At 38.6% G+C, this 72,089-nt stretch overlaps 2 protein-coding genes and 4 long non-coding RNA genes across 8 annotated transcripts in view; 4 read left to right on the top strand and 2 right to left on the bottom strand.

Moving 5' to 3' along the window:
* Positions 1-11,076: 11,076 nt before the first annotated feature.
* LOC130989000 (uncharacterized) lies at positions 11,077-12,397 on the top strand. The gene is made up of 2 exons (XR_009090366.1): positions 11,077-11,533; positions 12,114-12,397. It is a non-coding gene; the product is annotated as an uncharacterized LOC130989000 (long non-coding RNA).
* Positions 12,398-20,457: 8,060 nt separating this feature from the next.
* On the top strand, positions 20,458-21,778 carry LOC130988998 (uncharacterized). The gene is made up of 2 exons (XR_009090365.1): positions 20,458-20,914; positions 21,495-21,778. It is a non-coding gene; the product is annotated as an uncharacterized LOC130988998 (long non-coding RNA).
* Positions 21,779-30,018: 8,240 nt separating this feature from the next.
* Positions 30,019-31,162, top strand: LOC130989001 (uncharacterized). Its single transcript, XR_009090367.1, has 2 exons — positions 30,019-30,298; positions 30,879-31,162. It is a non-coding gene; the product is annotated as an uncharacterized LOC130989001 (long non-coding RNA).
* A 6,522-nt stretch (positions 31,163-37,684) lies between these two features.
* LOC130988994 (uncharacterized) lies at positions 37,685-40,564 on the top strand. Of its 2 annotated transcripts, XR_009090359.1 has the most exons (3): positions 37,685-37,864; positions 37,954-39,700; positions 40,281-40,564. It is a non-coding gene; the product is annotated as an uncharacterized LOC130988994 (long non-coding RNA). The 2 variants fall into 2 exon arrangements; XR_009090360.1 differs by having other exon boundaries at positions 37,685-39,700.
* Positions 40,565-64,684: 24,120 nt separating this feature from the next.
* Positions 64,685-66,131, bottom strand: LOC130990716 (uncharacterized). Its single transcript, XM_057914945.1, has 2 exons — positions 65,322-66,131; positions 64,685-65,239 (listed from the first exon to the last, which is right to left on the bottom strand). Exons 1-2 carry the CDS (start codon positions 66,129-66,131, stop codon positions 64,685-64,687), a joined length of 1,365 nt encoding a protein of 454 aa, XP_057770928.1.
* Positions 66,132-70,127: 3,996 nt separating this feature from the next.
* The window catches only part of LOC130988983 (B3 domain-containing protein Os01g0234100-like), a 4,410-nt gene continuing 2,448 nt past the window's right edge, over positions 70,128-72,089 (bottom strand). For both annotated transcript variants that reach the window (XM_057912971.1, XM_057912972.1), the window contains exons 6-7: positions 71,081-71,171; positions 70,128-70,989 (exon numbers count right to left, since the gene is read on the bottom strand). In XM_057912971.1, the coding sequence (XP_057768954.1) occupies positions 70,271-70,989; positions 71,081-71,171 (810 nt within the window). In that variant the 3' untranslated portion in view covers positions 70,128-70,270. The remainder of the gene's footprint in view (positions 70,990-71,080; positions 71,172-72,089) is intronic.

Below are 72,089 nucleotides of genomic sequence, written 5' to 3'. Positions count from 1 at the left end.
AAATACACAAAATTTCATTGTCTGATACTCCACAAGAACAACTAAAGCAGCGCAGCAACACAAAGTTTTGTGCCATATTTTAGAATGAAAAACCTCTTTGGAGACAATGCAGAGCTTCCCATCAGCCACTCCATGCTCAACAAAAGTCCGAGCAGCATAACCAACTGGATTTCCACCACCTACTATAACATATCTACAACCACAAATACAAACAGACATAAAAGAGTGATTAACGCAAATTCACCTCCAAAAACAAATATATAACATTAGTTAGATGTAATAACCAAAAGGCGGCAGTAATTACTCCCGATTCTCGTTCACTGAAGCTAACTGGGGGCACCAGAATTGGGAAGTTATTTCTTGGCCAACCATGAAAAAGTACCTTTCAGTATCTTTGCATTGATCTGTATTACCACTACCAGGAACCAAAAGAAACACAAAGAACAATAACAAAAGGCCAAGCCTAATAAATTTACTGGAGAGAGGGATGATAAGAAACCAGAGTAATAGAGCATCATGAAACCAAACAAGTATGCTTCAGAAAAATATATTAGATAGTTTACCTGTTTGATAGAGTTCTAGTATGCTAAATAAGAACTAACACCAATTCCAACCTCACCCTTCTCAATATATTAAATTGTTCCAAATTATTCAATAAAAGAGATTGATAAGCAGATTACCAAATACCAACCTCTCAGCATGCAAGCGATAAAGTTGCAAAGAAAATGAGTGGAAAGTGCTAATAGTGAGTATTAGCACTAAAAGCAATGGTATAAAATGTAGGAAGAGGATATAAAACTAAAACTAAAAGCAAGAGGATATAAAACTCACCTTGAAGCTTATCTCTTTATCAATCTCTCTATCACCGTGTACTTTCAAACCTAAAACAACATAAATGTAAAGATTAGGGCACTTAAGCTCCAAAAATTAAAATGAAGGAATGAAACCTTAGATAAGAAGATGAAACAGAATGAGGAATGAGCCATACCCTAAAAGTTTGAGAAATATCCTACCTTAACATAGAATCGTATCTAATCAAATGCCCTAAAATTTGCTACCTAATGCACTCTTCAATTTCATTTAGTTGTTACCTGAAGAATGAGGGCGACTGTTGTCGGAGTCAGGGGCTGGAGGCAGGTGCCAGGGGTAGTGGTGGTGCGATTGGAGCGGTGGTGGGCGCTGAGCCGACGATGGAGGTTGCTCTGCCCAAATTCAAAAATTACGCAAAGATAGAAATACATATAGAAAATGGAGAGAGAGAGAGAGAGTATACCGTGGTGGTGGAAGCGAGAGAGGGGTGATGGGGATGGGGGGCGACGCCAGGCTGGAGAAGGTGGCGGCTAGCGGCTGCTCGCCGGAGACAAAGGCGGCGCAGAGAGGAGGTAGAGAGAGGGAGAAGGGGCAAAACTCTTGTTCGACGCCCAATTATCAACCTCATCTGCTCTCGATTGCAAATTAGAGAATTAGGGCTTTCCCCCTTTCCTGCCTCGATTATGTGGAGTTGAGAAGAGAACCGGCCGTAGAACACCATCGGCTCGCCGATCCTCGGACCACCAGCAACGATGGGCGGGCTCTAGGTCGCGAACAGAGAAGAACTAGGGCTGGGTTGTTTCGAACAGAGAAGAACTAGGGCTCGACCAATCGAATAGAGAAGAACTAGGGCGTGGGGCAGCAGCGAGGGTGGGCGGCGACGGGCCGGTGCAGGGCAGCGGCGCCGGCGGCGTAGTTGAGAGGGGAGAAAGGGAGTCGAGAGACAGATAAGGGTGAGAGAATGTTCTTTAAATTTTTAGGAGAGCTCGATCTTGGAGGGATTTGAGAGAAAGTTTCAAATGATATAATATAATATAAGTTTTAAAAAAATTAAAAAAAAAATTAAAAAAATTATACATAACAGTTGTTAGATACGCTCAAACATAACGGTTCCAAAACCGTTGTAAATGACTCTTATACATAACGGTTCTTTAACGTTATGAATAAACCGTTATAAAAGATGGTCATAGATAACGGTGGCTTAACGGTTTTGTAATACCGTTATGTATGCAACTAATAGATAACGCAAAAACATAACGGTTTTTCAAAAACCGTTATCTATGCATATAGACAACACTACATAGATAACAGATTTTTCCAAAACCGTTATCTATTCCTAAAATTGCGCTCATACATAACGGTTTTTGAAAAAAACCGTTATCTATGCACTGTTATGTATGTAAACTTTTGTAGTAGTGACCCTCCCCTCCCACATCCCTCTCTCTCCCACGTCACCCTCTCTCTCTCTTTCTCCACCTTATTTCTCCTTCACGGGGCAGCAAACCCTCACATTCCTTCATCGACCTCCGCCGCCATCCCTCTCCCCCCATGATTTTTGCCGCCTCGCGCCCCTTCAAACCTTCCTCCTTCTTCATCAACCTCCGGGGGGAAGAGGATCGACGTTTTCCGGGGGAAGAAATAAAGAGCCGATAGGGAGAGGGGGAAGAGGGATGGAGGAAGAGAGAGAGAAAGGTGACGTGGGAGGGGAGGATGGATGTGATTTAGCATTTCTGATGTCACGTTGGCATTCCGGCTGCCAACTCAAATTTAATTTGATCGAAAAATTTCTCCGGACTGACATTGCAACAAATTGAAAGCTCGTTAATTTTTTTGCAACAAATAAAAAGATTGTAAAAAAAACAAATTTTGATTAAAGTGGGGTATTTTCATGCAATTTGCCCGGTGACGTGGGAGGGGGGTGGGTGTGATTTGGCATTTCTGATGCCACGTTGGTATTCCGGCTGCCAACTCAGATTTAATATGGCCGGAAAATTTCTCCGGACGGACATTGCAACAAATTAAAAGCTCGTTAATTTTTTTGCAACAATTAAAAAGATTGTCAAAAAATCAAAATTTGATTAAAGTGGGGTATTTCCATGCAATTTGCCCCAAAGAAACGCAAGTGGTCTGCGCCGCAACGCGGCGCAGGTATTATTGCGACTAAAACTAACCACTTCTCTTTTGTTTCGTGATTATGAACACAACTCACAGGTACTATTCAATGGCAACTAATGATCACCATCGGGATCTAGCTAAGGTCCTCGAAACAGCAACCGAGAACACGGGAACTAAGGCAATGGGGGTCTCCTCAACAAGGGGAATTGATCTGTCCGGACTTACGCCACTGGGATTTACTGCTGTCAACAATGTAATGTCGGTGTCTGCGCAGTCTCTAATAGGGACAACTACACCTGTTACTATCACTACTATGCGAGCACTGGGACTTGTCAATGTGACTTTGACTGAACAAATGATGGCCATGCTCAACTATGCTACCATGCGCCAGATGATGGGAATGCCACCCCCTATGACACCACAAGAATAAGGGTAAATTACTCAAAAGAAAATCATGGCCGTTCCTACACAGGCAAAGGGAGCGGAAGAATTTGCTGCTGCGCAGACAGGGGAGCGCAGAGTAACTGAGAACATGGGAGAATAACCGCGCTGAGTCGGTTTATATCAAGATCAGCTGAAAGAAGTTTGTCTTTCTTTAAAATCTTAAGGAAATGGAGTCGTAATACCCGAGCTTTTGATGACATGTTTAATTGCTTGAGTTTGAGTAATTAGGGTTTAGATCCCTTGTTTGATTTACTTTGTAAAGAGATGATGAGTTATATGATGTTTTCTTGTTATTTCTTTTGATGATGTTGAGATGTTCGTTTGATGATGTGAAAATGATGTGGGATTTTATATCCGTATTTGAGTTTGAGTATTTGAATAATTCAAGATAATTATTTGAATGAGAACGATGAAATCGGAAGTGAGATCTGAGTCCGTTAAGATGTTTTTGAAATTTTCAGACAACTTTGAGAAATGAAAATGAGTTTAGCGAACATAAGGCCTTTTAGATAAATCCCTTATGTTTTGCTTGAGATTGGCAATGACAATATTTAGAGTTTTATATGCATGAGATGTTTGGCATGTGTTCACTGAGTGCTTTTGTACTCAACCCTGCATATGTTTTCTAAATGTGCAGGTTGAGCCGATGTGATGATGGTGCTGCAATGAGCGGAGTTACAGGGTTGTTAATAAATATGTAACCTGTCTAGAATTTGTCTTCATACATATGTCTAGCTACTTTTCCGCTGCAGAGTACTTTTGGTACCATGTTACGTCATGTCGTACTTTAAGTTTGAGAGGATGGTTCTTGTTGATGTAATAACTTGATTAAGTTTTATGTCTTCTTTCTTTAATGCTTTAATTAAGTTTTACGTTGTCTTTCTTAGACTGTTTTATTAAGCATTAATGAGTAATCATGACGAGTTTTATTAAAATGAGTAAGTTTTACGGTTATCAATGACTCCCCTTTCTTTCCCTTCTTCTTTAACCCCATCCCTAGTCGTGGATCACTCGGCCTAACTATCCCTAGTTAGGGCGGACTGCGACATAAGTCGTTTTGAATGGACCCATGAGTGTCAGCGGGCCTTCGAGGGCTGCTCTAGACGAATATTTTTAGCTCTGACTGGGCTGCTCTAGATCAAAATTTCCAGCTCTGACCGCCCCATTTTGAATCAACATTTCCAGCTCTGACCGGCTGCTCTAGATCAACATTTCCAACTCTGACCGGGAAGCTCTGGATGAATATTTTTCAGCTCTGACCGGGCTGCTTGTTCACTAATATTTTCACCACGCCGCAAGTATACGGGTAGTTGTAATATATGGAAGCAAGGTCGTATCCCACAAGGATTAGTAGTTCAATCTAGTGATTATCCTAATTCATTATGCTAGAGCTATTTAGACTAAACAAGGAGGTGAGTGGTTTGATTAACTAACAAATTTAAAGACAAAATAAGATCAAATAAGCAACGTGGATTAACAAGCGATGAAAGTGGTTTAGGGATTAGGCATCGATGAATTAGCAACGGACTTCAATTTAGCTCAATATTAGTCTTGATATTCCTATTTATCTAGAGTGATCTCCCAACTAGTTCTAGCCCCCTCCCGGACGACTAAAACGGTAGATTACGGGTCATAGTTGCCGTCCCCGGTCAACGTCTAACCTATAACTCCCAAAAGCACACTAAGATCGGTAAACTCTCACCCAACTCTCAACCTCCCGGTTTATTGAGTCGATATGTTTCAAACACCTAATCTATTGCAATTATCCTCTCCCGATTCAAATTACAAATTAGAAATGCATAAAGAGTGGCCAACACTTCATACAAGGAATAAAACTAGGGCTTGAAAAGATAATAACAAGGAAATGATCAAGACATATATTAAGCTTAATAATTAATCCATTACATAATCTACTAGCCTAACCCCCAAACCAATAGGGGATTTTATCCAAACATGTTCACAAACAACAAACCTAAATCAAAGAAATACATAAATGAAAGAGAGAGTAAGAAGTGACAAATCCTATTAATGAGCTTTCTTCAATCTTCTCCCTCTTCAATGCCTTCAATCTTGGTAAAAAGATGTGGTAATGGAGGCTATGGTTTGGTGTGGAGGAATTGGGGAAGATGGAAATGGGTGAGTATGAGGTTGGGGAAGATGAAAGATATGAGAAAAGAGGGGAAAAATGGAGTTTTGGGCTAAAAATCGCGTCTGGGCCCACCAAAGGGCGGATCCCCGCCTCTTCCCCGCGGTCACGGCATGAACCGCGGTTGAAAACGCGGCTGGAAGCAGGGGAGGCCGCGGTCATGGGCCGCGACCGCGGCTCGGACCGCGGGTGCCTGTCAAAAACGTTCTGGACTGCTCTGGAGCAGAGGCCCGCGTTCAGGCCCGCGGCCGCGGCCCGGACCGCGGCTTACTGGGCAATTTTGGAGCAGAGGCCCGCGGTCGGGCCCGTGGCCGCGGCCCGGACCGCGGGGTCCTGGGCTTTATGCGCAGTCCGCTTGTTCGGCTCCGTTCTCCCTCGTCCGAACTCGGATTTGATCGCTGTTTGCGCTCACGGATTCCTCTCGAGACGTACTTCAATATCATGTCTTCAAAATCCTCTAATTAATCCTTGATATTTCCTGAAATCGCTCCAAAACTACACTAAGGAATCAAAACTTCATAAAACTCAACATTGGGGTACAAACACGCATTGGCAAGCAAAATATGAAGGGAAATGGCAACAAATCATGTGGAATTGAGGTACGAAAACCATGTTTGTCAACCCCCCAAACTTAAGGCGTTGTTTGTCCCCAAACGACAAAAAGACTAGAAATAAAAGTAAACAAACATGTGAGCATGAATTGATGTCATTTCAAGGCTTCAACAATTTCAAAAATCTTTCAAAAGTGTATCACAAGTAAAATGCATTCTAAGAAGTCGCAAGTGATAGTGAGTTCAACATTATAGCATCCAAGTTTGAATCCTCACAAGGTGAATGTTTCAATGGTGCACTTAACTCTCAAGTGTTTAGAATGGACGTGTTTGCACTCGAATTGAAACAATGCATGCAATCTACCATAGACTTTCCATTTGTCCTAACTTTTTATGCTTCAATGTGCTACAAATAATGATCAACAAGGGCTTTTCTTTAGGTTGCAATGAGGGCTCTTTGGTGAGGTGAGGTGTTTATAGGCAAAGTGACTCATATCTCATACAATTCCCAAATTGAATAAGTCATATTCACCATTGTTCTTTTTTCTAATCAACCAAAAACCAAAATCCCTACATTTCATCTTTTTATCCTTAGTGATATCTATCATGGCCATGATTCAAAAGGTAAATCACTCCCCTTTATGCTCTTTATTCAACATTTCTTTTTCTTTCTTTTTCTTTTTAAGCTCATAGGGGACTATTGATTTTCACTCAATCAAAGCTTGATAGGCAATTTCAATCATTTCCCAAACCTTTTCATCAAAGCAATCACTAAAACTCTAAGTTCTACCCCTTTATCATTGGTTCATTCAAAAAAAGGCTATAAGACACAAAGTGGGTAAACTATGATCATATGAGAATTTGGACACAATTTAAGTCAAGTGGCTAGCAAGGATGGCCTTAAATCACTTCAATATTCATAACACATCTACTTTCATTTTTTTAGAGAGGACTTATGGCAAGTTCTAGAGATTAACGAGCATGTTCAATTGATTTACACTCAAGAATGAAATGAGATTGTGATAATATGACAATCAATGGCTCAAATCTTACAAGCTCATTATCAAGTTCTTGGAGGCAAAATATTTAACTCACTTGTCACAAGTTCAAACTTTTCATGCATAATCCACAAGTGATACACACAATATTTCCATGAAACAATTCATATCATAAGCCCAATGACATTCAATCAACATCACAAAGTTTGATACAATTATCCCAAGCAAAACAAAAACAAAAATATCAACCCAACTAACTCTCAAGCTTTCATTTATTCAACAATAACAAAAACATGACAACAAAACTAAAACAAACAAAAACAAGTAAAGCAAAAGATAGATGAGACAACTAATCCATCTCTCCCCTCCCCCCAAACTTATTTCACACAAAGTGGAAATGAGTTTGGAGGAAAAGAGAAAGAGAAGTTGTCTCGGACACAAAAAAAAACTAACATATAAAAAAGAAAGATAAACCACACACATATATAAATATATACATAGATTAATATATAAATACCTATGTATGTGTGTACTGAAGGAATATTAAACTGAATTAACGTTCCGCTTTGCCCGATGATCGTTTCTTGGATTATTATCAATTTATCATACAACGATTAATCCTAACATGCTCCTATGAATTTAACAGCTGCACGTTGGAGTTCAGAAATACCTGAAGAATTCAGAAGAATTCGTCAATCTGTCGCTGAACAGGTCAGCCAACTTCAACGCTCCGTTTGACCCCTCAAACGACCTCCAATCGTATTTTGTGCAGAAATACGACTTCTTCGTTTTCGAAAGAGCTTTCCGTGGCCGCCTGATTCGTCTGAATCGGAGTTTTGTGGAGGAAGTTATGGCCGTTTTACGGAGACTGCCAGAACTTGGTTTCCTGCGAAAATCTGACTCCAGCTCTGATCTTCTCGACTGTATCCCGCTCAATTCCCAACGTTGGATGGACAACGAGCTATGGAAATTCCCAAGACAGAATGACCACTCACGATTTCCTGCGCCCCGCTCTGCTCTCAAAAACCCTAATTTTTATCAGTGTATTTTCCTGAGAGCTGACAGCTGTATTTAAATAAAATTAAATACGTGTGGGCACAGAATTAGTGTAGGAGGCGTCTTTCTCTCCTTCTAGGGCTAGGAGACATTGGGCCAGTCCAGGGACCAGATACAAGGAATAAAGATGGGCCTCAAATAAATTAATTTATCTATGGTCAGCCCAGACCATAATTAATTTATAAATATCAGTTCATTCCACTAGAGAACCGATACTGACTTACCCCTTTATTGCCGGTGATGAGTCGGGGCTTGTATTTAGACTTATTAAATCTCCGTATTTAAAATATCCGACATCCATTAATTAATTAGAGCTCTGACAGCTTAAATTAATTAATCTCTTTATAAATCCTCAAGCAGTACCACTCAAACTTTATTATTGCGCCTGAACTTAATCAACCTGCAGGGTTTAGCGCAATAAACCTTATTGAGCTCCTTAAGGGGATGTCATTATCCTATACCGGATACGGGTACTAATACAGATAATCAAATATCATATATTAACCGCTATCACCCAAGATACAGAGTACTCGAGTTAGTATATAACCTTCACCCATAGTAAGTCAAAGTGATATACGAGTTAACATATATATCTGAATACTTATTAGTATTAAGATTTATAAGTCACCGAGATCTTGATTCTTCACTTAAGTCAGATAGAAGAATACATCTCAAACTGTGGTCCTATCAATACGTAATGACGTACCAGTATAGACAAGTAGCCAAGACAAACTACTTCCATCTATACTGCAGCCTAAACCAATAACTTGTCCTAGAGTTATTTCGGCTGTGATCATATTATATCTCTTAAGGTTATTCCAATTATATGGTCTTCTGTTATCTACAACACACCATATAATCTACTTATATAGAGATAAAGAACATACATATGCAATCATGAACACAATCAGATAGGAGATTAGATAGTGAACTTAGGAAACATTGTATACAAGCATAAAACGTTCTTGCTTTCAGTATACAAATCCAACAATCTCCCACTTATACTAAAGCAAACTTTTAGTATACAATGCGTCTATTTACCTGTAATACCCCGTTTCCCTGAGTTAAATTTAGAATTTATTTTCGAAATTTAGAAGTAAGATGATTCACGCCGGATATAAAGAAAATGAATTTATTTTAATTCCAACAAACGATTTGCAAAATCTTTTTTTGTAAATGTCAGTCATTTAAATTCTTATGCATTTCATATTTATTTAAATTGAGCATTTAGTATCTACACGAGCTATTTATTTAAGCAAACACTGAAGAATTATTACAATTTTCATAATACAACCCGGAAGACTTTTTATTTTATTCTCACCTACTTCTCTCCCTCACCTAACACACACTCACCTACTACTCACCTACTCCCTCCCACACCCACCTACTCCCTCCTTTTTGCAAAGTTAACATCACTAAGACACTACCCACTCCCACCACCAACTCCCTGCAAAAAGCATGCCTACTGCAGCACACCCACTGATATACTTCACCCATCCCCTTCCACTTCTACTCAATCTCCCACACAATTTGCCATATTTCACTCTCACAAGGAAACCCAACGAACAAGTGCAGAGGTAAGAACTGCAATCATAATTTCATAATTTATTTCTTACAACACAAACTCTCCACCTCAATGAATATACCATATGTGAATCAATTTCAGCTACCACACAAATTCAAGCAAACCGACCCAGCCGAAACCTTTCTAAAGGTTTTACTTCTAAATCCTTATTCCATTTTATTGTAGTTCTTAATTGAGCCAAAAGCAAGGAGGCATAAGCATACATTCATTCATCTCATCGTCAGTGCATATCTTTTATGCATATCGAATTAAAGCACAGAGACACAAGCATACATTTATACATCATTCGAGTAATAAAAAAATAATTTGAGAAAAAGTTTGTAGCTTTGAATCTCCTTATTTCCATACTTGCTGTGTCGAGTCGGGTTGCTTGGTTGCTAGCTGAGAAAGTCGAGAGAATGAGGGAGAGGCCAGGGCACGGCGGCTCCGCCACTGCTGTCCGGCCAAGGGCAGGGACGAGGGAGAGTCGAGGGTGATGTTCTGGTAAAGAGAGAGAGAGGGATGAGGAGGCGGTGGATGGCTTTCTGTTGATGCTGTTGTTGACGGTTGAATCGAGTCGGGGGAAGAGGGTGGCGGCCGTGGCACTGCCGCAGTTGCTGGAGTTCTGTGAGGGTGGCTTCTGAGAGGGCAGGTTCGGAGAAGAGGTAGGTGGATGCCGGTGGCGTGGAGCTACTGGTAATCGCCGGTCAAGCTTGAGCATGAGAGAGACGGTGGTGGCGGTTTTGGCCGCTGCTCGCCGGAGGTTGCAGGAGGCAGGGGTTATAGCTCGAGTTCTGGGGATTTAGGGAGAGGGCTCGACGGCTCTGCTGTCATTCCGAGCGGGCTAGGCGAGAGACGAGCGAGGGAGAGGGAGCTGTGCAACGGCGGCTGTCGCTTTACCGGCGGCTGCTGCTGCGGCGCTGAGTATGTGGGAGTGAGCAAAAAGCGAAAAAGAGAGGACGGGGATGAGAGTCGAGGGTTCCGGAGGGGCTGCGCTCTCGCCGGTGACGGAGGCGGCGCTTCGCCGAAGAAGAAGGGAGGGGCGCCGATTGAGAGATGTGTGAGTGTGTGCGTGTGTTTGTGAGAGGGGAGAAATAAGGGAGGGAGTGTTGGGCTTTAGGTTTGGGTTAGGGGTTGGGCTTTGAAGTGTTGGGCCTTTGTTTTAAATTTTGACTTGGGCCGATTTTAATTGAGGGTGGGCTTGCGAATTGGGCTCAATTTATTTAATTAGTTATGGGCCGATTTTTATAAGTACTTGGGCCGAGATTTTTAATTAAATGGGCTGGGTTATTTCTTAATTTTGGGCCGATTTTCTATATTAAGTTGGGCCTTTGATTATTTTAAATCATGGGCTGCCCAAGTATTTATTTAATTGGATTTGTACAGATTTTATTTAAAGGAGCTACACTATTATAATTAATTAGACTTATTAAGTTTAATTAATTATTTTCAAAGAGTAAATTTTTATAATAATATTAAATTATTATTATAAGCATATTTTAAGTAAATTACTTATTATATGCTAAGCATGACAAGATTTGCATTATATTTTGCAATAAGAATATTTATGATTTAATTGGTTTTATTTATAATTCCAATTATTAAAAGATGAGTAAGAATATTGTTGGTGTTCTTAACTCAAGAGAAAATGTTTTCAATTATTTATTCATTAAATTTTGAAAACCCGGCTAAGTGAATCATAGAATATTAAGCACTACACCATGACTTAAGATTAGAATTCAAGGAGACCTATTGAGAATAGATTTCTTGTAGGCTTTGAGCAACAGGAGGATTAGCACTGCTATTCCGATTCAGAGATAAGGATAAACGACAGGCTTTGCCTAATCAGGTGGGCATTACTTTTACTATACGTATATAGAGATCCCCTGCGTGTCGTAGGCCTCTTATACGAATATATGCATGAGATGATTTTAACTGTTAATTTCAGTTTATTATTATGCCCAAATGATAAATGACTCTTATGAAATGAAAATGAAATGTTTATGAAATGAAATGATTGACTGCCAAAAATGTTTATGTTTTTATATGTATCCTATCTGTGTTGGTTCGCCAACTTTAAAGGAAATCCAATTGGGATCCTATGCTAGACAAAGGTCGCTAGCTAGGGTTAACGTGTACACTTATGGAGACCGCGAGTCGCTTGCGACCGGTCTTGGCATCCGTGGTAAGGAGGCCTCCTTCCCGGCGCGTGACAGAAAGGAACAGATATGGATCATATGAAGGAAAATGATCGGCCGATCGACTTTATGAAAATGAAAGAAATATTTTAGTAAGCACAGGTCATTTAAGAAAACCCCTGTGTGTTACTGTTATGGCAGTTCAATTTATATATGTATGCATGTTGTATTTTCGGCTATGCCCACTGAGTATTTTTATACTCAGCCCTGCATGTATTTCTAAATGTGCAGGTTGAGCAGTTGATGGAATGGAATGATGTTGAGCGGGTGTTCCTTTGACATTTCAAGAAATGTAACCTTGAGTATACATCTTCATATGTATATCTCACACGCTTTCCGCTGCAAAACACTTTGATTAAGATAGCTCTATGATATGAAGTTGTGATACGTGTTATTGGGTAACCACCTTAATCAGTTCTCAATTATGTGTATCCAAATAATCATATATGATCCTAGCATTTTATCTATGAGTGACATTTCCATATACTTTAATGTTAAGTAATTGTCCATTTCCATTTCTTATTGTTCACCCCAAGTCATAACCCCGGTTAACCCGTCATTGGGATAGTGGGCTGTGACAGAGTGGTATCAGAGCGGTTCGTTCGCTCTGGCCCTAGAAACCTTATTCTAAAGATTCAAGTCTAGTTTGATTCTTTAGACTTACACGGGTTCATATGGCACCGCTCAACACTCCATTGCATCGTGCTCAATCAAGGAAAGAAGGTAACTGCAGTTTCAACGTTTTAAAGATGTTAATGTTCTAAAATGCTTCATGAATATGTTTATGTGAAGAGCAGGTTATGATGAAATGTTGAATGTTTTGCCTTTCATGGCATATTTTCGCAATCTATGATGTTATGATCAGACGAATGATAGAAAAATTGACATATGTTTTCCCGGAGAACATAGATTGCTATAAGTTGCATGATCACAATTTTAAAAGAACATAGACTACTAGATTAGTAGGATATCTCTACAATCTAGATTCTTAAGGTGATGATGTAGAAGAATGAAAGAGAACTTAGAGCATTTCAGCTCCCTCAAGAAAACAATGATTCTTTTGAACTACAAAGAGGAATGGAAAGATATGTACGAGGTAAAGGAAAAACACAGAATGACGATACGCGACGAATTCAAGGTAAACGTTGCATCAAAGGTTGAACCATAGTCTCTACGTTCAAATGTTCAAGTACGACGGAATATCAAATCGACTTTTGCTACAGGATAGATTTTATGAATAGAGTGTTTTGCCTGTGTACGTATGTCTGTGTGTATATGTCTTAAGAGAGGTTTGGGGTTTGAGATCAATAGGATAGGGAACCTTAAGATAAGTTTAATTGTCATAATGAACTTATGTTTTGTTATGTATAGTATGTTCATGGCCCTTCAAGTTCGGGACGATGTTTCTCGTGTGACTGGGAGGTGATGATGTTGGACCTGGCCAGTCCACATGATCCAAATCTCAGTAGACGTCTTTTGGGTTGAAAACCCATGTGTTTCAACTTTCGGTTGAAAAGCCAGATGGGTTCATACTCGAGGTCATTTTGTTCGACCTAGTAGTTAATCATTTCATACCCTCTGGTCATTCTTTTGATTCTCTTGAACAATTTCTACAACACCTTGTTTTGATGTTGTGTTGAGTTTGAGCCTTGCAACTCGTGAGTTGTCATAATAGATCCCCTTGTTTGATATGACCAAGAAATGTTAGTCTACCGATGTAGTATACTACCCAAACTATGACTTCATATAATTGTGTCTCATTGTAATTAGTTGAGATTATTAGTCTTTGTCCTATAAATGATATCGACCACTCATTATGATAGAAATTCAGAGTTCAAGCTAAGACCGTAATATAGTGTTCGAGTACGAGGACTTAAGTTAATTGGTCTATGATAGTTTTAAGATAAATTCATAGGAAAGTGTTATTCATGTGATAGGTAACAAGAAATGGGTTGATGACTATTTTAGTCTTTGGAAAAAAGAATACCCTGTAGATGAGCCCTAGGAATGAGGTAGGAGCAAAATGAACCGCCGAAAAAGGACGAGGGAACTTATTCTCAAGTAAATCTCATGTATATAAATTGGAATTAGGAATCCAATTGATATGAGGAGAGACCCGAATCTATTCTAGATCGGAAAGTTAAAGTACTAAGGAATAAGTCGATACCTTTAGTAATAGTTCTTTGGAAGCACCATGATCAAGAAGAGGCGACGTGAGAACTCGAGTTTAGCATGAAGGAGAAATACCCAGAATTATTTCCTGTGGTACAAATTTCGGAACGAAATTTCTTTTAAGGGGGATAGTATATCATACCCCGACTTTTAATCCCTGATTAAGGGCTTAATTATTAATAATTAGGATTCGGCATCCATTTATAATAAAAACTGGTTTGATTTATCTGATGTGATTTAATCATTATATATGTGTTTTAATGTGCTTAGTTAAAGGAAAATTTTTATAAATGTGGTGCATAAGTTTTAATTGGTGAGTTAAGTGTATTTATATGAGCCACATGAATTTTAAATTATGCATGAAGTCATGAATTTTATCTAAATTTGATAGTACATGTAACACCCCGTACTTTTCCCTATGTTGTGAGATAGTGTCTTAACACTATTGAGAATACTGAGATGTCAGAGAGATTGACTGTCCTATTAAGAAAATAGGAATAATGAGTTGGAAATAGAATCGAGAAAGAAAGAGTGAAAAACCTTGATAAAAAAAAAAAAAAAATCGGTCGGAGAGACGTCTAGTTTGTCTGTGTTTGCCGACTGCTTTGACGTGATATTATGTGAAATTACATGACTGATTGATTATGTGAGTTTTGTTACGTATGTCATTGTGAGCAAGTTATTATGATTTTTATTTGATGACTTTAGCACTTGGAATTTTAATTAAGTTTTCAAAGCAAGTGCAGTTTATTTTTACCGAGAAATCAAAGAATGCCGGTTTATGAAAATTTTTCCAAACAAAATATTTTTAAATCATTTTTCCTATGATGAGGAATATTATAATTGAGTGAGTGCACTAATATTAGTGCCATATTTATTTTAAATATTGGTCACAAGAGTTTTGTAGCATTGCATTAATTAGTAATTAGTCTTTTATGATTTTGTTAATGTAGCTTAATACATGATTTATTCTAGACTACACAACCTTACACACACATGATTATTTTAATCTAATAAGCATGTGATTAATTTCCTTAGCCTTACTTGAAGTGGACGTGTGGTATGAAGATGAAGGGAAGGGATTAGTGTATAGGGGGGACAAGTATTAAATGGTGAATAGTGTTTGGTCTCCAATCATCCTTCCTAAGCAAGACAAATTCACTTCATTTCCCTCATTTTCTTCACCATTCGGCCACTCTCAATTTCTCTCCCTCTCTTTCGATTTTGCTCCAAAAGATCACCATAGATGAATCACCAAAGCTTCCAAGTTCACATCAAGATCAATTCCTCCACCAAATCAACATAAACACCTTTCAATTCTTGAAGATTTCAAGAGGACCGTGGGGTTTGGTTTGAAGAGTGAGAAAGGAAAACTTTGATTTTTGTTTAATCTTGGGTAAGTGATTCTTATTTTTATAGATCTAGATTGTATGATGTTATATGTGAGTATATGATCATGATTGAGCAAGAAAATCACCCAACTTATTTCTATGAAATTTTCGAAAATTAGGGGCTTGAAACCCTACGAAATTTTGTTGTTTGTTTTCTTGAATTGGCTTGAGTTATATGATGATTGATGATTATTGAGTTAATATATATGAAAATCTTGATGATTAGCCATGAGATATAGATTTTTCTATTAGGTTAGTTTACCTAAAATTGGGATGTTGAGATCCTATGGATAAATTGATGTATTGATGATGGATTTGAGTTTATGAGATGATCTAGATGATTAATGATGGATGAGATTGAAGCTTGAGGTTGAGAGGTGAAAAATGAAAAGTGTTAGTTTGAGGAAGAAGATGACATACATGTGTATCTATATGTGATCTTGTTTTATGATGTTGATTTGTGCTAATTGGTAACCTAGGATGTTAGATCTATGATTTGATCAATAGGTTATACATGATTAGTGATATTTTCAAAAGAGTTTAGTTTAATAAAAATTAGGACTTTTTGCCTATGTGTTATTAAAGTGATTTTGGCTTAAGATATATGTATTTGAGCATGATATTAGTGTATAATTATGTTTGAGTAAGTCTTTTGTTGGCTAAGAAAATTTTTGACTTAGTTTAGTTTATATGAGTTTTTGAGTTTTCATATTTTGAGAAGTCGATGATTGATAAAATGAGGTTTAATTGCTTTATGACCATTATGTGAAAGTTTGTCATGTTTTATTAAGAGTTTTATGATGATACATGAAGTTTCATTAGAGTTTAGTACATGATAAAAGGGAATCTATATGTGTATAATGATTTATATGATGAATGAGATCATGTTTGAATAATTGAGTAATTTTGTGCATGAAAATGAAAAGAGAATTTTAATGATGCGTTCATTGAAACGTTTTACTGGAGATTTGAGGTTATGATGTAAGAAGAGAGTCAAGATTTGAGTATGATGAGCATTATATTGTGCTTGAATGTTTGTGAGTGTTATATGTGTTTAAAATGAGCTTTAATGAGTTTCCTTGAAGGAATGTTGAGTTGAGTATTTTAAGAGTTTGAGATGAGATTTTGGTGAATTTCGTAGGCCTACTGACCTACTGTGATCGACGTTTTTTTCAATGTCAAAAAGCTTTGAAAATTTTATACCAAATCTCTACATGAGTCTTGAGAACATCGGTAAAATTTCAAGTCATTTGGACTTCGTTTACTATTTTTATAAAATACAAAACCGAAACTGCACATTACTACCGAGAGTTTCAGAGAGCAGGGGAAAGAGTCATTCATTTCAGTAGCTTCCTGTGTGATCTAGCTTTCCAAAATTTTATGGTATTAACCTTATTGTGTTAGATAGATATCCACAAAATTTGAGCCCAGTTTGACAGCATTTACTATTTTTCAAAAATCCAAGTTTTCGATTGCTCAAAACTGCCGAATATGGTAGACTGTAGTAAAACAGTCATATCTCCTAGAATACTTGGCGTTTTTGACTCTACTTTTTTTTATATGAAAATAGACTCGATGACCTTTCTTTTGGTATGAGTCTCGAGTCCAGGAGGTGTCGGAGTAAGAACAGGTTAGATTTGAAAGTTGAGTCAGTGTAAAAACAAAGCATGTTTTGATAATGTTTGATTGTGTTTTCTTATATGCCTTATGTGATTGTGTTGTCTATGTGTTGAATGAGATTGGATGAGCCTTATATGAGAGATAAATCGAGACTTAGTACCATGATTTTCTTGAAACTTATCCTTGAACTCAAGGATTTGAGATGAGTGGAGAGTTTATATAGAGATGAGTAAAGAGATAGAATATGAGATAGAGCATGAGTTAAGGCTTTATGAGTATGGATTTTAAAAGGATTAAAATGTTTTAAATCAATTCCTTTTTAATGGAGTTTAAAATGTTTATTTAAGTCATTTATAAATGAATAATGAGAAATGCGTAAAGGAGTTCGTAAATGAATTGCGGCATGAGATTTTCAATTCCCCTAGTAAACTAGGGAGATATTATGAAGGAACAAGCAATGAACGAGACTCTCACCACCGAGTCACTACAACAATTGGAGAAGGAAAAAGTTCACGCATAAACAAGATATGTACATCACCTCAAGATGGAGGTAAAGAAAAAGGAAATGGAAGGAAAGCACTAGAACTAAACTTAAGATATAACCCAACCCCAAGGCTAGTAGGCTCAAGTTAAGAGAGTGAATGCTTTGGCTAAAGTGCCAGAAGCTACAGCAAGAATAAAGTTGGAACGCCACCACAATGGAAACTTAGAAACCCCATTAAATAATCATTTGGAAATGAGAAAATGAGTTTACATGGCAGAAGGAGTGCCATTAATCTTTAAGTGAAAGTTACCAAGATGATGAGAAAAGTTTGATGTTAGAATTTCCTAGTCAAATCTGAGAAGGTGACTTAGGACGAAGGAAACAATTAAGGTAGTTCACCACTTTACTAAGATGAAGTGGGTGAAAGAATGTTGTTAGGTCCTAAACTGGTCCAATAGATGATTGAGAAAGTCGACCACATCAAGCAAAGAAACAAAGAAACTCAAGATAGACAAAAGTCTTACGCCGATAAACGCCGATCGGAATTAGAATTTAATGTTGGGGATCGAGTTTTCCTCAAAGTCTCTCCCTCAAAGGGAGTTATACGTTTCGGAAAGAAGGGCAAGTTACGACCCCGTTATATAGGACCTTTTGAGATCCTAGATAAGTTAGGCCTTTGTAGCCTATAAGTTGGCTCTGCCACCAAGCATTGTGGATGTAAACAATACGTATAGCATCTCGCAATTAAGAAAGCATGTGATTAAGCAAGATAAAGTAGTCTTAGCCAGGACCTAAGTTGTGAAGAGAAATCAGTCCAAATACTTGATCGCAAGATTCAAGTTTTACGAGGCAATAATATTGTTCTCGTCATGTAGTGGAACCATCACAGGATGGAAAGGGCCACAAAAGAGATGAATAAACGAATGACTAGTATAACAAGATAGAATACCATATATGCAATTCCGAGGACGGAATTTTTTTTAAGGAGGGAGGAATGTAATACCCCGTTTCCCTGAGTTAAATTTAGAATTTATTTTCGAAATTTAGAAGTAAGATGATTCACGCCGGATATAAAGAAAATGAATTTATTTTAATTCCAACAAACGATTTGCAAAATCTTTTTTGTAAATGTCAGTCATTTAAATTCTTATGCATTTCATATTTATTTAAATTGAGCATTTAGTATCTACACGAGCTATTTATTTAAGCAAACACTGAAGAATTATTACAATTTTCATAATACAACCCGGAAGACTTTTTATTTTATTCTCACCTACTTCTCTCCCTCACCTAACACACACTCACCTACTACTCACCTACTCCCTCCCACACCCACCTACTCCCTCCTTTTTGCAAAGTTAACATCACTAAGACACTACCCACTCCCACCACCAACTCCCTGCAAAAAGCATGCCTACTGCAGCACACCCACTGATATACTTCACCCATCCCCTTCCACTTCTACTCAATCTCCCACACAATTTGCCATATTTCACTCTCACAAGGAAACCCAACGAACAAGTGCAGAGGTAAGAACTGCAATCATAATTTCATAATTTATTTCTTACAACACAAACTCTCCACCTCAATGAATATACCATATGTGAATCAATTTTAGCTACCACACAAATTCAAGCAAACCGACCCAGCCGAAACCTTTCTAAAGGTTTTACTTCTAAATCCTTATTCCATTTTATTATAGTTCTTAATTGAGCCAAAAGCAAGGAGGCATAAGCATACATTCATTCATCTCATCGTCAGTGCATATCTTTTATGCATATCGATTTAAAGCACAGAGACACAAGGATACATTTATACATCATTCGAGTAATAAAAAAATAATTTGAGAAAAAGTTTGTAGCTTTGAATCTCCTTATTTCCATACTTGCTGTGTCGAGTCGGGTTGCTTGGTTGCTAGCTGAGAAAGTCGAGAGAATGAGGGAGAGGCCAGGGCACGGCGGCTCCGCCACTGCTGTCCGGCCAAGGGCAGGGACGAGGGAGAGTCGAGGGTGATGTTCTGGTAAAGAGAGAGAGAGGGATGAGGAGGCGGTGGATGGCTTTCTGTTGATGCTGTTGTTGACGGTTGAATCGAGTCGGGGGAAGAGGGTGGCGGCCGTGGCACTGCCGCAGTTGCCGGAGTTCTGTGAGGGTGGCTTCTGAGAGGGCAGGTTCGGAGAAGAGGTAGGTGGATGCCGGTGGCGTGGAGCTACTGGTAATCGGCGGTCAAGCTTGAGCATGAGAGAGACGGTGGTGGCGGTTTTGGCCGCTGCTCACCGGAGGTTGCAGGAGGCAGGGGTTATAGCTCGAGTTCTGGGGATTTAGGGAGAGGGCTCGACGGCTCTGCTGTCATTCCGAGCGGGCTAGGCGAGAGACGAGCGAGGGAGAGGGAGCTGTGCAACGGCGGCTGTCGCTTTACCGGCGGCTGCTGCTGCGGCGCTGAGTATGTGGGAGTGAGCAAAAAGCGAAAAAGAGAGGATGGGGATGAGAGTCGAGGGTTCCGGAGGGGCTGCGCTCTCGCCGGTGACGGAGGCGGCGCTTCGCCGAAGAAGAAGGGAGGGGCGCCGATTGAGAGATGTGTGAGTGTGTGCGTGTGTTTGTGAGAGGGGAGAAATAAGGGAGGGAGTGTTGGGCTTTAGGTTTGGGTTAGGGGTTGGGCTTTGAAGTGTTGGGCCTTTGTTTTAAATTTTGACTTGGGCCGATTTTAATTGAGGGTGGGCTTGCGAATTGGGCTCAATTTATTTAATTAGTTATGGGCCGATTTTTATAAGTACTTGGGCCGAGATTTTTAATTAAATGGGCTGGGTTATTTCTTAATTTTGGGCCGATTTTCTATATTAAGTTGGGCCTTTGATTATTTTAAATCATGGGCTGCCCAAGTATTTATTTAATTGGATTTGTACAGATTTTATTTAAAGGAGCTACACTATTATAATTAATTAGACTTATTAAGTTTAATTAATTATTTTCAAAGAGTAAATTTTTATAATAATATTAAATTATTATTATAAGCATATTTTAAGTAAATTACTTATTATATGCTAAGCATGACAAGATTTGCATTATATTTTGCAATAAGAATATTTATGATTTAATTGGTTTTATTTATAATTCCAATTATTAAAAGATGAGTAAGAATATTGTTGGTGTTCTTAACTCAAGAGAAAATGTTTTCAATTATTTATTCATTAAATTTTGAAAACCCGGCTAAGTGAATCATAGAATATTAAGCACTACACCATGACTTAAGATTAGAATTCAAGGAGACCTATTGAGAATAGATTTCTTGTAGGCTTTGAGCAACAGGAGGATTAGCACTGCTATTCCGATTCAGAGATAAGGATAAACGACAGGCTTTGCCTAATCAGGTGGGCATTACTTTTACTATACGTATATAGAGATCCCCTGCGTGTCGTAGGCCTCTTATACGAATATATGCATGAGATGATTTTAACTGTTAATTTCAGTTTATTATTATGCCCAAATGATAAATGACTCTTATGAAATGAAAATGAAATGTTTATGAAATGAAATGATTGACTGCCAAAAATGTTTATGTTTTTATATGTATCCTATCTGTGTTGGTTCGCCAACTTTAAAGGAAATCCAATTGGGATCCTATGCTAGACAAAGGTCGCTAGCTAGGGTTAACGTGTACACTTATGGAGACCGCGAGTCGCTTGCGACCGGTCTTGGCATCCGTGGTAAGGAGGCCTCCTTCCCGGCGCGTGACAGAAAGGAACAGATATGGATCATATGAAGGAAAATGATCGGCCGATCGACTTTATGAAAATGAAAGAAATATTTTAGTAAGCACAGGTCATTTAAGAAAACCCCTGTGTGTTACTGTTATGGCAGTTCAATTTATATATGTATGCATGTTGTATTTTCGGCTATGCCCACTGAGTATTTTTATACTCAGCCCTGCATGTATTTCTAAATGTGCAGGTTGAGCAGTTGATGGAATGGAATGATGTTGAGCGGGTGTTCCTTTGACATTTCAAGAAATGTAACCTTGAGTATACATCTTCATATGTATATCTCACACGCTTTCCGCTGCAAAACACTTTGATTAAGATAGCTCTATGATATGAAGTTGTGATACGTGTTATTGGGTAACCACCTTAATCAGTTCTCAATTATGTGTATCCAAATAATCATATATGATCCTAGCATTTTATCTATGAGTGACATTTCCATATACTTTAATGTTAAGTAATTGTCCATTTCCATTTCTTATTGTTCACCCCAAGTCATAACCCCGGTTAACCCGTCATTGGGATAGTGGGCTGTGACAGAGTGGTATCAGAGCGGTTCGTTCGCTCTGGCCCTAGAAACCTTATTCTAAAGAGTCAAGTCTAGTTTGATTCTTTAGACTTACACGGGTTCATATGGCACCGCTCAACACTCCATTGCATCGTGCTCAATCAAGGAAAGAAGGTAACTGCAGTTTCAACGTTTTAAAGATGTTAATGTTCTAAAATGCTTCATGAATATGTTTATGTGAAGAGCAGGTTATGATGAAATGTTGAATGTTTTGCCTTTCATGGCATATTTTCGCAATCTATGATGTTATGATCAGACGAATGATAGAAAAATTGACATATGTTTTCCCGGAGAACATAGATTGCTATAAGTTGCATGATCACAATTTTAAAAGAACATAGACTACTAGATTAGTAGGATATCTCTACAATCTAGATTCTTAAGGTGATGATGTAGAAGAATGAAAGAGAACTTAGAGCATTTCAGCTCCCTCAAGAAAACAATGATTCTTTTGAACTACAAAGAGGAATGGAAAGATATGTACGAGGTAAAGGAAAAACACAGAATGACGATACGCGACGAATTCAAGGTAAACGTTGCATCAAAGGTTGAACCATAGTCTCTACGTTCAAATGTTCAAGTACGACGGAATATCAAATCGACTTTTGCTACAGGATAGATTTTATGAATAGAGTGTTTTGCCTGTGTACGTATGTCTGTGTGTATATGTCTTAAGAGAGGTTTGGGGTTTGAGATCAATAGGATAGGGAACCTTAAGATAAGTTTAATTGTCATAATGAACTTATGTTTTGTTATGTATAGTATGTTCATGGCCCTTCAAGTTCGGGACGATGTTTCTCGTGTGACTGGGAGGTGATGATGTTGGACCTGGCCAGTCCACATGATCCAAATCTCAGTAGACGTCTTTTGGGTTGAAAACCCATGTGTTTCAACTTTCGGTTGAAAAGCCAGATGGGTTCATACTCGAGGTCATTTTGTTCGACCTAGTAGTTAATCATTTCATACCCTCTGGTCATTCTTTTGATTCTCTTGAACAATTTCTACAACACCTTGTTTTGATGTTGTGTTGAGTTTGAGCCTTGCAACTCGTGAGTTGTCATAATAGATCCCCTTGTTTGATATGACCAAGAAATGTTAGTCTACCGATGTAGTATACTACCCAAACTATGACTTCATATAATTGTGTCTCATTGTAATTAGTTGAGATTATTAGTCTTTGTCCTATAAATGATATCGACCACTCATTATGATAGAAATTCAGAGTTCAAGCTAAGACCGTAATATAGTGTTCGAGTACGAGGACTTAAGTTAATTGGTCTATGATAGTTTTAAGATAAATTCATAGGAAAGTGTTATTCATGTGATAGGTAACAAGAAATGGGTTGATGACTATTTTAGTCTTTGGAAAAAAGAATACCCTGTAGATGAGCCCTAGGAATGAGGTAGGAGCAAAATGAACCGCCGAAAAAGGACGAGGGAACTTATTCTCAAGTAAATCTCATGTATATAAATTGGAATTAGGAATCCAATTGATATGAGGAGAGACCCGAATCTATTCTAGATCGGAAAGTTAAAGTACTAAGGAATAAGTCGATACCTTTAGTAATAGTTCTTTGGAAGCACCATGATCAAGAAGAGGCGACGTGAGAACTCGAGTTTAGCATGAAGGAGAAATACCCAGAATTATTTCCTGTGGTACAAATTTCGGAACGAAATTTCTTTTAAGGGGGATAGTATATCATACCCCGACTTTTAATCCCTGATTAAGGGCTTAATTATTAATAATTAGGATTCGGCATCCATTTATAATAAAAACTGGTTTGATTTATCTGATGTGATTTAATCATTATATATGTGTTTTAATGTGCTTAGTTAAAGGAAAATTTTTATAAATGTGGTGCATAAGTTTTAATTGGTGAGTTAAGTGTATTTATATGAGCCACATGAATTTTAAATTATGCATGAAGTCATGAATTTTATCTAAATTTGATAGTACATGTAACACCCCGTACTTTTCCCTATGTTGTGAGATAGTGTCTTAACACTATTGAGAATACTGAGATGTCAGAGAGATTGACTGTCCTATTAAGAAAATAGGAATAATGAGTTGGAAATAGAATCGAGAAAGAAAGAGTGAAAAACCTTGATAAAAAAAAAAAAAAAAAATCGGTCGGAGAGACGTCTAGTTTGTCTGTGTTTGCCGACTGCTTTGACGTGATATTATGTGAAATTACATGACTGATTGATTATGTGAGTTTTGTTACGTATGTCATTGTGAGCAAGTTATTATGATTTTTATTTGATGACTTTAGCACTTGGAATTTTAATTAAGTTTTCAAAGCAAGTGCAGTTTATTTTTACCGAGAAATCAAAGAATGCCGGTTTATGAAAATTTTTCCAAACAAAATATTTTTAAATCATTTTTCCTATGATGAGGAATATTATAATTGAGTGAGTGCACTAATATTAGTGCCATATTTATTTTAAATATTGGTCACAAGAGTTTTGTAGCATTGCATTAATTAGTAATTAGTCTTTTATGATTTTGTTAATGTAGCTTAATACATGATTTATTCTAGACTACACAACCTTACACACACATGATTATTTTAATCTAATAAGCATGTGATTAATTTCCTTAGCCTTACTTGAAGTGGACGTGTGGTATGAAGATGAAGGGAAGGGATTAGTGTATAGGGGGGACAAGTATTAAATGGTGAATAGTGTTTGGTCTCCAATCATCCTTCCTAAGCAAGACAAATTCACTTCATTTCCCTCATTTTCTTCACCATTCGGCCACTCTCAATTTCTCTCCCTCTCTTCCGATTTTGCTCCAAAAGATCACCATAGATGAATCACCAAAGCTTCCAAGTTCACATCAAGATCAATTCCTCCACCAAATCAACATAAACACCTTTCAATTCTTGAAGATTTCAAGAGGACCGTGGGGTTTGGTTTGAAGAGTGAGAAAGGAAAACTTTGATTTTTGTTTAATCTTGGGTAAGTGATTCTTATTTTTATAGATCTAGATTGTATGATGTTATATGTGAGTATATGATCATGATTGAGCAAGAAAATCACCCAACTTATTTCTATGAAATTTTCGAAAATTAGGGGCTTGAAACCCTACGAAATTTTGTTGTTTGTTTTCTTGAATTGGCTTGAGTTATATGATGATTGATGATTATTGAGTTAATATATATGAAAATCTTGATGATTAGCCATGAGATATAGATTTTTCTATTAGGTTAGTTTACCTAAAATTGGGATGTTGAGATCCTATGGATAAATTGATGTATTGATGATGGATTTGAGTTTATGAGATGATCTAGATGATTAATGATGGATGAGATTGAAGCTTGAGGTTGAGAGGTGAAAAATGAAAAGTGTTAGTTTGAGGAAGAAGATGACATACATGTGTATCTATATGTGATCTTGTTTTATGATGTTGATTTGTGCTAATTGGTAACCTAGGATGTTAGATCTATGATTTGATCAATAGGTTATACATGATTAGTGATATTTTCAAAAGAGTTTAGTTTAATAAAAATTAGGACTTTTTGCCTATGTGTTATTAAAGTGATTTTGGCTTAAGATATATGTATTTGAGCATGATATTAGTGTATAATTATGTTTGAGTAAGTCTTTTGTTGGCTAAGAAAATTTTTGACTTAGTTTAGTTTATATGAGTTTTTGAGTTTTCATATTTTGAGAAGTCGATGATTGATAAAATGAGGTTTAATTGCTTTATGACCATTATGTGAAAGTTTGTCATGTTTTATTAAGAGTTTTATGATGATACATGAAGTTTCATTAGAGTTCAGTACATGATAAAAGAGAATCTATATGTGTATAATGATTTATATGATGAATGAGATCATGTTTGAATAATTGAGTAATTTTGTGCATGAAAATGAAAAGAGAATTTTAATGATGCGTTCATTGAAACGTTTTACTAGAGATTTGAGGTTATGATGTAAGAAGAGAGTCAAGATTTGAGTATGATGAGCATTATATTGTGCTTGAATGTTTGTGAGTGTTATATGTGTTTAAAATGAGCTTTAATGAGTTTCCTTGAAGGAATGTTGAGTTGAGTATTTTAAGAGTTTGAGATGAGATTTTGGTGAATTTCGTAGGCCTACTGACCTACTGTGATCGACGTTTTTTTCAATGTCAAAATGCTTTGAAAATTTTATACCAAATCTCTACATGAGTCTTGAGAACATCGGTAAAATTTCAAGTCATTTGGACTTCGTTTACTATTTTTATAAAATACAAAACCGAAACTGCACATTACTACCGAGAGTTTCAGAGAGCAGGGGAAAGAGTCATTCATTTCAGTAGCTTCCTGTGTGATCTAGCTTTCCAAAATTTTATGGTATTAACCTTATTGTGTTAGCTAGATATCCACAAAATTTGAGCCCAGTTTGACAGCATTTACTATTTTTCAAAAATCCAAGTTTTCGATTGCTCAAAACTGCCGAATATGGTAGACTGTAGTAAAACAGTCATATCTCCTAGAATACTTGGAGTTTTTGACTCTACTTTTTTTTATATGAAAATAGACTCGATGACCTTTCTTTTGGTATGAGTCTCGAGTCCAGGAGGTGTCGGAGTAAGAACAGGTTAGATTTGAAAGTTGAGTCAGTGTAAAAACAAAGCATGTTTTGATAATGTTTGATTGTGTTTTCTTATATGCCTTATGTGATTGTGTTGTCTATGTGTTGAATGAGATTGGATGAGCCTTATATGAGAGATAAATCGAGACTTAGTACCATGATTTTCTTGAAACTTATCCTTGAACTCAAGGATTTGAGATGAGTGGAGAGTTTATATAGAGATGAGTAAAGAGATAGAATATGAGATAGAGCATGAGTTAAGGCTTTATGAGTATGGATTTTAAAAGGATTAAAATGTTTTAAATCAATTCCTTTTTAATGGAGTTTAAAATGCTTATTTAAGTCATTTATAAATGAATAATGAGAAATGCGTAAAGGAGTTCGTAAATGAATTGCGGCATGAGATTTTCAATTCCCCTAGTAAACTAGGGAGATATTATGAAGGAACAAGCAATGAACGAGACTCTCACCACCGAGTCACTACAACAATTGGAGAAGGAAAAAGTTCACGCACAAACAAGATATGTACATCACCTCAAGATGGAGGTAAAGAAAAAGGAAATGGAAGGAAAGCACTAGAACTAAACTTAAGGTATAACCCAACCCCAAGGCTAGTAGGCTCAAGTTAAGAGAGTGAATGCTTTGGCTAAAGTGCCAGAAGCTACAGCAAGAATAAAGTTGGAACGCCACCACAATGGAAACTTAGAAACCCCATTAAATAATCATTTGGAAATGAGAAAATGAGTTTACATGGCAGAAGGAGTGCCATTAATCTTTAAGTGAAAGTTACCAAGATGATGAGAAAAGTTTGATGTTAGAATTTCCTAGTCAAATCTGAGAAGGTGACTTAGGACGAAGGAAACAATTAAGGTAGTTCACCACTTTACTAAGATGAAGTGGGTGAAAGAATGTTGTTAGGTCCTAAACTGGTCCAATAGATGATTGAGAAAGTCGACCACATCAAGCAAAGAAACAAAGAAACTCAAGATAGACAAAAGTCTTATGCCGATAAACGCCGATCGGAATTAGAATTTAATGTTGGGGATCGAGTTTTCCTCAAAGTCTCTCCCTCAAAGGGAGTTATACGTTTCGGAAAGAAGGGCAAGTTACGACCCCGTTATATAGGACCTTTTGAGATCCTAGATAAGTTAGGCCTTTGTAGCCTATAAGTTGGCTCTGCCACCAAGCATTGTGGATGTAAACAATACGTATAGCATCTCGCAATTAAGAAAGCATGTGATTAAGCAAGATAAAGTAGTCTTAGCCAGGACCTAAGTTGTGAAGAGAAATCAGTCCAAATACTTGATCGCAAGATTCAAGTTTTACGAGGCAATAATATTGTTCTCGTCATGTAGTGGAACCATCACAGGATGGAAAGGGCCACAAAAGAGATGAATAAACGAATGACTAGTATAACAAGATAGAATACCGGATATGCAATTCCGAGGACGGAATTTTTTTTAAGGAGGGAGGAATGTAATACCCCATTTCCCTGAGTTAAATTTAGAATTTATTTTCGAAATTTAGAAGTAAGATGATTCACGCCGGATATAAAGAAAATGAATTTATTTTAATTCCAACAAACGATTTGCAAAATCTTTTTTGTAAATGTCAGTCATTTAAATTCTTATGCATTTCATATTTATTTAAATTGAGCATTTAGTATCTACACGAGCTATTTATTTAAGCAAACACTGAAGAATTATTACAATTTTCATAATACAACCCGGAAGACTTTTTATTTTATTCTCACCTACTTCTCTCCCTCACCTAACACACACTCACCTACTACTCACCTACTCCCTCCCACACCCACCTACTCCCTCCTTTTTGCAAAGTTAACATCACTAAGACACTACCCACTCCCACCACCAACTCCCTGCAAAAAGCATGCCTACTGCAGCACACCCACTGATATACTTCACCCATCCCCTTCCACTTCTACTCAATCTCCCACACAATTTGCCATATTTCACTCTCACAAGGAAACCCAACGAACAAGTGCAGAGGTAAGAACTGCAATCATAATTTCATAATTTATTTCTTACAACACAAACTCTCCACCTCAATGAATATACCATATGTGAATCAATTTCAGCTACCACACAAATTCAAGCAAACCGACCCAGCCGAAACCTTTCTAAAGGTTTTACTTCTAAATCCTTATTCCATTTTATTGTAGTTCTTAATTGAGCCAAAAGCAAGGAGGCATAAGCATACATTCATTCATCTCATCGTCAGTGCATATCTTTTATGCATATCGAATTAAAGCACAGAGACACAAGCATACATTTATACATCATTCGAGTAATAAAAAAATAATTTGAGAAAAAGTTTGTAGCTTTGAATCTCCTTATTTCCATACTTGCTGTGTCGAGTCGGGTTGCTTGGTTGCTAGCTGAGAAAGTCGAGAGAATGAGGGAGAGGCCAGGGCACGGCGGCTCCGCCACTCCTGTCCGGCCAAGGGCAGGGACGAGGGAGAGTCGAGGGTGATGTTCTGGTAAAGAGAGAGAGAGGGATGAGGAGGCGGTGGATGGCTTTCTGTTGATGCTGTTGTTGACGGTTGAATCGAGTCGGGGGAAGAGGGTGGCGGCCGTGGCACTGCCGCAGTTGCCGGAGTTCTGTGAGGGTGGCTTCTGAGAGGGCAGGTTCGGAGAAGAGGTAGGTGGATGCCGGTGGCGTGGAGCTACTGGTAATCGGCGGTCAAGCTTGAGCATGAGAGAGACGGTGGTGGCGGGTTTTGGCCGCTGCTCGCCGGAGGTTGCAGGAGGCAGGGGTTATAGCTCGAGTTCTGGGGATTTAGGGAGAGGGCTCGACGGCTCTGCTGTCATTCCGAGCGGGCTAGGCGAGAGACGAGCGAGGGAGAGGGAGCTGTGCAACGGCGGCTGTCGCTTTACCGGCGGCTGCTGCTGCGGCGCTGAGTATGTGGGAGTGAGCGAAAAGCGAAAAAGAGAGGACGGGGATGAGAGTCGAGGGTTCCGGAGGGGCTGCGCTCTCGCCGGTGACGGAGGCGGCGCTTCGCCGAAGAAGAAGGGAGGGGCGCCGATTGAGAGATGTGTGAGTGTGTGCGTGTGTTTGTGAGAGGGGAGAAATAAGGGAGGGAGTGTTGGGCTTTAGGTTTGGGTTAGGGGTTGGGCTTTGAAGTGTTGGGCCTTTGTTTTAAATTTTGACTTGGGCCGATTTTAATTGAGGGTGGGCTTGCGAATTGGGCTCAATTTATTTAATTAGTTATGGGCCGATTTTTATAAGTACTTGGGCCGAGATTTTTAATTAAATGGGCTGGGTTATTTCTTAATTTTGGGCCGATTTTCTATATTAAGCTGGGCCTTTGATTATTTTAAATCATGGGCTGCCCAAGTATTTATTTAATTGGATTTGTACAGATTTTATTTAAAGGAGCTACACTATTATAATTAATTAGACTTATTAAGTTTAATTAATTATTTTCAAAGAGTAAATTTTTATAATAATATTAAATTATTATTATAAGCATATTTTAAGTAAATTACTTATTATATGCTAAGCATGACAAGATTCGCATTATATTTTGCAATAAGAATATTTATGATTTAATTGGTTTTATTTATAATTCCAATTATTAAAAGATGAGTAAGAATATTGTTGGTGTTCTTAACTCAAGAGAAAATGTTTTCAATTATTTATTCATTAAATTTTGAAAACCCGGCTAAGTGAATCATAGAATATTAAGCACTACACCATGACTTAAGATTAGAATTCAAGGAGACCTATTGAGAATAGATTTCTTGTAGGCTTTGAGCAACAGGAGGATTAGCACTGCTATTCCGATTCAGAGATAAGGATAAACGACAGGCTTTGCCTAATCAGGTGGGCATTACTTTTACTATACGTATATAGAGATCCCCTGCGTGTCGTAGGCCTCTTATACGAATATATGCATGAGATGATTTTAACTGTTAATTTCAGTTTATTATTATGCCCAAATGATAAATGACTCTTATGAAATGAAAATGAAATGTTTATGAAATGAAATGATTGACTGCCAAAAATGTTTATGTTTTTATATGTATCCTATCTGTGTTGGTTCGCCAACTTTAAAGGAAATCCAATTGGGATCCTATGCTAGACAAAGGTCGCTAGCTAGGGTTAACGTGTACACTTATGGAGACCGCGAGTCGCTTGCGACCGGTCTTGGCGTCCGTGGTAAGGAGGCCTCCTTCCCGGCGCGTGACAGAAAGGAACAGATATGGATCATATGAAGGAAAATGATCGGCCGATCGACTTTATGAAAATGAAAGAAATATTTTAGTAAGCACAGGTCATTTAAGAAAACCCCTGTGTGTTACTGTTATGGCAGTTCAATTTATATATGTATGCATGTTGTATTTTCGGCTATGCCCACTGAGTATTTTTATACTCAGCCCTGCATGTATTTCTAAATGTGCAGGTTGAGCAGTTGATGGAATGGAATGATGTTGAGCGGGTGTTCCTTTGACATTTCAAGAAATGTAACCTTGAGTATACATCTTCATATGTATATCTCACACGCTTTCCGCTGCAAAACACTTTGATTAAGATAGCTCTATGATATGAAGTTGTGATACGTGTTATTGGGTAACCACCTTAATCAGTTCTCAATTATGTGTATCCAAATAATCATATATGATCCTAGCATTTTATCTATGAGTGACATTTCCATATACTTTAATGTTAAGTAATTGTCCATTTCCATTTCTTATTGTTCACCCCAAGTCATAACCCCGGTTAACCCGTCATTGGGATAGTGGGCTGTGACAGAGTGGTATCAGAGCGGTTCGTTCGCTCTGGCCCTAGAAACCTTATTCTAAAGAGTCAAGTCTAGTTTGATTCTTTAGACTTACACGGGTTCATATGGCACCGCTCAACACTCCATTGCATCGTGCTCAATCAAGGAAAGAAGGTAACTGCAGTTTCAACGTTTTAAAGATGTTAATGTTCTAAAATGCTTCATGAATATGTTTATGTGAAGAGCAGGTTATGATGAAATGTTGAATGTTTTGCCTTTCATGGCATATTTTCGCAATCTATGATGTTATGATCAGACGAATGATAGAAAAATTGACATATGTTTTCCCGGAGAACATAGATTGCTATAAGTTGCATGATCACAATTTTAAAAGAACATAGACTACTAGATTAGTAGGATATCTCTACAATCTAGATTCTTAAGGTGATGATGTAGAAGAATGAAAGAGAACTTAGAGCATTTCAGCTCCCTCAAGAAAACAATGATTCTTTTGAACTACAAAGAGGAATGGAAAGATATGTACGAGGTAAAGGAAAAACACAGAATGACGATACGCGACGAATTCAAGGTAAACGTTGCATCAAAGGTTGAACCATAGTCTCTACGTTCAAATGTTCAAGTACGACGGAATATCAAATCGACTTTTGCTACAGGATAGATTTTATGAATAGAGTGTTTTGCCTGTGTACGTATGTCTGTGTGTATATGTCTTAAGAGAGGTTTGGGGTTTGAGATCAATAGGATAGGGAACCTTAAGATAAGTTTAATTGTCATAATGAACTTATGTTTTGTTATGTATAGTATGTTCATGGCCCTTCAAGTTCGGGACGATGTTTCTCGTGTGACTGGGAGGTGATGATGTTGGACCTGGCCAGTCCACATGATCCAAATCTCAGTAGACGTCTTTTGGGTTGAAAACCCATGTGTTTTCAACTTTCGGTTGAAAAGCCAGATGGGTTCATACTCGAGGTCATTTTGTTCGACCTAGTAGTTAATCATTTCATACCCTCTGGTCATTCTTTTGATTCTCTTGAACAATTTCTACAACACCTTGTTTTGATGTTGTGTTGAGTTTGAGCCTTGCAACTCGTGAGTTGTCATAATAGATCCCCTTGTTTGATATGACCAAGAAATGTTAGTCTACCGATGTAGTATACTACCCAAACTATGACTTCATATAATTGTGTCTCATTGTAATTAGTTGAGATTATTAGTCTTTGTCCTATAAATGATATCGACCACTCATTATGATAGAAATTCAGAGTTCAAGCTAAGACCGTAATATAGTGTTCGAGTACGAGGACTTAAGTTAATTGGTCTATGATAGTTTTAAGATAAATTCATAGGAAAGTGTTATTCATGTGATAGGTAACAAGAAATGGGTTGATGACTATTTTAGTCTTTGGAAAAAAGAATACCCTATAGATGAGCCCTAGGAATGAGGTAGGAGCAAAATGAACCGCCGAAAAAGGACGAGGGAACTTATTCTCAAGTAAATCTCATGTATATAAATTGGAATTAGGAATCCAATTGATATGAGGAGAGACCCGAATCTATTCTAGATCGGAAAGTTAAAGTACTAAGGAATAAGTCGATACCTTTAGTAATAGTTCTTTGGAAGCAACATGATCAAGAAGAGGCGACGTGAGAACTCGAGTTTAGCATGAAGGAGAAATACCCAGAATTATTTCCTGTGGTACAAATTTCGGAACGAAATTTCTTTTAAGGGGGATAGTATATCATACCCCGACTTTTAATCCCTGATTAAGGGCTTAATTATTAATAATTAGGATTCGGCATCCATTTATAATAAAAACTGGTTTGATTTATCTGATGTGATTTAATCATTATATATGTGTTTTAATGTGCTTAGTTAAAGGAAAATTTTTATAAATGTGGTGCATAAGTTTTAATTGGTGAGTTAAGTGTATTTATATGAGCCACATGAATTTTAAATTATGCATGAAGTCATGAATTTTATCTAAATTTGATAGTACATGTAACACCCCGTACTTTTCCCTATGTTGTGAGATAGTGTCTTAACACTATTGAGAATACTGAGATGTCAGAGAGATTGACTGTCCTATTAAGAAAATAGGAATAATGAGTTGGAAATAGAGTCGAGAAAGAAAGAGTGAAAAACCTTGATAAAAAAATAAAAAAATAAAAAAAATAAAAAAAAAAATCGGTCGGAGAGACGTCTAGTTTGTCTGTGTTTGCCGACTGCTTTGACGTGATATTATGTGAAATTACATGACTGATTGATTATGTGAGTTTTGTTACGTATGTCATTGTGAGCAAGTTATTATGATTTTTATTTGATGACTTTAGCACTTGGAATTTTAATTAAGTTTTCAAAGCAAGTGCAGTTTATTTTTACCGAGAAATCAAAGAATGCCGGTTTATGAAAATTTTTCCAAACAAAATATTTTTAAATCATTTTTCCTATGATGAGGAATATTATAATTGAGTGAGTGCACTAATATTAGTGCCATATTTATTTTAAATATTGGTCACAAGAGTTTTGTAGCATTGCATTAATTAGTAATTAGTCTTTTATGATTTTGTTAATGTAGCTTAATACATGATTTATTCTAGACTACACAACCTTACACACACATGATTATTTTAATCTAATAAGCATGTGATTAATTTCCTTAGCCTTACTTGAAGTGGACGTGTGGTATGAAGATGAAGGGAAGGGATTAGTGTATAGGGGGGACAAGTATTAAATGGTGAATAGTGTTTGGTCTCCAATCATCCTTCCTAAGCAAGACAAATTCACTTCATTTCCCTCATTTTCTTCACCATTCGGCCACTCTCAATTTCTCTCCCTCTCTTCCGATTTTGCTCCAAAAGATCACCATAGATGAATCACCAAAGCTTCCAAGTTCACATCAAGATCAATTCCTCCACCAAATCAACATAAACACCTTTCAATTCTTGAAGATTTCAAGAGGACCGTGGGGTTTGGTTTGAAGAGTGAGAAAGGAAAACTTTGATTTTTGTTTAATCTTGGGTAAGTGATTCTTATTTTTATAGATCTAGATTGTATGATGTTATATGTGAGTATATGATCATGATTGAGCAAGAAAATCACCCAACTTATTTCTATGAAATTTTCGAAAATTAGGGGCTTGAAACCCTACGAAATTTTGTTGTTTGTTTTCTTGAATTGGCTTGAGTTATATGATGATTGATGATTATTGAGTTAATATATATGAAAATCTTGATGATTAGCCATGAGATATAGATTTTTCTATTAGGTTAGTTTATCTAAAATTGGGATGTTGAGATCCTATGGATAAATTGATGTATTGATGATGGATTTGAGTTTATGAGATGATCTAGATGATTAATGATGGATGAGATTGAAGCTTGAGGTTGAGAGGTGAAAAATGAAAAGTGTTAGTTTGAGGAAGAAGATGACATACATGTGTATCTATATGTGATCTTGTTTTATGATGTTGATTTGTGCTAATTGGTAACCTAGGATGTTAGATCTATGATTTGATCAATAGGTTATACATGATTAGTGATATTTTCAAAAGAGTTTAGTTTAATAAAAATTAGGACTTTTTGCCTATGTGTTATTAAAGTGATTTTGGCTTAAGATATATGTATTTGAGCATGATATTAGTGTATAATTATGTTTGAGTAAGTCTTTTGTTGGCTAAGAAAATTTTTGACTTAGTTTAGTTTATATGAGTTTTTGAGTTTTCATATTTTGAGAAGTCGATGATTGATAAAATGAGGTTTAATTGCTTTATGACCATTATGTGAAAGTTTGTCATGTTTTATTAAGAGTTTTATGATGATACATGAAGTTTCATTAGAGTTCAGTACATGATAAAAGAGAATCTATATGTGTATAATGATTTATATGATGAATGAGATCATGTTTGAATAATTGAGTAATTTTGTGCATGAAAATGAAAAGAGAATTTTAATGATGCGTTCATTGAAACGTTTTACTAGAGATTTGAGGTTATGATGTAAGAAGAGAGTCAAGATTTGAGTATGATGAGCATTATATTGTGCTTGAATGTTTGTGAGTGTTATATGTGTTTAAAATGAGCTTTAATGAGTTTCCTTGAAGGAATGTTGAGTTGAGTATTTTAAGAGTTTGAGATGAGATTTTGGTGAATTTCGTAGGCCTACTGACCTACTGTGATCGACGTTTTCTTCAATGTCAAAATGCTTTGAAAATTTTATACCAAATCTCTACATGAGTCTTGAGAACATCGGTAAAATTTCAAGTCATTTGGACTTCTTTTACTATTTTTATAAAATACAAAACCGAAACTGCACATTACTACCGAGAGTTTCAGAGAGCAGGGGAAAGAGTCATTCATTTCAGTAGCTTCCTGTGTGATCTAGCTTTCCAAAATTTTATGGTATTAACCTTATTGTGTTAGCTAGATATCCACAAAATTTGAGCCCAGTTTGACAGCATTTACTATTTTTCAAAAATCCAAGTTTTCGATTGCTCAAAACTGCCGAATATGGTAGACTGTAGTAAAACAGTCATATCTCCTAGAATACTTGGAGTTTTTGACTCTACTTTTTTTTATATGAAAATAGACTCGATGACCTTTCTTTTGGTATGAGTCTCGTGTCCAGGAGGTGTCGGAGTAAGAACAGGTTAGATTTGAAAGTTGAGTCAGTGTAAAAACAAAGCATGTTTTGATAATGTTTGATTGTGTTTTCTTATATGCCTTATGTGATTGTGTTGTCTATGTGTTGAATGAGATTGGATGAGCCTTATATGAGAGATAAATCGAGACTTAGTACCATGATTTTCTTGAAACTTATCCTTGAACTCAAGGATTTGAGATGAGTGGAGAGTTTATATAGAGATGAGTAAAGAGATAGAATATGAGATAGAGCATGAGTTAAGGCTTTATGAGTATGGATTTTAAAAGGATTAAAATGTTTTAAATCAATTCCTTTTTAATGGAGTTTAAAATGCTTATTTAAGTCATTTATAAATGAATAATGAGAAATGCGTAAAGGAGTTCGTAAATGAATTGCGGCATGAGATTTTCAATTCCCCTAGTAAACTAGGGAGATATTATGAAGGAACAAGCAATGAACGAGACTCTCACCACCGAGTCACTACAACAATTGGAGAAGGAAAAAGTTCACGCACAAACAAGATATGTACATCACCTCAAGATGGAGGTAAAGAAAAAGGAAATGGAAGGAAAGCACTAGAACTAAACTTAAGGTATAACCCAACCCCAAGGCTAGTAGGCTCAAGTTAAGAGAGTGAATGCTTTGGCTAAAGTGCCAGAAGCTACAGCAAGAATAAAGTTGGAACGCCACCACAATGGAAACTTAGAAACCCCATTAAATAATCATTTGGAAATGAGAAAATGAGTTTACATGGCAGAAGGAGTGCCATTAATCTTTAAGTGAAAGTTACCAAGATGATGAGAAAAGTTTGATGTTAGAATTTCCTAGTCAAATCTGAGAAGGTGACTTAGGACGAAGGAAACAATTAAGGTAGTTCACCACTTTACTAAGATGAAGTGGGTGAAAGAATGTTGTTAGGTCCTAAACTGGTCCAATAGATGATTGAGAAAGTCGACCACATCAAGCAAAGAAACAAAGAAACTCAAGATAGACAAAAGTCTTACGCCGATAAACGCCGATCGGAATTAGAATTTAATGTTGGGGATCGAGTTTTCCTCAAAGTCTCTCCCTCAAAGGGAGTTATACGTTTCGGAAAGAAGGGCAAGTTACGACCCCGTTATATAGGACCTTTTGAGATCCTAGATAAGTTAGGCCTTTGTAGCCTATAAGTTGGCTCTGCCACCAAGCATTGTGGATGTAAACAATACGTATAGCATCTCGCAATTAAGAAAGCATGTGATTAAGCAAGATAAAGTAGTCCTAGCCAGGACCTAAGTTGTGAAGAGAAATCAGTCCAAATACTTGATCGCAAGATTCAAGTTTTACGAGGCAATAATATTGTTCTCGTCATGTAGTGGAACCATCACAGGATGGAAAGGGCCACAAAAGAGATGAATAAACGAATGACTAGTATAACAAGATAGAATACCAGATATGCAATTCCGAGGACGGAATTTTTTTTAAGGAGGGAGGAATGTAATACCCCGTTTCCCTGAGTTAAATTTAGAATTTATTTTCGAAATTTAGAAGTAAGATGATTCACGCCGGATATAAAGAAAATGAATTTATTTTAATTCCAACAAACGATTTGCAAAATCTTTTTTGTAAATGTCAGTCATTTAAATTCTTATGCATTTCATATTTATTTAAATTGAGCATTTAGTATCTACACGAGCTATTTATTTAAGCAAACACTGAAGAATTATTACAATTTTCATAATACAACCCGGAAGACTTTTTATTTTATTCTCACCTACTTCTCTCCCTCACCTAACACACACTCACCTACTACTCACCTACTCCCTCCCACACCCACCTACTCCCTCCTTTTTGCAAAGTTAACATCACTAAGACACTACCCACTCCCACCACCAACTCCCTGCAAAAAGCATGCCTACTGCAGCACACCCACTGATATACTTCACCCATCCCCTTCCACTTCTACTCAATCTCCCACACAATTTGCCATATTTCACTCTCACAAGGAAACCCAACGAACAAGTGCAGAGGTAAGAACTGCAATCATAATTTCATAATTTATTTCTTACAACACAAACTCTCCACCTCAATGAATATACCATATGTGAATCAATTTCAGCTACCACACAAATTCAAGCAAACCGACCCAGCCGAAACCTTTCTAAAGGTTTTACTTCTAAATCCTTATTCCATTTTATTGTAGTTCTTAATTGAGCCAAAAGCAAGGAGGCATAAGCATACATTCATTCATCTCATCGTCAGTGCATATCTTTTATGCATATCGAATTAAAGCACAGAGACACAAGCATACATTTATACATCATTCGAGTAATAAAAAAATAATTTGAGAAAAAGTTTGTAGCTTTGAATCTCCTTATTTCCATACTTGCTGTGTCGAGTCGGGTTGCTTGGTTGCTAGCTGAGAAAGTCGAGAGAATGAGGGAGAGGCCAGGGCACGGCGGCTCCGCCACTCCTGTCCGGCCAAGGGCAGGGACGAGGGAGAGTCGAGGGTGATGTTCTGGTAAAGAGAGAGAGAGGGATGAGGAGGCGGTGGATGGCTTTCTGTTGATGCTGTTGTTGACGGTTGAATCGAGTCGGGGGAAGAGGGTGGCGGCCGTGGCACTGCCGCAGTTGCCGGAGTTCTGTGAGGGTGGCTTCTGAGAGGGCAGGTTCGGAGAAGAGGTAGGTGGATGCCGGTGGCGTGGAGCTACTGGTAATCGCCGGTCAAGCTTGAGCATGAGAGAGACGGTGGTGGCGGTTTTGGCCGCTGCTCGCCGGAGGTTGCAGGAGGCAGGGGTTATAGCTCGAGTTCTGGGGATTTAGGGAGAGGGCTCGACGGCTCTGCTGTCATTCCGAGCGGGCTAGGCGAGAGACGAGCGAGGGAGAGGGAGCTGTGCAACGGCGGCTGTCGCTTTACCGGCGGCTGCTGCTGCGGCGCTGAGTATGTGGGAGTGAGCGAAAAGCGAAAAAGAGAGGACGGGGATGAGAGTCGAGGGTTCCGGAGGGGCTGCGCTCTCGCCGGTGACGGAGGCGGCGCTTCGCCGAAGAAGAAGGGAGGGGCGCCGATTGAGAGATGTGTGAGTGTGTGCGTGTGTTTGTGAGAGGGGAGAAATAAGGGAGGGAGTGTTGGGCTTTAGGTTTGGGTTAGGGGTTGGGCTTTGAAGTGTTGGGCCTTTGTTTTAAATTTTGACTTGGGCCGATTTTAATTGAGGGTGGGCTTGCGAATTGGGCTCAATTTATTTAATTAGTTATGGGCCGATTTTTATAAGTACTTGGGCCGAGATTTTTAATTAAATGGGCTGGGTTATTTCTTAATTTTGGGCCGATTTTCTATATTAAGCTGGGCCTTTGATTATTTTAAATCATGGGCTGCCCAAGTATTTATTTAATTGGATTTGTACAGATTTTATTTAAAGGAGCTACACTATTATAATTAATTAGACTTATTAAGTTTAATTAATTATTTTCAAAGAGTAAATTTTTATAATAATATTAAATTATTATTATAAGCATATTTTAAGTAAATTACTTATTATATGCTAAGCATGACAAGATTTGCATTATATTTTGCAATAAGAATATTTATGATTTAATTGGTTTTATTTATAATTCCAATTATTAAAAGATGAGTAAGAATATTGTTGGTGTTCTTAACTCAAGAGAAAATGTTTTCAATTATTTATTCATTAAATTTTGAAAACCCGGCTAAGTGAATCATAGAATATTAAGCACTACACCATGACTTAAGATTAGAATTCAAGGAGACCTATTGAGAATAGATTTCTTGTAGGCTTTGAGCAACAGGAGGATTAGCACTGCTATTCCGATTCAGAGATAAGGATAAACGACAGGCTTTGCCTAATCAGGTGGGCATTACTTTTACTATACGTATATAGAGATCCCCTGCGTGTCGTAGGCCTCTTATACGAATATATGCATGAGATGATTTTAACTGTTAATTTCAGTTTATTATTATGCCCAAATGATAAATGACTCTTATGAAATGAAAATGAAATGTTTATGAAATGAAATGATTGACTGCCAAAAATGTTTATGTTTTTATATGTATCCTATCTGTGTTGGTTCGCCAACTTTAAAGGAAATCCAATTGGGATCCTATGCTAGACAAAGGTCGCTAGCTAGGGTTAACGTGTACACTTATGGAGACCGCGAGTCGCTTGCGACCGGTCTTGGCGTCCGTGGTAAGGAGGCCTCCTTCCCGGCGCGTGACAGAAAGGAACAGATATGGATCATATGAAGGAAAATGATCGGCCGATCGACTTTATGAAAATGAAAGAAATATTTTAGTAAGCACAGGTCATTTAAGAAAACCCCTGTGTGTTACTGTTATGGCAGTTCAATTTATATATGTATGCATGTTGTATTTTCGGCTATGCCCACTGAGTATTTTTATACTCAGCCCTGCATGTATTTCTAAATGTGCAGGTTGAGCAGTTGATGGAATGGAATGATGTTGAGCGGGTGTTCCTTTGACATTTCAAGAAATGTAACCTTGAGTATACATCTTCATATGTATATCTCACACGCTTTCCGCTGCAAAACACTTTGATTAAGATAGCTCTATGATATGAAGTTGTGATACGTGTTATTGGGTAACCACCTTAATCAGTTCTCAATTATGTGTATCCAAATAATCATATATGATCCTAGCATTTTATCTATGAGTGACATTTCCATATACTTTAATGTTAAGTAATTGTCCATTTCCATTTCTTATTGTTCACCCCAAGTCATAACCCTGGTTAACCCGTCATTGGGATAGTGGGCTGTGACATTACCAATCACCTAACACTTCTCCCACTTATACTTAAAGTTTCCTAAGTGGGTGGCATCAATCTGGCATCAATCGCATTCCCATCTTTCAATGACCATTTGCGATAAGCCTTTTGTTAAAGATCAGTAGGTTTCTCCAATATGTTAGAATTTATTCTTTGAGCACAAAAACGTCGATTTACGAATAATCGTATAACTTGGTACTTACTCTCCATGTGTTTAACCACTTGTGGTTCTTGGATTCCTTAGAGTTCGCAACTGCACTTGAGGTATCACGAAGGTGATGCTCCCACGCAAACTAGGAATTACCCTTAGATCCTGGAGGTAGTGGTCAAACCAAAAGGTTTTACCTCCCAAGAAAAAACACATAGCTCGAGGTAATTATTCTTTGTTCCGGTCAGCCTGGAAATCCGAAATCATATAATCCAAAAAGGAACTAAACTGTCTAACTGGTAAACTATCCTTATTCTCTAGTCAGGGACTTGAGAATATTATTTACCACAATTCAGTGTCCTTAACTAGGACTATACTGATATCTTACAATCATGCTAACTGCATAGCAAATATAAGATCTCGTACATAGCAATCCATACATGAAGCTATCTACTGCGGAAACGTAGAATACTGCCTTCATTTCCTCAACCTTAATAGTCATATTAAGACATAGTCTTTAGATAAAGGAACGCCATATCTAAAAGGTAGCAATCCTTTCTTGGCGGTATTCATACTACAACGAGTATTCTCAGTATCAATGTAAGACACTCGAGATAAGCCCAACATCCTTTTCTAGTGATCCCTTATTACTTTGATCACAAGGGTGTATACTGTACCTCCTTAGTCTTTCATATGAGACTGTTCGGATAACCATTACTTTATGTCTTAACAATAGCTCCATATTGTCGCCAATTAGGAGGATATTGTTTACATAAAATGCAAGATTAACCACATCACCGATAACACGAGAGCGATTGACACGAGATGTTTCTCTCCCTCCCTCACGTAACCTCGATGGTTTAAGTGAGCTGCTATGGGTAAAATGATCCGAATGTTCTGAGCCTGGCACTGGCGAAAATATCATCATAACCTTTCGCCACCAGTCTAGCTTTAAAAGCTACGACCTTGCTCATTCGGACTTATCATTCTCTTGTATACTCACTTGCAACCTATGGCTTTACGGCATTCTGGTAGCAAGATTTTCTTACGGCATATTCTTAATGGATTGCTCCATTGAGGCGTGCCAAAAATCTACATTCTCGTCTTCCACTAATTCCAAGTAGATATCTGGGTCGATTCTCTTATATTCACTACCAGGGACTGAATCCAAAGATTCTCCCAAGAACATAAATCGATCGGGTTGTCCCACAACCCTCCCACTACAATGGATCTGTGGTGGCACATGTGTGTCAACAGTGCGTGCAGTGTCTTGTGGTACAAAACTCTTGCACACTTGGCTTGGGTGATGGAATCGCCTGTCTAATGTCTTCAATTTCTTGAAGCACACTATCTGACTTGGATTAGTAATTATTCCCATAGTCCACTTCTAAGAATCGTGTGTCATTGCTAATAACCACCTTCTGATTCTTTAGGACTAATTGCAAAGATGCATAACTCATCATCGGACATATTTTTCCAAGAGTGACCTATTTCTTCTCTCCACCACACCATTTTATATAGGGATTACATGGTGTAGTAAACTGGGTTGGAATCCCAAACACTGACAATGAATCAGAAAAGATCATTCCTAACACATTATTGGCCCTTTATCCCCTTTGTCATGAATGACCTGGTTTCCATCTTTTCCTCTATACAGGATTCGCAGGTTCGAAATAGTACAACCTGGATTGAATCCAATGTACTTATTTAGACACGAGCCTTTGGATCCTATTAAGATAGATGTGACCTATTTCTAGGATATCAATATATGTGTAAGATCCTCATGAGAGATTAGCCTTAACTTTTCTCTTTCTTTTGTTCGATGATGTAAATGCAATATAAAGGTATTTTGTAGACAAGTTATAGTATGAAGAGAGATGTTCAAAAAACCAGAATAGACAACTTTGTCATTTCTTATGATAGAAACACCACTATCAAAAATGACATAAGATCCATCTATTCAAAATTTTGGAACATGATAAGGAACTCTCAAAAAACTAAAACATGTCTTCAGGACTTAAAGACAGGTCTTCAATTGCAACAACTGCGACTCTAGTCACGTTGCCTATGAAGACTATCATCTCATCACTTCTCAGCTTCCTTGTCAGCTTATAAAAAGCCATGCAAGATATAACAATCAGTTTCTCTCGTTATCCACTACTCATAACTGAGTAGAAAATGAGCTGACATGTCTCAGTTACTATAGCAAGTGAAGTACCTTAACCCTTTGCCTTGAGTATTGAAAGAAGAAATCTCCAATACCCAATCTTATCACACCACTACTCCCACTATTTCCCTTGTCTTTCTTGCCCCTTGGACCCTTCTTCTTCCCGTCATTCGACGAAGAAGATGGCTCTCCTTTGGCAATAACAAGTGCTTGCACATCTCTTTTCCACAACTTCCTTAGCCGTAACTAGAGCATTCAACAACTCAAAAGAAGTATTATCTTTCTTGCTCATAACAACATTGAGGCGGAAGTTCTTAATTAAAAGACTTGGGAAGAAAGTTCAGGATAATATCGACTTTTGCCTCACCGTCGATACTCCCACTGAGCAAGTCAAGTCCATCAAAAAATTTGCATGACATGCTCGTGCACTGAGTTGTGCTCACTCATAAAAATAACAAGATTACTCTCATCAAATTTAAATGAGCAGCTCAGTCTAACTCTCCGAACACTTTCTTGAGATTCAGCATGATGCTAAAAGCATCGTCCATGCCCTGATGTTGGAACTACAAGGTTTGTGACATTATACTCATAATATAGCATATAGCCACATTATTCGTCTTATGCCACCATTTATGTAATTCCTTTTCCTCATCAGTTGACTATTGTTCGGACCATAAGAACGTGGAGTAGTAAGCAACACGAAAATTGTGTTAGTTTGTGATAAAGATAAAAAATCCAAAACTGTGTTTCCATTTTATATATGTGGACCGGTTAAAAGACTTTGTGCAAGAATAAAGAAACAGGAGACATAGACATATCTGAAAGTAAACAAAATTAAACATGTAAGAACATGAACGCATATAGTTCGTAACAATAATATTGTAACCTTTTGATAAAACAATATTAGTGAAACCTCCAACCGCTCAAAGAATCCCATGTGCAAGCCACGTTGGGTGGACGTTTACACACGAACTCCTCAACCAGACTATTTACCTAGTCATTTAATTTCCATCCATGTCAACTTAACCTTTTGACAAAGGAAATTAATAGTTGGCACCTTAACTAGACCATATCATCATCAAGAAGGGACTCCTTTGGGAGTTGTACATTGTACTTGATATGATATCTAAGCAATGACCACATTTTAACCTTGAAAATTAAATTCTCGAAATTAGCATACTCACTCGGACCATGCCGCTTTCAATTTAATTTTCTTGGTTATCTTATTTAATTCCATTCTCCAAAATACTTGTGAAAATTACACAAGTAAGCCACGTTGGGTGGACGTTTACTGCATAACTCCCACTACTTTAATGGATTTAAATATTTTTATAGAAACCTCTTCTGACAAACTTATGAGAAACAAATATGAAGTAAGCCACGTGGGGTAGACCGTTACTCAAATTGCTAAACACTTTGTCTAGAGACCGCATGTGGAGGTCTACATAATTTTAAGAATAAAACTAACTAGAAATAACCACAATTTAACTTTGAAATTAAATTCTCGAATTTTGACATACTCACTCGGACCATGCCGCATTCAATTTAATTTCTTAGTTATCTTATTTAAATTCATCATCTAAAGTACTCGTGAAAAATTATACGAGTAAGCCACGTGGGGTGGACCGTTACTGCATAACTCCCACTACTTTAATGGATTTAAATATTTTTATAGAAACCTCATCTGACAAACTTATGAAAGAACAAACATGAAGTAAGCCACGTGGGGTGGACCGTTACTCATATTGCTAATCACTTTGTCTAGAGACCGCTTGTGGAAATCTAAATAATTTTAATCATCCATAAAATTATTAAGCTTAGTCCTTTTTCTTTCAAAAGGTTTGATCATGCTCAACACATAATTCTAAACATGCTCATCTAGAACGCAACATGTAAAACATGCTCGCAGAATTCTAAAACACGCTTAAGAAAACGATAAACCTAGCATGTTTGTCTAAGCGCAGTTAATAAACACATATTAACAAGCAAAGACAAAAACAGCATGCAAATAGCATAAAGGATTAACACCACGACATGCAAAGAACAGAATAAAAGAATTAAATTCTTCGTGACCCATTCGTGGAATCCCAACTTCTAATCTATTACATTTAAAACAGAAAAGAAAACCCAAAAACAAAACTTTGGCCCGAACACTTTAGGCCCGTCTTTGGAATTAGGGTTTGGGCCCCCTAGGGTTTGTAGAAACTCGCGCCTACCTAGGGTTTGGGACCTCCTAGGCGGCGCCGCCACCTGCTCTTGACAGCAGCTGGAGCAGCCCTCGGCACCAGCCACAGCAGGCGCACAGCCCCCGGCGAGGAGCAGCTGCCCGGCGCGGCAGCCTGGCGCACGCAGCAGCCATGCGCGAGCAGCAGCCCTCCGGTGCGGCAGCAGCCTCCTGGCGTGAGCAGCAGCAGCAGCAGCCTGGGCACCTGGTCTCGGCGGTCTCGGCGCACAGGCAGCAGCTCGGCAGCAGCGGCCGCGCGACGCCCGCCGGGCGCGCAGCGCGCAAAATGCGCACGCGCAGCCCTGGGCGCGCACAGCCCCTGCTCGCCCCCGTCCAGCCATGCCTCGCCCCGCCACCAGCCCACCTCCTTGCACAGCATCCAGCACCGAGAGCAGCAGCGGCCGCGCGGCGCCTGACTGGGCACGCTGTGCACGGCGTGCGAACACCCGCGCGCGCGCAGCCCCTCGGCGCCCGCAGCCCCATCTGCCCGGTCCCGTACGCAGCCAACCTCCGTTCTTCGATGTTGATTCGTCGTCGTTCTCGTCTCGATTTCCAACAATTACAGATTACAAAGGAAAACAAATACAATTTGAAACTCTAATCTAACCATGGATTTATCTCGTGGTGAAAAACGATTACAACGTCAAACGACGTATCCCGCGAATCAACAAACCACGAAGAACAACAGCAGTAAAAACAACGCACATTATTAATTGTACATAAATTAATAATAGAGCCAAGAAAATAATCCTGGGCTCTGATACCAATTGAAGGAATATTAAACTGAATTAACGTTCCGCTTTGCCCGATGATCGTTTCTTGGATTATTATAAATTTATCATACAACGATTAATCCTAACATGCTCCTATGAATTTAACAGCTGCACGTTGGAGTTCAGAAATACCTGAAGAATTCAGAAGAATTCGTCAATCTGTCGCTGAACAGGTCAGCCAACTTCAACGCTCCGTTTGACCCCTCAAAAGACCTCCAATCGTATTTTGTGCAGCAATACGACTTCTTCGGTTTCGAAAGAGCTTTCCGTGGCCGCCTGATTCGTCTAAATCGGAGTTCTGTGGAGGAAGTTATGGCCGTTTAACGGAGACTGCCAGAACTTGGTTTCCTGCGAAAATCTGACTCCAGCTCTGATCTTCTCGACTGTATCCCGCTCAATTCCCAACGTTGGATGGACAACGAGCTATGGAAATTCCCAAGACAGAATGACCACTCACGATTTCCTGCGCCCCGCTCTGCTCTCAAAAACCCTAATTTTTATCAGTGTATTTTCCTGAGAGCTGACAGCTGTATTTAAATAAAATTAAATACGTGTGGGCACAGAATTAGTGTAGGAGGCGTCTTTCTCTCCTTCTAGGGCTAGGAGACATTGGGCCAGTCCAGGGACCAGATACAAGGAATAAAGATGGGCCTCAAATAAATTAATTTATCTATGGTCAGCCCAGACCATAATTAATTTATAAATATCAGTTCATTCCACTAGAGAACCGATACTGACTTACCCCTTTATTGCCGGTGATGAGTCGGGGCTTGTATTTAGACTTATTAAATCTCCGTATTTAAAATATCCGACATCCATTAATTAATTAGAGCTCTGACAGCTTAAATTAATTAATCTCTTTATAAATCCTCAAGCAGTACCACTCAAACTTTATTATTGCGCCTGAACTTAATCAACCTGCAGGGTTTAGCGCAATAAACCTTATTGAGCTCCTTAAGGGGATGTCATTATCCTATACCGGATACGGGTACTAATACAGATAATCAAATATCATATATTAACCGTTATCACCCAAGATACAGAGTACTCGAGTTAGTATATAACCTTCACCCATAGTAAGTCAAAGTGATATACGAGTTAACATATAGATCTGAATACTTATTAGTATTAAGATTTATAAGTCACCGAGATCTTGATTCTTCACTTAAGTCAGATAGAAGAATACATCTCAAACTGTGGTCCTATCAATACGTAATGACGTACCAGTATAGACAAGTAGCCAAGACAAACTACTTCCATCTATACTGCAGCCTAAACCAATAACTTGTCCTAGAGTTATTTCGGCTGTGATCATATTATATCTCTTAAGGTTATTCCAATTATATGGTCTTCTGTGATCTACAACACACCATATAATCTACTTATATAGAGATAAAGAACATACATATGCAATCATGAACACAATCAGATAGGAGATTAGATAGTGAACTTAGGAAACATTGTATACAAGCATAAAACGTTCTTGCTTTCAGTATACAAATCCAACATGTACTTATTGAACTTGTAATAATTAAAGGGTACCTTGTTGGGGTGCCTCCCAACTAGCGCTTAGTTTAACGTCGTGAGCTCGACGTCTTCACGATGGTGTCATGGCTCGGGGATGGTGCCAACGAACACTTCAACTTTTGGTTTCAAGGGCAAATACACCTTGATTCTTTCCTTCTCAACCACAAAGGTTCTTCCATCCTTCTTTTTCAATTCGATTTCTCCTTTATTGAAAACCTTGTTGATTTTGAAAGGACCCGACCATTTCGATCTTGGCTTTTCCGGAGGTAGTGATTGACGGAAGGTGAGGAGAAGGACTTCATCATCAGGTGCAAACTCCCGTTTGTGCATCATCTCGTCATTAGCACTTGTTGTCCTCTCCTTGTAGAGGCTTGACTTCTCAAATGCGTGATACTCATCTAACTCATTGAGTTGGAGTATACGGTCTTGCCCCATTGGATGTATCTCATTCTCACCAAAGAATGCATACTTCAAGTGTGTGGGGAGAAGCTTCAACTCCAAGCCTTGGGCTTCCTCCTCTTTCCTTTCTTCCTTCAATTTTTCTTTCATGTTGATACAAGGTTCAATCACTTGCATCAATTTGCATTCCTCCACTCTCATGCCTTCATCTTCATTTTTGTGCTTGGGAGCTTTGTGGATTGAGAAAGTGACGCTTTCATCATTGACTCTTAATGTAAGCTCACCCTTTGCAACATCAATTAGGGACCTCCCCGTCGCCAAGAATGGACGTCCAAGGATCAAAGGTACATCCTTGTCTTCAACCATATCTAAGACCACAAAATCCACCGGAAAAATGAATTTGTCAACCCTCACCAAAACATCCTCCACTATCCCTTTTGGATATGAAACGGAACGGTCCGCCATTTGCAAAGCAATCGTGGTTGGCTTAATGGTTCCTATTTCAAGCTTGTTGAAGATTGAGAGAGGCATCAAATTTATGCTTGCTCCCAAATCACACAAGGCCTTTCCAAAACGGCCATTACCAATATCACATGGAATAGTAAAGCTCCCGGGATCCTTGATCTTGAGGGGTAGCTTCTTTTGTAGAACGGCACAACATTCTTCGGTGAGGTTGATCGTCTCAAATTCTTCCCATTTCTTCTTCTTGGATATGACCTCCTTGAGAAATTTTGCATACTTGGGCATTTGTTGCAATGCTTCAACAAGTGGGATATTGATGTGTACCTTCCGAAAGATCTCAAGGAATTTAGAGAACTCACTCTCCACATTTTTCTTTTGAAGTCTTTGAGGAAATGGAATTGGTGGGCAATAAAGTGGTGGTGCCTTGTACACATCTTTCTTCTCCTCCTTATCGCCTTGCATTTTTGAGGAAATGTTCTCATCATTGTTCTTGACTTCCGGAGGTATCTTGGACTCTTCAAGTATCTTCCCACTTCTTATAGTGATAGCCTTGCAATGTTCTTTTGGATTCACAACGGTGTTACTCGGAAATTGCCCCTTTTGATGTTGGTTGCTTAAGGATTCGGCAATTTGTCCCACTTTCATCTCAAGCATTTTCAATTGGGTTGCTTGAGTCTCTAACCTTTCATCGGTTCTCGTCATGTGGGCTTGAGTGGCCGTCATGAATTTCATTAAGATCTCTTCAAGGTTGAGCTTCTTCTCTTCCTTGATCATGCCATCACTCACCGCAAATCCGGGCGGTGGTTGCAAGAAGTTATTGGGATTACCATAGGAAAGATTCGGGTGGCGATTTGCTTGAAACCCTTGATTGTATTGCCCTTGTCCTTGATAGCCACCTTCTTGTTGGGGCCAGAAGTTCCCATAGCCTCGGTTGTTGTTGTTGTTGATGTAGTTCACATCCTCAAGGCTAGTTTGTTCTTCAACCACGGGCTCTACTCTTGATATTGACATAGCATCAATCTTGCTATTTATGGCGGTCATTTGAGCCGTCAAAAGGGCTATGGGATCCGAACTTGTTGTAGCCGCCACTTTCTTCAAGATGATCCTCTCCGTCGGGAATTGATGGCAATTAGCGGCCAAGTTCTCTATGATGTGGGTGGCCTCCTCGTGGCTTTTCTCCAACAATGCTCCATTGGCCGATGCATTCATGTCTCTTTGCATCTCATCACTACACCCGGTGTAGAATACACAAATGATTGTGTTTTGATCTAAGCCATGGTTAGGGCACTTCCGTAGCATGTCTTTGAATCTTTCCCAAGCTTCATAGAATGATTCTCCATCAAATTGGTGAAATTGGACTATGTCCTTCTTCATCTTCATGGTTTTACCCAGAGGATAGAACTTGTTGAGAAACTTTTGAGCCATCTTCTCCCATGTAGTGATAGAACCACCCTCTAAAGATTGATACCATGTCTTGGCGATGCCCCTTAGTGAGAAGGGGAAGAGTCGAAGTTGAACGGCATCCTCCGAGGCTCCATTTATCTTGATGGTGCCGCATATCTCCAAGAAGTTTCCAAGATGTCCATTCGGGTCATCTTGAGAAAGGCCGGCGAATTGGTTTTGTTGCACCATATTTATGAGGGCGGGCTTGAGCTCAAAATTATTGGCATTGATCCTTGGAGCATGCACTCATCCTTGTTGGAGCACGGGTTGGAACATGTTACTAATGGGTGGTGGTGGAGGCGCATTCCTTTGAGCTTCTTGCTCATTGATTCGCCCTTGCATAGCCTCTAGTTGCCTTTGGAGTTGGAGGATCAATTGTTGATTTTCCGCCATGTTTCCCTCCATTTCTTTCTCTCTTCTTGCTCTTGTTTTGTTGTGTCGGCAAGAAGCTTCAACCTCAAGGTCTATAGGTGTAAGAGATGCACCCTTAGACCTTGTGTTCATACACTACCTATCACCCAACAAGAACAAATAGTCAAGGCACAATCTTAAAATTGAAAACAAAAATAAAGCAAGTAAAATGTCTAAAGTAGTTAAGCACAATGAATCAAAATATCACAAACAATCAAACTAAACTAATCCCCGGCAACGGCGCCAAAAACTTGTTCACTAATATTTTCACCACGCCGCAAGTATACGGGTAGTTGTAATATATGGAAGCAAGGTCGTATCCCACAAGGATTAGTAGTTCAATCTAGTGATTATCCTAATTCATTATGCTAGAGCTATTTAGACTAAACAAGGAGGTGAGTGGTTTGATTAACTAACAAATTTAAAGACAAAATAAGATCAAATAAGCAACGTGGATTAACAAGCGATGAAAGTGGTTTAGGGATTAGGCATCGATGAATTAGCAACGGACTTCAATTTAGCTCAATATTAGTCTTGATATTCCTATTTATCTAGAGTGATCTCCCAACTAGTTCTAGCCCCCTCCCGGACGACTAAAACGGTAGATTACGGGTCATAGTTGCCGTCCCCGGTCAACTTCTAACCTATAACTCCCAAAAGCACACTAAGATCGGTAAACTCTCACCCAACTCTCAACCTCCCGGTTTATTGAGTCGATATGTTTCAAACACCTAATCTATTGCAATTATCCTCTCCCGATTCAAATTACAAATTAGAAATGCATAAAGAGTGGCCAACACTTCATACAAGGAATAAAACTAGGGCTTGAAAAGATAATAACAAGGAAATGATCAAGACATATATTAAGCTTAATAATTAATCCATTACATAATCTACTAGCCTAACCCCCAAACCAATAGGGGATTTTATCCAAAAATGTTCACAAACAATAAACCTAAATCAAAGAAATACATAAATGAAAGAGAGAGTAAGAAGTGACAAATCCTATTAATGAGCTTTCTTCAATCTTCTCCCTCTTCAATGCCTTCAATCTTGGTAAAAAGATGTGGTAATGGAGGCTAGGGTTTGGTGTGGAGGAATTGGGGAAGATGGAAATGGGTGAGTATGAGGTTGGGGAAGATGAAAGATATGAGAAAAGAGGGGAAAAATGGAGTTTTGGGCTAAAAATCGCGTCTGGGCCCACCAAAGGGCGGATCCCCGCCTCTTCCCCGCGGTCACGGCATGAACCGCGGTTGAAAACGCGGCTGGAAGCAGGGGAGGCCGCGGTCATGGGCCGCGGCCGCGGCTCGGACCGCGGGTGCCTGTCAAAAACGTTCTGGACTGCTCTGGAGCAGAGGCCCGCGTTCAGGCCCGCGGCCGCGGCCCGGACCGCGGCTTACTGGGCAATTTTGGAGCAGAGGCCCGCGGTCGGGCCCGTGGCCGCGGCCCGGACCGCGGGGTCCTGGGCTTTATGCGCAGTCCGCTTGTTCGGCTCCGTTCTCCCTCGTCCGAACTCGGATTTGATCGCTGTTTGCGCTCACGGATTCCTCTCGAGACGTACTTCAATATCATGTCTTCAAAATCCTCTAATTAATCCTTGATATTTCCTGAAATCGCTCCAAAACTACACTAAGGAATCAAAACTTCATAAAACTCAACATTGGGGTACAAACACGCATTGGCAAGCAAAATATGAAGGGAAATGGCAACAAATCATGTGGAATTGAGGTACGAAAACCATGTTTGTCACTGCTCTGGACGAATATTTTTCAGCTCTGACCGGGCTGCTCTGGATAAATATTTTTCATCTCTGACTGGGCTGCTTTGGATGAATATTTTTCAGCTCTGACCGGGATGCTCTTGACGAATGTTTCCAGTCTGACCGGGCTGCTCTAGATCAACATCTCCTGCTCTGACCGGGCTGTTTTGAATCAACATTTCCAGCTTTGGATCAACATGTCTAGCTCTGACCGGGCTGCTCTGGTCGAATATTTCCAGCATTGACCGGGATGCTCTGGCGAATATTTTCAGCTCTGCATGAGACATTTTGCTACAACAAGACAGACCAGATAACTTATCTTCTAATTTGATTCTCACTTGCTATTTTACCTTTGCCCTTTTGTTTTGTGAAAATAAAAATTACATTATATTATTGTTGAGTTGTCTGTTTAGAAGACGGTGAGGTGATTTGCACTAAGGATTTTTAAGCTGTTTGTGGGATAGTGTTCGCTTAAATTACTCAAAGTATATTCCAATATTTTATGGTTTTGAAAAATGTGGAAATTTTAATCGATTGAGGAGATTATTTAATCTGATGATTCTTTGATAACTCATGGATGGGAAATTGATGCGATTGATGATTCTCAATAATTGGTTTATAGCCCTGTTAAGAGGGGCTCTCATGTTTTACTAACAATGGTACTTAAGGATTCTTACAGCACAGGATAAACATATTTCGGGAAAACACTTGAACAAATATGGTAATCACCATAACACGAAAAGCTAATCCACTAACAAGTAGGGCTGTCAAAATGGGCCGAAGATGGCCCGGCCCGCCCGTAGTTTTGGCCGGGCAAGGCTAGGATTTTCAAGGCCCGAAAAAAACCGGGCCTCCCTGGCCTGGCCCATGCAGCCCGCGGGCCAAAAAGTCAGTCGGATTTTCAGGCCTAAATCGGCCCGTCAGTATAGAAGGTGAAAATTTTGAAAATTTATATCTCCTCCCAAATTTCAATCGGCCAATTCCAATGGACCCAACCTAATCTAAGTCCATTTCTTCAATTGACGACAATGACGAGTCGAAGTCTAACTTATGATTTGAATTAGCAATCAACAATCAATATTAAATTATTTTTACTTGAAAGATTTATTTATTTTTTATTATTTTTTGTGGTTGTTATTTGATTCCAGTTGATTTGATTACTGTATTAATTTAATTAATTTGTGAATAAATCGTTTTCAGTTTTTGTAATTAGTTTTTGTTTTTTACTTGTATTCAAATTGTTTACATTTAGTTTTAGTCATATTTGTTTACAGTTAATTTTAGTCAATTACGTAATTTAGATGTAGATTGTTTAAGGCCCTTTTTGTTTCATCGAATTTGTCTTCAATTTTTTTTCTTTAAATTTGATTTAATTTATTAATTTTTGGAACTAAATATATATATATATATATATATATATATATATATATTAATTTATCAATTTTTGGCCCGTTTTGGCCTGACCCGCCCGGCGGCCCGTATAGGGCCGGGCTGGGCTTCATTGTTCAAGGCCCGCTGAAATTTTGGGCCGGCCCGACCCAGCCCCAAAAATTGCCTAGGTCCACTGGATTGGGTCGGGCCAGCCCGGCCCGCAAGGTTTGACAGCCCTACTAACAAGTGGTGACTCACGTACTTCGCATAATGAAAACTTGTCGTTACATGATCTTAGTTATTTCATCAAAGCATGATTGAGATTTGGAAAATATTATACCTTAGCTTTTGGGCATAAGCATGACTCATATTATCTATGCTGGGATTTATGCAATAATAATTATGTCTTGGAAGCTGCACACCTTCTGCATAATATGCTAGGGCTTGGAACATAATTTGGATAACATACTTTGAGACCATAGTCATACCAGCGCTGCCACTAGCATCACAAGTAAGGACACCAAGCACAAGTATACGCATAACATGTTTAGTTGAATCATGCACATGTTATTAAGGGGGGAGTGTTTACGGCCGTGGGACGGCGCCGCCGTGGGTGCCTTTTGCAGAAATCTCCAAGAATTACACGGCTCGCGCCGTGGGGCTACGGCCGCTGTCTCGACGGCGGCCGCCGTGGCACGGCGGCTGCCGTGAGCCAGACTCCAAAACTTCTCCAAACTATGCCGAAAACGCTTGACAACTCACGAATCCTGCACACGACAATAGTACACCCAAAAAGATCATCAAGCACGTGAAAAATAGGGCAAAAGATATGAAACATGCTCGAATGCGCAGCAGAAACATACGCAAAAACTACCCAAATACGAGGTAAACAACCCCCCCCCCACACTTAAATCCTTGCTTGTCCTCAAGCAACAATCACAAAATCGAAAGAAAATCCACAAGCGATTCTTCTCACCAAACAAACACAAACCAATCCAAGTCCTTCAAGATATCAATGCCCCCCAATCAAATGTTCAAAGCTAAGATTTAAAAGTGCAACAACAAGGTGATACAACTCAATCCGATCAGACCCAATTCTCCGCTAAGGGTGAATTTCCTAATGCAATTTCCTTTACAATCATATCTCATTCCTTTTTCATATTCTTTCACTTTTCACATTACACTTCTCCTTTTTTTTTGGGTCAAGTTATTTTTGCTCTTAATAGATGGGCCATAATTCACGAGATTGCACTTTTGGAGGTGATTCAAAATGTTCTCGTGTGGTTTCCCATGCTCATAATGAAATCATTAGAGGAGCAGAGACCCAGGCTATCAGAAACTCAACAACCAACCAAACAATTCAACACAAAGACAGATATTAGGAAATTGCACTGAAAACACTTCCCTTAGCATCTACCGGACAAATCACGTCAAGAGTTGCTCATCAGGGTGTTGCACCAAAACCTTAAACTAATTACACTTCATTGGGAACAAATCAATCAAGAAAAACAAGGATAACAAACCACACAGACACAATCCAGAATCGCCAGTGAATCACCATCAATCATGCAATGTACTTAAAAACAGGCACGAAAACAAGAGGAGGGGACCATTCGCCCCAAGACAAGCAAACAGGGCACCACAACCAAGCATGCAACGTAGTGATAAAGCATCATAAATTCCGCATGCGACACAATCAAATAACACAACCAAGACAGGACCATAAGACCCCCACAACGAATAAATAACGCCCCTCCCCCACAAAGTAAAACTTGCACTGTCCTCAGGGCATAAAAAGGAGAAAGGTAGAGAACATCCCTGAATAAGAGTGCAGCCAACACGGCGACGGCGGTAGAGAGAGCGGCGACCAAGAACCTATAAAACAAGCGACCACAAAATCCACAAGAGAAAAACAGCAAAAAAACACGAAAGAAAATAAAGACAAGAATATGTACAAAGGTGGGTAAGAGGAAGCTCAGTAGAGGCCCCGAGGGGGGCCCGGGGGGTGCCAGAACTGGTCCTGGTTCTGCAAGGAGAAGGCGGCCCACTGCCTCTCGAGGTCGGCGATGTAGTAGTTGGTGTCGGTGAGTCCCTGGTTGGCGTCGGTGAGGCCCTGGTTGTATTGGGCAAACCGAGCATCATATGACGACACCTGTTCACGTAGACGCGTGACCTCTCTGCCTATGGTATTGACACGGCCATAGATGTCGCCCAACTGTTGCTGCATGGGCGTCACTTGGCCACCAAGCTGGTCCAGATGACCATAGATGTCATCGATCCTGTCATAGATGCCACCCACCGTATCATGCACCGTATCAAAGCGAGTGTATACCTCCTGGCGGAATTGGCCAAAGGACTCGTCAAAGTGAGCCTGGAACTGCTGAAAGGCATTGGAGGGGCCGGCTTCAGGATCATAGACGAAAGCAGGTGGTGGCGCAGGCTCCTCCTCCTCGGCATCATCGTCCTCATCATCGTCATCTAAAACATGGCGCGCCGAGGATGAAGTGACTTCGCCCCGGTTGAGTTGCAGGAGGATGGAACGCACATTAGGGCGTTGGGCCTGTGGGATGATGGTGAAATCAGCGGCCACAAATGTCTTGAGCTCGGAGCGATTGATCGTCCTTGTCACCGCCGCGCGCAGATGGTCGGGGACCTGGGTCGGCGGGAAGAGTCGGAAATGGAGGGCCAGGGCGGTAGAGATAGGGCTCAGAGAAGGCTTGAAACCCCCGTGCCGGGCCATAGTGTGCAGCTGGTTCCAAATGATGGTGGTGGCGTCAATCTTCTTCTTGCGCTTTGCACACCATAGCATATACACCTCTGACGCATTCACTTTGTTGGCCTGTTCCTTGCCCACAACACAGAAGGACAGGAACTTGTGTAGCACGCCCATGTCAGCGTCCAGGAGTTGGTTACTCGGGGCACCCTGGCCGGTCCAAGTGGGCAAACCCATCAACTCTTTCCAAGCATTAGCAGCCACCCACGTATCCGGGATGCCTTTTAATCGCTTCGGGTGAAACCCAAAGACTTCATTCATGATCCGGTAAGTGACGACGCACGGCCTATTGAGCATGCGACAATGGAGCTCGGACTTGTCGGCGGTCATGTTAAGGGTGCATAGGAACTCCAAATGCAACGGAAGCAAGCCCGGCGGCGTGGTTTGTGAAAACTTGAAGAGTCCCATGTTCTGCAAATGTGTCTCGATGGCTTTGTCAAGCTTCAACCTTCTGAGCAGTGGCCAATCAAGACATCGAGGTTGGGTGACTTGCTTCCCTTTTAAGGCCTTCCACCGAGTGCCCTCCCAATCTTCGTAGATGGTGAAAGGGGCATTATAGACATGGCGGATGTCCTTGGGTGGCGTGGGAGGGCGGGGGGGGCTAGGAGAGGCCTGAGGGCTACGTGGGGCCTCGTCCTCTTCGTCGACGCTTGTAGGCATCGTCGGCGCTTGTAGGTATTGAGATTAGCCATAGTAGGAGGTGGATGGTTGCAGACGGCGGCGGCTGTGCAGACGGCGGAGGCGGTACAGACGGCGGTGGCCGTGCAGATGGCGGCGGCTGTGGGGCACGGCGGCGGCCGTGCAGACGGCGGCGGCCGTGGGCTGCTGAAGGCGGCGCTGCTGGGCGGCTGGAGACGGCGCTGCTGGGCTGGAACCGATGGTGTGAGTTGGTGGTGGCGTGCGGGAGCAGGTGGGGCTGACGGCGGCAGGTGTGGTTGCGGCGGCGGCGGCGGCGGCTGTGTGGCGGCGCCATCCCACGGCGGCCGCCGTCACCCCCCAGCCCGTTCCTCCCAGCCCAGCCCAGCCCGCCACCTCCCTATAAAAACTAAACCCTACTTTCCCCCCACCATCAGCCACCCGCCCCCCCCTCACCACCCCTCTCTCTCCCTTCCTTCACCAAAACACTCCACCATCTCACGCCTCCCTCCCATTCTCAATAACCACCACACCACCACCACCCTCCACCAACATCCATCGGCAGTTACGGTTTTTCCGTATTTAAGCCCATTTTTAGGGTTTTTCATGGCATTCTCGAACCCAGCAGCCTCTATGGCGAATTCCACACCTTTTCCATGGTTTTTAGAGTTTCAAAACATTAACAATTGCTTTTGGTTTCATTGGATCGCTATTTTATGTCAATCAACATTCATCGGATTAGTTTCTTGGATCGCTACGTTTTGTAAGAACTCATTTGATTCTCTTGGCTTATATGAATCTCTTGGTTATTTGAATCCTTTGTTTTATGCTTTTGATGAATGTGATGATTTAAGATCATTGTTGTTGAATCTTGATAATCTACGTGATTCGTAGTTCGTTATTGTTGCCTACGGTTTCCTCTTATTGGTGAATGTTTAGGGATTTCTTTTATGGTGATTAAGGTTTTCTTTGAACTTGAATCGGATGCTTGATTTAGTTTTCATGCCTAGGGAGTAAATTGATTGAGGTTTATGAGTTTATGATCGCTTTGTTTAGAGTACTAGATTAAAACCCTAGTTGATAGGTTTAATGTTCAATTGCTATGCTCTTAATTATTATATGTCTACTGCATTAGTTAATGTTTATTACTTCCTTCCGTTTATGTTTTGGTGATTAGAGTGCGAGATAGTGCCAGACCCAACTACCCGATTAGAGTGTTTAGGTTTCCTTTTCGTTTCGTGTGAGTAATACAATTAAAGCCCTGCTAAGCCTTCCGTGTGAGATGACTTGAGTCACCTTACCGCCCTAGGACGACCTCGTATAAATTCGAGTCCATCCGCTAGGTGTTTTTGGATGAGTCAGGGAGTGGGGTATATGCCACCATGTGTATTTTCTCAAAAAACTTAGCAGGATATTTGAGCCTTAACGGAAACTCAGCCGCGTAGCGGATATTAAAACCTTAAATGGTAACTTTACCACAATCCGAAACTGTAAGCTTCAGAATTTATCTGAGCTTTTTCAGCGCAGTCAGTGCGATTATCTTAGCGCAGCCAGTGCGATTATCTCAGCGCAGTCAGTGCGATTGTATCAACGCAGCCAGTGCGGCTATCTCAGCGCAATCATGGCGATTGTATCAGCGCAGCCAAGGCGATTATCTCAGCGCAGCCAGTGCAATTATCTCAGCGCAGTCAGTGCGATTATCTCGGTGCAGTCAATCGATTATCTCAGCGCAGTCAGTGCGATTGTATCAGCGCAGCCAGTGCAGCTATCTCAGTGCAGTCAGTGTGATTGTCTCGTCTAAGCTACCACTGATTACCTAAGTCATCTTCGGTGCAGATCGTCTAAGTTATCAAAACTAAGGCATTAATTGCAAAACCTAGCCCTTCGTGGCATCGCAGGCATTAATTGCAAAATCTAGCCCTTCGTGGCTTCGCAGGCATTAATTGCAAAACCTAGCCCTTCGTGGCTTCGCAGGCATTAATTGCAAAATCTAGCCCTTGCCAGAATGCAGGTTGGCAGAGACCGCCTGCAGAGTGCGGCGTGGCAGAGCCAACCTGCAGAGCCAGAGCGCAGAGCTACCCGCCTTGCCAGAATGCAGGTTGGTAGAGACCGCCTCGCCAGAGTGCGGCGTGGCAGAGCCAACCTATAGAGCCAGAGCTATCCTTGCCAGAGCGCAAAGCTACCCGCCCTGCAGAGTGCAGAGCTACCAGAGACAACATGCCAGAGCAGATCTACCAGAGACAACCTGCCAAAGTGCAGAGCTACCAGAGACAATATGCCAGAGCAGAGCTACCAGAGCCAACCTGCCGGGGTGCAGAGCTACCAGAGACAACATGCCAGAGCCAGCCTTACCACCAAGTTGGGCTTCATGGGCTTTAGGGTTAGGCCCAATTAGTTATCTATAAATAGAAGGTTTAGCATTAGCATTAGGGGTGGATGATTTATTTCGGAGCAACAATTGTAATCTGTAAACACTCTCAGTATAGTGCAAAACTCGAAAACACCCGTGGATGTAGGTCTTAATGACCGAACCACGTAAATCCTGCCTCAATTATTGCTTTTTAGATTAGGTGTTGGTTTCATGCTTCATCAATGGCAAAAATTCTCTTTTTTTTAGCCTTTTTAGAGCCTAAGCCGAGTGGCTTCTTTCTTTGCTGACTTAATTGTCGAAAAGCGATCCGAAAACCTTCTCAAGGTGAACTTACAAAATTCCTACTTGTGTCGCTGGTTTAGGATTTATCAAACTATTTCATTCATCTTCAATTTTTCTCGGTCTATTCATGTCAACATCTGTAGTTAGGGGTGAGCATTCGGTTATTCGGTCACCGAACCGAACCGAATAACAAAAACCAAATTAAAACCGAATTATATAATTAATATCCAAATCCGAACCGAACATGCTTAAAACCGAACGAAACCGAACCGAAATATTTCGGTTCGGTTTCGGTTAAAACTAAATAACCGAAATAAATACACAATATATTTTTAAAAGTTTAAATAACTAATTAACATTCAATATACAAGATTCGAAATCCTTAAAAAATAATAATCCAAAATTTCAAAACATCTTAACCATAGATTAAGAGTATAAATTAAGAGTAATTATTGAAAAGTTTATTTTTTTTTTTAAATTGACCGAGATTAAGAGTAATTATTGACTATTTTATATAGTAGTAATAATAATCATTTTTATTTTTAAATAATATATATAAATTATTAAATTAATTATTATTTCGGTTCGGTTTTCGGTTAACCAAATATTTTTTCATAAAAACCATAACCGAACCGAAAAATCGAAAATTTCAAAATTCAAAACCAAACCCGAACCGAAAACCAAATTAACCGAACCGAATTAGTATTTTGGTTAGGTTCGACTCGGATTTTCGGATTTAACCGGATTTTGCTCACTCCTATCTGTAGTTTCATTTCTTCCTTATACTCTTGTTTGTTAAATACAACATAGTATTGTTTTATTTTTAGTTGTATTACATTGCATTGTACCCCCCATCCCCCGGTCCTTATAAAATGTATCAAATTTGTTATTTTCGCTCGTCTTCATAAAAGGTATTCAGATATATTTTTGGTAAGTTTTCTACTCACAATAAAGTGAGACTCTTACTCCACACACGTCCAATCTTTTAATTAAAATTTGTGCCATTTAAAAGAGGATACATTTTATAAGAACAAAATAATATTTGTATGTGGTCGTTCTTATTAAGTCGAACAAAGTAAACCTTTCTGAGAGTACATGCAAAATTCTGCCTACAAATTTATTTCATCAATGTTAACTTAGTTTCTATCAAACGCACTTCCAAGCCTCACTTATTGCAAATCTACCCACAAAAATATTGCCACATCATTGTGATTAGAATATTTATTTAGTTCTAAATTCAGCTATCATCCCATATAATTATGCTTCAGTAAACAGAACTTTTATCAAATTTTTGTTTTGCATATGAATTAAAAAAAGGACCTTCCTATTTGGATCAATTTGATCCGGATCAAATCCAAAAATTAATTAGAGTTCAACATAAAAAGACATTTTTACCCTTTATGTATTTTTCATTTTAATATATTAATTAAATATGTATATATATATATTATTGGGAACATTAATTTCATTAAATAACTTTGTAATTTCAATAAGAAGTTTGACTAGTTTATAATGTATTTTGTAAACACACATGAATCTATTTATTTTGATGACATACATGAATGTATTATTATTATTATTATTATTATTATTATTATTATTATTATTATTATTTGTGTTAATTAAGATGCTTTACTTTAATTTATTTTAAAGCTAAGAATTAACATACAAATTTGATTGGAAGAGTTGCAAATTCGAAGTCTGATTTTTAAATAAAAGTGACTGATCTCTTCATGCTATACTATTGCGTGAAAAAAAAATAATACTCCCCCTCCGTCCACGAAATGAGTACCCATTTGTGGACGGCACGGGTTTTAAGAAATGTATGAAGTGTAGTGTGAATAGTTTAAGGGTCTCATTTTTTGAGTGTATTAATTAAAGAGATGTGTGGGGTACACTTTCCAAAAAGGGAAATGGGTACTCATTTCGTGGACGGATGAAAAAGGAAATATGGGTACTCATTTCGTGGACGGAGGGAGTAATAATCTTCCTGCTACCACCTTTATTCTCGGTATAGAATAAGAAAAAGTAACTAGTACCACTCTTTCATACCACCTTAATTCATAATTTTTTATTTATTAACAATAAATAAAGAGTCAAAAATTTTAAAAATATGTTACGTATATAAAATAAAAATAAATTCGTGTAAATCAAATTGTCACCTCCTCTACAATTGAAATATATATTTATCTTGTTCACTAATATATATGAATAACGACTTACCTCTAGTGATCGTCAACATAATTTAAAAATATATTGTATACATTTGATACTTTTTTGTGGATTTCTTAATGCATTCAAAAGTTTTCTCTTAAAATATAAGAATAATGACTTACCTATAGTGATTGTATTAGTTTTGTATTTTTTTAATATCGTAACTTGATGAAAATAAACTATACTTTATTAAATATAATTAAATGATTTATAATTATTAATATTTATTAACTATAAATAAAGACTGCACTATTTTGTCAATGGCAGATGGTTCAAGATTTCGTACATCGTCCTTGCATATATAACACATGCACACATGAGTCGATCCACTGACTTTAAGATTGGATGAGAAACGTCTTATCAATTGAACTACGTTTCATTATAATTTATATACTATTTTTTTAAAGAATTAGTTTTATATTTTTTATTTATGTAATCTCTCAAAAATATAATATATATTTATTTAAAAATAATTAATTTCTAAATTTTTAATTTTTTTAAACATCTAATCAAGTGTCAAAATTTTTGTAGTAGCATAGTCGTTCTTGAATATATATAAACGAGTTTTTGGATTTCACAACACAAGAACCTATTATTCGATCAACAATTGAAGTAAGACATGAACACTTGATTAGATTGAATTGCGCTTTATTATCATATATGTATGATTTCTTTACAAGAATATATATATATATATATATATATATATATGTATAGATATCTAGGGGAAGGCTAAAATAAGAACGCTTCTTAAAATATAAATTATGAACCATTTTCAGCCCTTAGATCATCAAGATCTACGGTTGATTCATCACCTTGTTGGATAAATTCATAGTTCTGAGTTCGAATCCCAAAGGTAGCAAAAAATTATTTTTCGCAATTCATGCCTTTATACAGTTTATTCATGCGTGTTATACATAAAATTCATGCATTTTTGCTGGTTCGTAATTTTTAAAATAAGGGTGGTTTGTTGAATAACCGCCCCCTAGATATCTATATATATAACTATATAAATGGTGTATACTTTTAAACTTTTTTTTTCGTGGATAAATTTATAAATTATATAGATAGTCATCTTCCAAATATATTCACCAAAACTAATCAAATATAGTAAAAATATTCTATGATTGAGAGTGAATAAATTATAATTGGCACTTAATAATTATACTTAAAATTAGTAAACTCAATGTAACACCCTGATTTTTTCATAAAATAATACTCCCTCCGTCCACAATTTAAAGCCCTACTTGCCCTTAAAAATTTGTCCACAATTTAAAGCCCCATTCTGCTTTTTATACCCTTTTACCCTCCCTTGCTATTTAAAATTACTACCCTTTGCCATTAATTATTCCTCCTCATTTTTTAACCCACTTAATTATTTCCTTAATTAATTCACTAACACTAACTAATTAAATAAACCAAAAATCGGGCACTTCATTTATGCTATTCTAGAGAATTCCATACGATCTACCAGCCATTCTCTCTTTGTCTTCGTCTCTCTGGAAGAAACCCTAGATCTGTATCGGCTCTCTCTTTGTCTTCCTCTCTCTAGAAGAAACCCTAGATCTATAGTCTCTCTCTCTTCGTCTGCCTCTCAAAATTAATTCCTCTGTCTTGTGTTCCTTTCTCTGTTACTCGATGAATCTCTCAAAGACTAATTGCCCTTCATCTTCGATGGAGGGTATTGTGCTACACTATGTCACTTGGTTTTGTTCTCCACCAGAAATGGAGTCGATTGTGCCGGAAACCCAAATGTCGGCCTTCGATCTCTCTCAATCGGTGTCGGTTGTGTCTGAAACGGACTTCACCACCTTCGATCTATATGTGTCGGAGCCGTTGCCGCCAAAATGCGAAGCGGCGGCTTTCGATCGCTTAGAAGTGCCGTGGTTGCTCCCTCTCTCTGGATCGGAGGCGATGCAGCCGGAATATGAAGCGGCGCCATGGTTGCTGCCGGAAACCGAAGCGGCGCGCCTCCCTCTCTCTGAATCGGAGCCGTTGCCGCCGGAATGCGAAGCGGCGGCTTTCGATCGCTTAGAAGTGCCGTGGTTGCTCCCTCTCTCTGGATCGGAGGCGATGCAGCCGGAATATGAAGCGGCGCCATGGTTGCTGCCGGAAACCGAAGCGGCGCGCCTCCCTCTCTCTGAATCGGAGCCGTTGCCGCCGGAATGCGAAGCGGCGGCTTTCGATCGCTCAGAAGTATCGTGGTTGCTCCCTCTCCCTGGATCGGAGGCGATGCAGCCGGAATATGAAGCGGCGCCATGGTTGCTGCCGGAAACCGAAGCGGCGCGCCTCCCTCTCTCTGAATCGCCGGAATACAAATCTGAGAGCTTCCCTATCTCTGAATCTATCAGACGAGAGAGGGAAAAGGCCAAACGAATCTCCGACCTGAGAGAATCCTTCAAACGCGATAGGGAGAAGGCCAAGCGAACCTCTGACTTGAGAGAAGCTTTTAGACGAATCAGGTGATTTCGTTCATTGATTCCGTTTATAGTTCTTTGGTGGGAAATGGCTGGTGATGCCTTCTGTGATTTGTATTTGCTGTGCATTGTGGGGATGGCTGGTGATGCCTTATCTGTTATTCTTATTTGTTGTGCATTGTGGGGATGGCTGGTGATGCCTTATCTGTTGTTTCATGCATTTGGTGTATCTGTGGTGCCAATTGTGTATCTATGATGCCAATGGTGTATATATGATGCCAATGGTGTATCTGTGGTGCAATTGTGTATCTGTGGTGCCAATTGTGTATCTATGATGCCAATGGTGTATCTGTGGTGCCAATTGTGTATCTGTGGTGCCAATTGTGTATATTTGTTGCCCTGTGAGGAGTTTCTTAATATCCTAGGGTTAGAACAGTGTGTACTAAACTTGATCCAACTGTAAGCTGTCTCTATGATGACTTTTATAGTCTGAGGGTTTGTTTTAATTCAGCCATCACTTGTTTTTGGAGGTTGAATTTAAACAAAAAACTGATAGTCAATGATGCTAAATTTTGCAGAGACAATTATGCTTACAAAAACTGATTTACATTGCAAACACATCAAAAGATTGTTCATGTGTTTGTATCTGTAAACCCTGCACTACTCTATAGTAACTACTCAGTAATACCCACTTGATGCAGCCCTTCTATGACATCTCCAAGGTTGTAAATTTCACCTTCTTCACTTGCTTCCAACTCTAGGAACTCTAAACTTTCCCTCACAAGTGCTTCTTCAACCTGAATACAGTCTGGTAGCAATCCGAGTCTTGTGAGTCTGTCTTTGTTCATGTGAGGAATTTTGTAGTTATTCCCACCCTTTGCCTTGATTATTTCGTGATAGCAACTTTGCAAAGTGAGGAACACGTGATTTAGCTTCTCTGGTGGGTATTCGTCATAGGCATCTTTCACATTCTTTAGTAACTCCTCCACATTACTTGCTGGTTTCTGATCTTTCAATGTCTGTATAGCTCGGAAAAAGCCTAGATCATTCACATTTGTATCCGGCGAATTAGCTGGCTGGCATACTAGTTGGATTTTAAATCCATCAGTATTTGCAACCGCTAGAAAGTCTGGATCATCAGGTTTTATGTGGGGTTTGGCATTATCTTGTTGGATAAAAATGTGTTTGTTTGCTGCCAATGGCCACTTAGCTTTAAAGATTGGAACCATCTGTCAAAAAAGGGGCTAAATGATGATTCTGTTACAGATTCTGATAGCATTCATTAATTACATAAAAACTGTAACACCTTACCTCTTTAATAAGGCAAGCTTTCATGACTTCTTTTGTAATGGCTGCAATTGGCTTCACTTCCAAGGTTCCTTTGCTTCTGTTTTTTGAATTCCTTTGAGCTGGTTCTATGGTTGTGAAAGGAAATATGCCAAACTTTCCATCAAAGAGTATTGTGCCATCTATGTCAAATATAGGTCGTGCTACAGCACACATAAACATAATCTTGTCAATGTACCTCTTTGATTTGCATGTCCTATACGGTTCCTCTTCATCCGGCATGAGGTAATACCTATCTTTAATTTTGGTAAGGTAAAACCATTTCTCATCGATGTGAATGGTGTTGTACATACTTTGGAACTTTATAAAACCACCCTCACTTATTGAACTAAGCTGTTTTAGGCTCCAACTAAGCCTTGACAGCCTATTTTGTGGGGTAAGAAATGGTTTTATAGCATTTGTATGTGGTTTCAGTTTTTTCTCCTTTACCCACTTGTGAATCAAAGACTTAGACACACCTAGGTTTGTAGACATGATTCTCATTGATGATCTTTGAAGCACAGAAAGATTCTTCACTTTTTCAACATCAATACTCTTCTTGTTTTTGTATGAGATGCCTTTTCTAATGGACTTTACCTGGACAGGTACGCCACAAGCTCGCTGATGTAATACTTGGCTCCATATCCTCCAAATGGTCTTCAAATTCACTTTGAAGAGGAGGGCTGCCTCCTTTTTTGCACCATATTCAAGCTTGCCTCCAGTGCTATGTTCAAGCAGCCACTGTGCTATTTTGTTTCTGTCATCATCTTGGATTTTAGGGCATTCAATGGCCATTTTAGTGATTTACTTGTAGTAGGTGAGAAATGAATGCATTGTGAAGTTAAAGTGGTATTTATAGGGACTTTAGAGTTTATGGTGGGGTCAATTTTCCCTCCTAATTTTTGGAGGGACCGCTGTACTCTTTCTTGGTTTCTTCAATGAAATATTCTATTCCCTCCTTTTTTACTACAGCTTTTAATTTGCTGATTTCATTCTATTTGGTTTTTTAGTTATTTAAAATTTGATAAAGCTGCCAACTTGTAAAAGAAAAAAAAGCAGATTAAGAAAAAAACTAAAAAATCAAGTTCTTGCTGTTTGTACAAGTAAGGAATTCAAAGTTAAAATAAATTTGAAATGAAGGAAGAATAAAAAAAATAGAAAACCTATAAAAGAAAAAATAAGTAAAATAAATTACAAATGCTTATAAAAATAAATCCAAAAATTAAAAGCAATCTCCTAATCACAAATTAGTAAAAGTAATATAATCCTTTAACCACTACCCTTTTCTTTCATTCACATCACCTTTTTCAGCTTTCTTAGTCTCCGTGCCCACACTAAAGTGGGGCTTTAAATTGTGGACGGAGGGAGTATTAGATTATTTTCTAGAATATTTGGTGGAATTTGAAGGAATTTAGGATTTATTTGAACTTAAAATAAATTAGATCTTAAGATAATGTGGCGTTACTCATTTCTCATTATATTTAAAATTTGCATTGATATTTCATTGAGCATTTCATGAAATGAGCTCAACTACATTGTATTACTATATTATTCTTACATGCACTTGAATTTATATTTATCTAATATTCCCTCCGTCCACAAAAGAACTTCATGTCTTTCCTTTTCGGGACGTCCACAAAAGAACTTCCTACCTATTTTTGGACTATACCCTACCATTTATAATCCCTTACTTTTCACTTTTCACAACTCCCAATATTAATTATAACACTTTTTCACCACTCCCAATACGCTCTACTACCTTTTATCTACTCTCAATATATTCAACAATATTTTTTCTTAAAACTCGTGCCACTCCCTCCTAGGAAGTTCTTTCATGGACGAAGGGAGTAGCAATTATAAAGTACAAATAGAATTGTATATATAGATATTTACGAGAAAGATCTATGGAAAAGTAAATGTTTGTAAGGAAATGAGAAGAAATCTCAGTCGTTGATCATATTTAATCTAATGGTCAGCTTTCGTTCGTTTAACGTTCAACGAGAATTGTGTTGAACTTATACAGGGTTCGAACCCTCAAACCCCCAAACGTTCAACAAAATTATTGGTATGTTCAACCGCATGTTCATGACATGTTCAATGCTTCTCAATTCTCTACTTATATATCATTCTCCATGGAACTTATATATATATATGGAAGGGTTAAAATAAGAGCATTTCTTACGATATAAAATAATAATCACTTTCAGCCCTTAGATCATCAAGATCTACGGTTGATTCGTAATCCTGTTAGATGGATTAATGGTCCTGAGTTCGAATCCCAAAGGTAGCAAAAATTTATTTTTCACAAATTATACCTTTATACAGTGAATTCATATGTGTTCTACATAAAATTCATACATTAAAAATTGCTCTTATTTCTTATTTTAATATGTGCTCTCACGGTAGCCCACCCCTATATATATATATATACTCATATTCTTCGTAATTATTCATAATTTCTTTGGAGATTACAACAGGCTCAATCCCACACAAATGTTTTCTCATATTAATTTTTTTTTTTTACTTATAGAAAATATTCAAATTTTATTAAGTATGTGATATACATATACATATGCATAATCCAAACTGAAAAATTAACTGATATCATGATAATAATATATAAGTATTTTGATTTTTAAATTGAAATATGTTTTATAGTGAGTGGGGGTGTTCAAATAAAAAAATATTATAAAATAATATTACTAATATGCCTGATGATTAGCTCGTTAATCTTCACATTTCACACCTAATGATGAGTATCAAAATTCCTATGTTTTTTATTCTTAAAAACAATCCTCAACACTAAAACAAGGAGTCACCTAAATTATAAAGTGAGACATTGTGAAAGTGGCGATTTTTTTATTTTTTATTTTTTATTTTAATTATGAAAGAAACGAAATATGAGAGGTTTACTATGTTCAATGAATTCACTTAATTGCATAGATTTAAGGAGATGAAACATTTAATTTTATGTTCATGTATTTAATTTATGGCCTAGAAAAATGAAAAGACATTGAATTTATATTCATAGTATATTAAATTTAGTATTTTAAAATAATAAACTTTAATTAGGGACATTTAAGGTACAACATATTTTCAGTAAAAAAAAATATGAATTTTGTACCCCTACTGATCCGGATCAAATTGATCCGTAGAGATTTATCCTTAAAAAAATATGCTTTTAATAGTACATAATTTTTTTACACAATTATCGATTTCTAACAAATTAATGTCATCGTAATCGCCTAAAATGACAAAATCAATGCTACCCTGACTAGCTTAGGGCAAGTTTGGTGGGGCATATTAGGATTGATAGCTTGTTTTTCGTGTGTTTGACAGTCAATATATGTAACAGCCAAGGCCCGCAAAAATTGTATGGCCCGCATAAAAAACAATGTTACTCTTCGTTAATGTAACTCGCTCCCACCCCCAGTTCCACAATACCTTCTGCTGGAGTATTATTTTATCCTATTTCGATTTTTCCCCTTCCACAATTGTTGCTGTGATTCCCCCATTGTTGCTGTGATTCACTCTCGCTGTAGCCTAAGGCGGCGCCATATTTGAGCTTTGTTATTGAGGAATGGATTTTTCGAACCCATGACCATTGTTGTTGTGATTCTCTCTTGATGTAGCCTAGGGCGGCGCGCGGCGGGGTTGTTGCTGTGATTCTCTCTCGTTGTAACCTAAGGCGGCACGCGGGGGAGGGGAAGGGGGGCTGGCGGCAAGGGGCGGCGCGCAAGGATGGGTAAGGATGCTATCGCGCACATAGAGCATAAACACTGGATCTTTGCTGGGGAAGGATGGGCGACGACGACGCTGTGGTTGGAGAGGGACGCCGGCGGTCGGGGGAGGCAGGGGGAATTTGGGCTTTGTTATTGAGGAATGGAATTTTCGAACGATGGCCATTGTTGGTGTGATTCTCGGGGGAGTCGAGGGGAATTGGCAGAGGAGCATTAGATTTTTTTTTTAATTTAAATTTAATAATTAATTTAATATAAGGTTATAATAGTAATTTGATTATTTAATCTAAATTTTAATCTAAATATCAAACAACTAATTCATGTTATCTACTTCCTCCGTCTCTAAAATAAGTTCCTTTTTGGAGACGGCACGAGTTTTAAAGAAAAGTGGTAAAGTGTATTGATAGTAGTGGAGAAAAATGTGTTAAAAAATAATATTGAGAGTGATGAAAATGTGAAAAAATGTTATAATTAGTATTAGGAGTTGTGAAAAAGTGAAAAGTAAGAATAAATAAAGTATTATTAGTGGTGGGGTAGTTGTCCAAAAATGAAAAGAAAGAAAGAGGAATTTATTTGGGGACGTCCCAAAAAGAAAAAAGAATTACTTATTTCATGGACGAAGGCAGTATATTTTAATCTTGGTCTATCAAACACTAAAATACATTATTAATCTTACTCATCAACAATACATATATTGAATTTTATCAATTATCTCACTTATCAAACATGCCCTAAGTAGCATAGATATCTAGTTATGACGTAGTACATAAATTATTTAAGTCATGTAGACATTTCAAGCGTTCCCCTCAATATTAATTTAAGGGCAATTTGACAATCGTATAAAAAAAATTAAAGTAATTGAAAATACATGTAGAGAACATTAATTTTCAATTCACGTACATAACTAAACTTTGATAAAAATTCATGTATTTTAGAGAGGGAGAGATTTGCATGGCCCCGTTGCACTAGATATAATAGTGCAACGCCTGGGAGCGCAAAATGTCGTCCTAAGCTATGGCTACATATAAATACAAGAACAAAACAAATCTTAAGAGTCAGATTTTTTTTTATAATTGGATCTACTTGAAGAACAAGAGGAAAAGTCTATATTAGAGAGCAAGTAAATAACAATACTAACTACATATATAGTAACTCTGTTTCCTCCGTCTCGCACACATGCAAATATACCGAATATTACCAAGGTGCGTCAACCTCTACTTGGAACTTGAGTTCATAGCTCTCTTTTTTGATCCTTAAATTCTCTAATTCATGATCACACTTGGCAGAAATTTCTCTTAGTTCCACAAGCTTTGCTTCAAGTTTCTGAATCTCATCGTTGGCACGGCTTTGCTCCTTCTGCACTTCCAAGTACCTTCTTATCTCTAAGGCATCTTCTGTCTCGAAGGCCAACCTCTGCAGTTGATGCAGACGAGATCGTATGAATCCCACATTCAAGCCCAGAAGCTCGAAGGACCTCAGAGACTTTTCCCATACTTCAAAATCCTTCCTTGGGGTGGTCGGCTTACACCCGCGTATGGAATCAGCAATATTTATAGTTTCAACAATCATACCAGCAGCTAGCTTACTGTAGAGGCCTGGAAGAAGTCGGTCGTGGAGAAACGAATTCTTGCTACAGCAGAGTTCGTAGTACTTTCTACGAATGTCTTCAGGAAGATCAGAGTCGATGCATACTCCATTCACCACGATGTGAAATTCATCGAATTTGTTGACATCTTTGAAATGAAAAGATCCGGATAACTTGGCGCCTTCTAAAACCTCAGAAGCAACCTCATCACTATCGTTTCCAGACTGTTCCTCTAGCAGACCTGCCTTTTGTTTCTTCTTCTGCACAACCGTCATAGGAAGAGATTTTCGACGTCTCTTTTTCGTGCTTTGAGCATCCACAGTCCCCTCTGTATCGAAGTTTCAATTCCAAGAAAAGAATAAGAACCACCAGGAAAGGTTACTTCAAACCAAACAAAATAAGATAATTGGCCTACGAACCTGCATCATTTTGCTTCGTTTGTGAATCCAAAATTAGAAGGCTAAGAGCACCATCAACCTCAGTCAAATCATTTGCTCTTATTGTGTATACCTACAAGATGAGCTTCTAATATTAGAATCACTGTAAAAAGCAAAAGACTTTACAACGAAAATGCTGAAGTTGGATTATTAACAGCGCCAGGGAGGAAATATTTAGTAGACAACAAGCAAAGACTCAATGATCTATCAGGAAACAGTAAATAAGTAATGACAACCTGTCACGGTTATCCGAATACAATTATCATTCTATAGTTGATAGTTCAGTTTTAGGAGAACAAATGTTCAACTATAACAGTTTCTGCCCTTGGACATATCTATGAGTTGGAATGCACCAACCCTATATGGTATTCTCACATACAATCACCATAAACACCTGAGAATAATTTTAGTTATATTTTAGAAAGCAATCACAAGTTGGAGATGAGACACTTTGAGAAGATTATTGGTGTACATGTTGATAAAAAGAAAATGCTAGACAGTTCAGTTGCTCCTTTGGATATGAAGATAATGTGTTGCGGTAGTGATGCAGCTTCAAAGCGAAGAAACATTCATCAAGTCTGATGAAGGGAATAGAATAACTGATTCAGTTGAAAGGGGGTAGCAGTTCAGTGATAAATGTCACATATATTGTCAGGATATGTGAAGCTGCATGTGATAATGGAAGCAATACCACTCTATTTGACATACATTCCACTCCCTACATCCCATTGATAATGGCTCATTACTGTTCGGCACGGTTATTAAGAAGAAGAGTGATTGAAGGATAAAAGTGATAGAAAGTGGTGGATGTGAGACATATAAGTTAGGGAGCCCTAACTTAACCCAAAACCATGGTCAAGGGTAAAGGGGTGACCCCCCTCTTATATACCATTCCGCACTTTCATGTGGAACTGATGTGGGATATCACAACAGTGGAGCCCACAACTTTTTGTGAGAGAAGGTAATTTCCTTTTTTGGAACATACCATTAT

This window comes from Salvia miltiorrhiza, chromosome 6 (genome assembly GCF_028751815.1).
Source record: "Salvia miltiorrhiza cultivar Shanhuang (shh) chromosome 6, IMPLAD_Smil_shh, whole genome shotgun sequence".
Taxonomy (NCBI): Eukaryota; Viridiplantae; Streptophyta; class Magnoliopsida; order Lamiales; family Lamiaceae; genus Salvia; species Salvia miltiorrhiza.
The sequence above is the reverse complement of the archived record's forward strand: the minus strand, read 5'-3'. Positions and strand labels throughout refer to the sequence as shown.

Bases quoted from the DNA above. Each gene is read 5' to 3' on its own strand.
- LOC130990716 (XM_057914945.1), bottom strand. From the start codon at position 66,131: ATGGCCATTGAATGCCCTAAAATCCAAGATGATGACAGAAACAAAATA. The intron at 65,240-65,321 runs GTAAGGTGTTAC...CTTTTTTGACAG, and splicing joins AAGCTTGCCTTATTAAAGAG to ATGGTTCCAATCTTTAAAGC.